At 41.3% G+C, this 72,089-nt stretch overlaps 1 protein-coding gene across 4 annotated transcripts; it reads left to right on the top strand.

Moving 5' to 3' along the window:
- The first annotated feature begins 487 nt into the window (after window positions 1-487).
- Window positions 488-33,925, top strand: MAPK6 (mitogen-activated protein kinase 6). 4 transcript variants are annotated; one of them, XM_040226531.1, is made up of 6 exons: window positions 488-674; window positions 19,559-20,747; window positions 22,141-22,285; window positions 25,566-25,730; window positions 30,356-30,557; window positions 31,564-33,925. In XM_040226531.1, exons 2-6 carry the CDS (start codon window positions 20,193-20,195, stop codon window positions 32,663-32,665), a joined length of 2,169 nt encoding a protein of 722 aa, XP_040082465.1. In that variant the 5' UTR covers window positions 488-674; window positions 19,559-20,192; the 3' UTR covers window positions 32,666-33,925. The 4 variants fall into 4 exon arrangements, with proteins under 4 accessions (XP_040082465.1, XP_040082468.1, XP_040082466.1 ...); XM_040226532.1 differs by lacking the exon at window positions 488-674 and adding an exon at window positions 1,248-1,341 and having other exon boundaries at window positions 31,564-33,811; XM_040226533.1 differs by lacking the exon at window positions 488-674 and adding an exon at window positions 12,392-18,461 and having other exon boundaries at window positions 31,564-33,811.
- The last annotated feature ends 38,164 nt before the right edge of the window (window positions 33,926-72,089 follow it).

The raw sequence follows: 72,089 nt of genomic DNA on the forward strand, positions 1-72,089 counted from the left end.
TCCTCTAGTTTCAAGGGCTCCTTCTCATTTAGCTGAAAGGTCAGCGGTGGCAAACCTCATTTAGAAGCCTGCCTTAGCACTTGACCTTTAACGCGTTTGCCTTCTTCCTTGGCTGTTGCTTTCTAGTCCATCCATCTTCGGGTCCAGCTTCCTAATTCCCAGGGGATGGGGAAGTCTTGTTCCTCTAGGCCGTCCAGTCCCGTGCACGTAGTAGGTGTGCAGCAAACGCTCACAAAGAGTTTGACCACCATGTGCTCTAACGCTGGGGCAAGTAGCAGAGCGAAGAGAGCCTGTCTGCTCACCTCCTGGCCAGCTCCCTAGCCCAGCCCAGCGCATCCAACCGGAGGCGGGGGACAAGCCCGCGTACTTCTCTTGCCGCCCCCGCGGCGCACCAAGCCCAGTCACGGGCGTTGGAAATTCCGGCGCGTGCCGGCGCGCTGGGCCGGGCGGGGGCGGGGGAACCCGTGGAGTGAGCCTGTGACGTACGGGGGCGTGGCTCCAGAGCCTCCGCCCCCTCTTCCTCGCCCTCTCTCGCGGGTCGGGGTTACATGGCGGCGACTGCGGCAAAGCGAGAGCCTCGGAGACGCCGCTGCCGCCAGCACAGCCGGAGACCTGAGCCGACACTGGGGGCTGTCCGTGGGCCCTGCACTCCCTCAATGAGTCGGAGAAGTCCGGTAGGTATATATGTGTGCGTGTGCGGGGCGCGCCGGCGGGGCGGCTCAGGAGGGCGCCGCGGCGGGCCCGGCGGCTGAGCCGGCTCTCGCCTCCATTGTGTGTGACCCTCCGGCGGCCGTCGCTCAACAAAGGCGCTTTTGTTCCGTCTCCCGCCCGCCCTCGGCCCGCCCGCCGGCTCGCTCTCTCGGGCCTGGCCGGCGCGTCCTCCCGCGGGCCGCCGGCGGCGGGCCGGGGTCCCCGCGTGGGGCCGGCGGAGCGGCCGGCGCGCCCCTCCCACCCGGCACGCCCCTCGCGGGTCGGGGTGCAGGGCCCGGCCGTGCGCGCCCGCCTCGGGCCCGGCTTGCCGGCTGCCTCCCGACCGCTTACGTCTGGCTCCGCAGGTTCGAAACCCGGCCCGGCCGGCGGCGGGCTGACGCGGGGCGGCGGCCGGGAGGGGCTACTCGCCCCAGCAGCGTGAGGTGGCGCGGAGTCTAGCTTTCCTGGCACGCCGCCTTTCGAAATGCTCCCGCGTCTCCTCCCCCATCCCACTCCGGTGACTCGGCCTCAGCTGACTCCGGCCGGGCAAAGTCTCCCAGTGCACAAGGCACATTGCGTAGCGCGCCGCTCACTCGACTCGGCGCGGAGCCCCGAAGTCCTCTGCCCGAGTTGAATCTGGCCGCTAAGGAGGTACAGAAAAACTCCTCCAAATCGGAATTCCTAATTTCTTCCCCCTCCCTCTACTACAGTCTTGTCTGAGCTGCGTTCGGGACGCGCAGCGGTGGTGGTCCGTGCAAGTCCGCAAATGAAAACTTGTTTTGTCGGTTCACTGAAAAAGGGCTTCCTCGCTTCTCGGTGCATTTTTCTCTGACTTGGCGAGGCTCGTTGATAAGTAAGGATTTTTTTTGGCCGCTTTTTGTTCCTTGATTGGTAAGACTGGTTCAGGTGTTAGGTGGGAGCGCTCCAAAGCAGGATCTTTCCGATTCCTTTCCTTTTTATTTCTGCCTTTGCTCGCTCATTGGGAAAGGTCCACTAACGTGAGGTATTGCATTTGCAGCACAATTCGTGTTCTTTTCCTTCATCGCTAAAAATGCCTTCCAAAGTCAGTCTATTTTTTTTTTTTTTTACAGATACAAGATGATTTATCAAGGGAAAGAAAAATTAACAGGGGACAGAATAGAGCGATAACAGCTTCAGAGTACTTTTCCGATTGAGTCGTCTAGCCTTGCTATTTTTTAAAGCTCTGATGGGACGCATCCTCTCTCTTGAACGTTGGGGAACTGAAATGGAAAGAGTAGTCTAATTAGAAGATTGAAGGGATCAAACAGGACTGGGCCCTGAAAGGAAATTGCCTCTAGAGTTTCTTCTTAGAATGTCAGATATTTATGTTTGAAATAGGCTTGCTAATCGGTGGCAGAGACTTTACATTTCTTGAATGGGTAGTTGTTCAGACATGTTTAGGAAGGGCTTGCTATGTGCCAAGGAGCAGAGAGTCCTTTCACATATATGTGCTACATCACTGAGTAAGAATTGCCTTGTGAAACTTGTAAAATTGCCTATTGGTGTCCTGAATTCAAGAATTGCAGTCGTCTAGGAAATATACCAGATTTGAGCAGGACGTGTTTTAATCACCTAAGAATTACTGTTAGAAAAAGAGCTCTGGGAAGTGGAGGATTATTTATAAAAACCTTTATCTATGGCCATATTTTGTAGTTATTTGCAAAAGAGGATTAAAAATGTTTGCTACTTTCTGTGATTAAGAAAGAATCCAGAGAAGATTGATTTGAAGATCAGTTAATTTTGCGATAGAAAAAGTACATGTTCTAATGACAAATGTTAGTACTAAAAGTGTTGCAGCATTTTGCATAAGTTCGTTTAAACATCGTGAGAATTCATAACTGAGAAAAGAGTAAGGTTTGCTGACTCAGGGTACATTGCTGAGGGGATGGGGTCGGGTAGGAGGAAGCTTCGAAGTGCTGCAAGTTTTGAGTTGGGTGATGACTCATCCTGCCCACGGACTGCTATGTGGCCCTTTTTTTTTTTATACACTGTATTTTTTTTTAAATGATAGGCTAAAATGCTCTTGTCTACATTATAATTCTCTCTCACACAGAGGAGCCACAGATTCTCTAAAAAAGTAATGGCTTCTAAAATTGCATTTTAAAGGGATATCATATATTCTGCAGGTGGAATTTGGTAACATTTGTTGAAAAGAAAGGTAAAATTAATTGCTAGTCAGTTGGGGCAATGAAATATTTGATCCTATGGGTTGGCCAAAAAGTACGTTTGGGTTTTCCTGTAAAATGTTAGGTGAAAACCGGAGGGAACTTTTTGGCCAATGCCACAGCAGTTCCTTGGCTGTTGATGAGAGAGATTTCTTATGGATGTTTTTACAGATAGTACTTTTACGGTATAGATAGAAATTAACCATTTTGTTTTCATTGGTAATGTAAAAGTTAACTTTGTACTATCTAGAAGTTAGTTTGAATTGTAAAAGTACAGCAGTGTTTAATCAGATACAGCTCTGAACGTGAGCATTTCACTTTGGTGGAATTATATATAGTGCTTTCTCCTTTTTTCTAATCTGTATTAATTTCATAGACTATAATATATAATAATTTAGTTTAAAAGTTAAAATAGGTGTTGTTATAGGCACTGTTTTTTCATCAGTCCTTTTCTTAGATAAGCTGATTGTACAGTTCCAAATTTAGGATTTACATTGAAATTTGGTAATAAAATATTTTGACTGATTGTAGAAAGCCATTGTTTAGCAGGTTGGCCTAAAATAAGATTGAGAAAAAAAGGGATTGAGAATAAGAATGTGTTTTAAAAATGAGAAGAAAAACTCGCCAGTCTCATTTTTCTTTGTATATACTATTTATCTTCTCAGTGATTTATTTGAATGGTTTTATGGGCAGTAAAGTGTATTAATGTGAATTAAATCTTTGAAGAGATTTTGGAAGAACATTGCATAATTTATAGAGGGGAACTTTAGTAAAGTTTAATTCAAACTTTAAAATATACTTCCTACTAAAGGAAATATAAAAATACAAGTATGAAAGTATTAAAGACTTTCAAAAGCCTTTTAGAGGTTGAACGTGTATTTCCAGTGTGTGTTTGTGTTTTAAGAATGTAGGTAATTACCTGTCATGCTTAATTCAGAATTTATAAACTGGTTGTGTTAGTCTGTCTTCCTTCTATGAGGTATTGACTTATGAAATGATGATGAGCCTCCCTGTTGCTATCCAGTTCTGTGTTTGCATTGCCCACTTGAATTCTATGTTACTTTAGGGCCCCTGTTAAAATAGAACATGCCTCAATAGTAAATTCTTTGTAGCATTGTTGGCTTCCCACTGTCAGCTCCTTCAGCCTGTTTTGTGGGCTGTTAACATTACCCTATAGCCTGCTAGAGATATGGAGATTTTGGTTGGTTTTATTGCTCAGTCCTGACTGAGACTTTACAAAAACAAAAATGTTATTGTAGTAACTGTTTTTTTTTTTCCCCTTGGGAGTTGCTTTTCATGTGGAACTGATGCCTTTAATAGTGGCATGGGCAGCGTCCACCAATGTTTTTTTCCTTCTGAACTGCATATTTGGAAAGTGTAGTGTATCCCTTTTGATATGTTTTAAAAGGTTTATCTTACATAACATGTCCACCTTTTAAATCCATTTCTGAAAAAGTATACAGAAATTGTAGCAAATGACATTTTCCCATTGATTTTCATTTAAATTTTATGTCTTTTTCATAGGGGAAAAAATTTTATTTCAGGAAAGAGACTGTCTCTTCAGAATGTGAGAAATCTATGTGCATTTAATTCTGTACAACCATAACAGTATAAAATGTTAGTTTTTACAGAGGGGTCATGGACATTTTATCTTCCTCCAGGTACATCATTTGACTGCTCAAGGAACTGAGGCCCAGAGTGATCTAAAATCTTGGTACAGGGTGATTTCTGGACCAGTAGTAGTAGCATCATTTGGGAATTAATGCAGCATCCTGACCCCATCTCAAGACTTATTTAGAACCTACAGTTTAACTAGATTCTCGAGTGATTCAAACACATGTTCATTTCTGGAAACACTGCTAAGTGATGCATACATAAGTTGCTCCGCTGGTTAGTGACTGACTTGGAAAACTCAGGTCTTCTGAGTGGCTCTTTCCATTGACTCTCCTGAAAAACATCAAAAGGAAGATTGAGAATCTAATCACTGTCCAGTAGAATTTTCTGTGATGATAGAAGTATTAGTATTTTACTCTGTGTTGTCCAGTGAGATAATCACTGGACACGTGACAGTTGAGCATTTGACAGGTGGCTAGTATACCCAAGGAACTGAATTTTTAATTATATGTATTTCTAATTAATTTATGCTTCGCTGCATGAAGTTAGTGGCTACTGTATTGGACAGCACATATTTAGATGATCTTTGCCCACATTAAGTTTAAAATTATTTAAGCTGTAATTTAATAACTGATTAGGCTTAATTTGGGATTCCCTAATGGCTCAGATGGTCAAGAGTCTGCCTGCAATGTGGGAGGGCTGGGTTCGATCCCTGGATTGGGAAGATCCCCTGGAGAAGGAAATGGCAACCCACTCCAGTATTCTTGCCTGGAAAATCCCATGGATGGAGGAGCCTTGTGGGCAACAGTCCATGAGGTCACAACAAAGTCAGACAGGATTAAGCAACTTCACTTCACTTAGACTTAATTTAATAATTTCCTCCTAATTTACAAATTGGAGTGATGGTAGGTTTCTAACTACCTACACCCGTAAAATGCCTAGGTATTAGTTTAGTAGTTATTATAAAGCAATGCCAATTTTCTGATATACACTGTGTTCAATAGTATAGATAATCTAAGCTGCAAGAATATCTATTTCCCCATTTGTCTCAATCACTTGGATTTAAAAATATTAAAAATAACCTGTTAGGGACTTCCCTGGTGGTCCAGTGGCTGAGACTCCACACTCCCAATGAAGGGGCCTGGGTTCAATCCCTAGTCAGGGAATGAGATCCCACATGCCCCAACTAGAGTGTGCATGCCACAACTGAAAATCCCAAAGGCTGTAACTAAGACCTGGTTTGGCCAAGTAAGTAAATATTTAAAATAAATAACCTGTTAAGTAAATGTTCCTTAATTATCTTATGGATAGCATTGAGGGGACAGTTTTTACCTCTGGCGTAATATCTCCAGGTTTTTTGGCAGCTGCCAGATTGATCTGCCTTTTGTTGTGTTATTTCCAGGTGTAGAAACATTGAGTGTTTCTTAACCTTCCACCTTATGCAGTGGGAAAATTCTAACCCTAGAGTAAGTCAGAGTGACCTGTGTCCAAATCTTGCATGATTTTGGTGAACTTGCTTTATCTTTTGGAGCAAAGTGTTCTTGTTTGTAAAATGAGACTTAAAAGGTAGTGGTTCTGAGTAACAAATAGTTTTTTACTTAGAAAATGTGTGTGTGTACTCAATCATGTCCGATTCTTTGTGAACCCATAGACTGGTAGCCCTCTATTCTCCTCTGTCCATGGAATTTTCTGGTCAAGATTACTGGAGTGAGTTGCCATTTCCTTCTCCAGGCCTGCTTCCAGACCCAGGGATCAAACCCACATCTCCCACTTCTCTTGCATTGTAGGTGATTCTTTACTGCTGAGCCACCAAGGAATCCCCACTTAGAAAATGCCTGGCACTTAATGGACACTCAGTAAATTTGAATTACCTTCCCTTTCTCTTGTTCTGAGCTTCGTGAAGCCTGTATTTAGTTTTATGTTTAAAATTCTGATTTTAAATCTTGTTGGTTCCCACCAATTACATGGCTTTTTGCCTTGCTTCATTCATGTGTATCCCTAGTACATTCCTCCACTTGTGCTCTGAATCCCTTCACTTGATTTTTTTTTTTTTTTAAGAATTTTTTGATGTGAACCATTTTTAAGGTCTTTATTAAACTTGTTACAATATTGCTTCTGTTTCACGTTTTGGTTTTCTGGCCAAGAGGTATGTGGGATCATAGCTCCCTGACCAGGGATCGAAGCATCACCCCCTGCATTAGAAAGTGAAATCTTAACCACTGGACCACCAGGGGAATCCCATTCTCTTAACTTCTTAAGGACTCCTCTCTTGCCTGCCTCATGAATTTTGCCCCTTCTATTGGACTGTCTTTGAAAAAGTGAAAAGTAAAAGTACCAATTCAACTCTTTGCAACCCCATGGGCTGTAGCTTTCCAGGCTCCTCTGTTCTTGGAATTATCTAGGCAAGAATACTGCAGTAGGTAGCCATTCCTTTTTCCCGGGGATCTTCTTGACCTAGGGATCGAACCGGTATCTTTATTGATATACAGATGTGCTTAGAGAGCTATACTAAACAGTAGCCACTAGCCACATTTGGCTATTTAAACAAAAATTATCAGTTCCTTAGTCATGCTAATTACATTTTACTTGCTTGGTATCCATGTGTAGCTATTGGCTTCTGTACTGGACAGTGTAGACACAGAGTAGAAATCTCTTACAAACCCTCTCCTGATTCCACATTTTTCTCTTCTAGCTATTGCCTCATTTCTCTAGCCCACTTTCAAGCATATTTTCAAGAACTGTCTTTGTGTTCTTGTTCTACTTTGCTTTGTTCTTCAACTCCAGACTTCTGTCACCATCTCACCACTGAAAGTACTCTAGTCAGAGTTACCAGCGATACCATTTACCAAATCCATCTTAAGGGATCTTATAGCAGCATTCAGTATTGTTAACAGTTTCCTGCCTATTCACCTGCTTCTCTTAGTTTATGGGACACATACTTTTTTTCCTCCTACTTCACACCTTGTCATACATTAACAGGTTTCTCTCTCCTCTCCTGCCTCTAAATATTGGCATATCCCAGAGGTTGGTCTGGGCTTTCCTGGTAGCTCAGCTGGTAAAGAATCCACCTGCAGTGTAGGAAACCTAGGTTCAGTTCCTGGGTTGGGAAGATCCCATGGAGGAGGGCATGGCAGACCACTCCAGTATTCTTGTCTGGAGAAACCCCATGGACAGAGGAGCCTGATGGGCTACAGTCTATGGGGTTGCAAAGAGTTGGACACGACTGAGCGACTAAGCACACAGAGGTTAGTCCTGGACTTTCTTCCCCTTCTCTTAGTTCTTTCCATAGATGATCTCACTCAATTTAGTTTTTAAAATACTATCTATATGTCAATAATTATCAAATATATGTTTCTGGTTTAAATATCTCACCTGAATAGACTTAATGTGTCCGGAATAGAAGAACTCCTTCTCTTATAGTGTTATCCCAGTCTCCCCCATCTCAGTAATTGGCACCTAGGAGTTATGCTTAAAACCTATGTTTTCCTGTATCATCCACCATAGGTTGTCCTCCTTTTCTTCCTCATTTCTACCAGCATGGTCTCAGTCTCCATTATCTCATGTGGCCTGCTGAAATAGCTTTTAACTGGTCTCTGCTGTCACTTGACCATCTTCAGTGCATTCTTCTCCCAGTAGCTAGAATTATCTTGGAAACATGGAAGTGCAACCCTGCCAGTTGTCTGCTTAAAATTCTTCCATAGCTTTCTTAGTTATAAAATTCAGAATCGCGCCTCTTGTTCGCATCAGTCCCTGCTCCCTTTACTAAGGACGCCGTCAGTACACTGGCTTCTTTTCTTTTCCTCCACAATTCCAAGTTACATCCTGATCTAGATTGTATTTGCTTTCCCCTCTGTTTGGGATCCTCTTTTTCCATCTCTTAGTAGTGCTGCTTCTGTCTTACTATTCAGGCTTCAGCATCTTAGATGGCCATTTCCGAGCCACTCCATCAGAGCACTTGGCCAAACCTGAAGCGATACTGCTTGTTAGTCTTTTCTCATTAGAGTGTAAACTGTGTGGAAGCAGAAGAACCTTAATTGTCTTATTTTCCACTGTGCCATAGAGCAGTGCTTGACACATGCCAAGTGCTCAGTAAATTTTTGTGCACCTATAGAATGTTTGGCTCCCTTAAATTTCTGAAGGGAAAAAGTATGTTAAAGATTGCATTGTAGTCATTGTAAGATGATTCTGAACTGAGTTTTTTAGCTCTCTGTACATTATTGGTACAGTTGCAAAAACTTAAATGAGACCTGAGTATTAGATGGTAATACTATGCCAGTGTCAGTTCTCTGATTTTGATTGTATTCTGGTTATGCGGAAGAATGTCTTGTCTATAAGAGACATACTAGGGTTGGGAAGGAAGGTGTAGTGTACTTGTCAATAAATTACATTACTATTAGAAAGAAGATCATGGGCTTTGGACTGAAACCTGAGGTTCAAATTCTGGCTCTCAGTGTGTGTGACTTTTAATGCATTATTTAAATTCTCTAAAAATCTCAGGACCCATTTTGCAGTGTTGTTAGGATTTAGTGCAAGGGTAATATGCTTCACACACAATACATTCTTATGCTTGCTGTTGTTCTATATTAAAAAAAAATCTATTCTCATGTTCGGTGCTGAGACTTCCTTTATAATCCAAATTTTTTTCATTAATTACTTTTATAAGAGCTGATAATGTAAGATAAATATATACCAGATGGTGTTATTTATATCCTCAAGTTAAAACTTTCTGAACTGTATTCCATAATGTAGTTTTAAAATTCTTAAAAACTGTGTACTTTTAAGTTAAAAAGTAGAGCCTCTCAAAATTATTTCAATTAAAATATGTGGGAAAAAATAATAAAATATGTGTCTTTGTCTTGAGTAACATGGTAAATTTTTATCTTCTTTGAAATTGTCAGTGCATCTGTGGTATTTAAATGCTAATATATTAGTTTGTATTATTATTGATGTAAAAATACACAAAAACTGCCTAGCAAAATGAATCATCACTTATAATTGGTGATTTATTTAGTTTTCTCTTTTTCTTTCCCTTCACTCCCCTTGATGGGATATTATTAAGTAAACATAGTGACCAAAAAGGAACTTGCCAGGTGGCTAAGTGGTAAAGAATACACCTGCCAAGGCAGGAAATGCACGAGATGTGGATTCGATCCCTGGGTCAGGAGGTCCCCTGCAGAAGGAAGTGGCAAACCAGTCCAGTATTCTTGCCTGTAAAATTCCATGGACAGAGAAGCCTGGCAGGCTACAGTCCATGGGGTCGCAAAGGAGTTGAACATGACTCTTGACTAAAACAACACATACAGCAACGACAAATGACCAGAAAGGGAGAAGGTGTTTAAGGATGACCGCGGAGCCTTTTTATTTTTTCAGTGTGTTATTTTCACAGTCTAACTAACACTGCAGACCTGAAGACCGCATGATTCAGGTTACCCTTGTAACCCACTGTGCTCTTAGGTTTCACTTCTACATATGCTGTGACCCCAGTACCTTACTGCTTTTGCTTTAAACAGTCAGTAGGCTCTTAAAGACATTTAAACATGTGGACTGTGTTTTTTGTTTTTTTTTTTTTAAGGCTTTTTGTTTTTTCCAATTATTTATGCTTTCTGTAGATCTTCCATATGGTTCATCTTCATGATAACAAACTTAAGATTTCTTGTAATGGGAATCTATTGGAGACAAATTCTTTTCACTTTTTTCTCTTTGAAAATGTTTTTGTTTTGTTCTTTTTGAAGTATATTTCCCTCAGTGTAGACTTCTGGGCTGGTCGTTTCTTTTGACACTTGAGAGATGATTTCTGTTGTCTTTAGCTTTTGTGTTTGTCAACCTTTGTTCCTATTGTTTTTCCCTAGTATATACTTTTTTCTCTTTCATAGTTGCTTTTAAGAGTTGCTCTTTACCAGGACTTCCCTGGTGGCTCAGACGGTAAAGTGTCTTGCTTACAATGTGGGAGACCTGGGTTCGATCCCTGGGTTGGGAAGATCCTCTGGAGAAGGAAATGGCAACCCACTCCAGTACTCTTGCCTGGAAAATCCCATGGACAGAGGAGCGTTGTGGCCTACAGTCCATGGGGTCGCAAAGAGTCAGACACTACTGAGCGACTTCACTTATTCCCACTCTCTAACTAGATATGAGTTTCTTTGTATTTATCCTGCTTGCAGTTCATTGACCTTCCAGGTCTGTGAGTTGATGTCTTTATCAGTTTAGGGAAGTTTTTGCCCATTGTCTCATCACATACTTCTGCCCTGTCAGCTTTATAAATCATGTCAACTTTCTGAACTACTTTTCAGCCTTTCTGCTGGCTCTTTGGATTGCTTGGACATTTTCTTTGATTTCCAGTAACACCTCAGGTTTTCTTTACATCAGGTTTTTGCCCATTTTCTTAGGAAGAATATTTGCCTTATACTCGAGTGCCTTTGAGGGATTTATCTCATACTTCCTGTCTTGACCTCCATCTTGAGAGGGCTATCTGTCTTGGACAAAATGGATGCCTATATGCTTCATGGGGTTTTCTCTCAGCTTTCCTGACTTGGCTTCAGACTTGCACTCTTAGTGAAGACCTATGGGGAAGGATTGGGAGCTAGGGCTTGTAACTGGGCTTCCTCTGAATTCTAATCTGTTACCTGAACCCGCATGCGGCAAATATCATTGTTTATAAATTTGACTGGTTTCTTCTTCGTCCTGTTGGTGGAAAATATCTTGTTCTCTTGCAACTTTATGAGAAATGAGAATAGCCATGGTCTCTTGTGTTAGGAAGGGCTTGACATTTTCTAGAGTTCTTTGCATCCTTAGCTTTCTGATGTATTTCTTAATTACAGTTCTGTAGCTTACTCAGTTTATCATGGTTTATCAGGAGAGAGTAATGGTGTCTTGCAACTTTCTGCATTTTAATCAGAAGTGGAAGTCCTGAGTCTTTCACTAAACTTAAAATATGTTGGAGCTAGAAGAGACTGTAGAAATCATGGAGTTTCGCTACATCATTTTCCTGATGAGGAACTGAGACATAGTAATATGAGAGGCTTTGATTACAAAGCTAGTTTAGCCACAGATCCTGGACTAAAGTTCAGATCACTTTAGTTCATGTTTGTTTGTTTTTAATATGAGGTTAGTGACATCAGATGAGAAGTTTTTAACAGTATCAGACTGTCATGTGACTCTGATAAGAGACTAACGCTATTTTTTTTTTTTTTTTTTAATTTGGCTGCATCAGGTCTTCGTAGCGGCTCACAGGCTCTAGAACTCAGGCTCAGTCGTTATGATGCCTGGGCTTTATTGCTCCATAGCATGTGGAATCTTCTGGGACCAGAGATTAAACCTGTGTCCCCTGCATTGGAAGGTAGATTCTTAACCACTCGACCAACAGGGAAGTCCCTACTTACACTATTTTCTGTCTTACAAGCTTTTTTGTTTAGGTTTGGAGAAAATGAGAAACAAAAGAGAAAAGATATTCCAGAAAAGCTATATGCCATTCTGAATAATTTTTTTTGAATTGGGCACACTCTTAAGTAAGCATGTGGTTGTCTCTATTTGGTGGGGATCCAGACATGTTTTATGTGGCCTTGCGCAATGGGACCTTCTTCAGACCCTCACCAGGGTTAGCTCAGAAGTGACAGCTGTTGTATTTGATGCCAGTCTGGAAAGCTGTGGTGGTTTTAGATTCTCCTAACATGGGATAAAGAACAGTACAATCGGAGAGTACAGGCATGATCTTCCATATCTTCACAATACCTACCTGCTAGGCTAGCAGGACTTTTTACAGAGTCCTGCTCATCTGGTTATATAGGGCACTGCTTAAGTGGTGCAGACCCTCTCCATTACCTCAGCAAAACAAACTAGGAGCTATAACAGAGCTAACGTTTTTCTGTTTCTTCAGTCCAACTGGGTTGCAATCAATTGCTTTCTTCATGTGTTGGCAGACCTATATGTTCACCATAGGGTGAGACTCCTGGGCTAATGGCTGGAAAGGAAAGCACCATATCTGGAGTCATCACTGATGTTCCCACATGGTAGGTCAGAATGTGATCAGATTCTGAAAAAAATGAGTGTAGAGCTTGCGTTCTCCAAAGCTTTCTCCTACCAAGTAGAATACGTTATTTACATTAATTCATTCAATAGTGTTTAAGGTGCCTACCATCAGGAGCTATTCTCAGAAAATGTCAGTAAAGGTACTTAGTCCCAAACCTTTAAAAATAGAACTGCAGCAAGGGGGAAGGGAGTGGTGCCCTAGAAAATGAAGATTCGAGGATTTGAAGATTAGAGGGTAGATTAAAAGAGACTGGGGATGGATGGCAAAAGACAAAGGAAGGAAAATGCTATAGAAAAGAGAATCTACTACAATGGAATCTATTGCAGTGGAATACAATGCTCTAGGAGTACGTGCTCCATGAGGCGCCTTTTTTTTTTTTAACTATTTTGATCCCTTCTATACCTTAATACCTAAGACAGTGCCTGGCATTTGATAAGCACTCAAGGTTTTGTTGAATAAAAATGTAGTGGATGGATGGAAGAATTGAAACAAACAGTGAAACCTCTTAAAAATTGCTTCTGGGCCATTTTGGGATTGCATTTCCTTACTGCATTGAAGTTGGTGCCACCATGTGACCTGCTTTGGTCAGTAAAATATGAGTAGAAGTGAAGTGTATGATTTGTTGGACGAAGGTTTATGAATCATTGGGGCTGTCCAGGTGGATTGGTGGTAAAGATCCTGCCTCCCAGTGCAGGAGATGTGGGTTCTATCCCTGGATCAGGAAGATCCCCTGGAGGACATGGCAACCTACTCCAGTATTCTTGCCAGGATAATCCTTAAGACAGAAGAGCCCAGCGGGCTACAGTCCATGGAGTTGTGAACAGCTGGACATGACTGAGCACGCACAACGTTACGTATCAGTGAGATACTCTCATTTCTTTCCCTCTGGCACATTGAGAGGCTGTGATAGAGGTGATATAGCTCCTTCAGGAGTTTGGATAACAGCTATGTTTCACTTGTTGCATGAGCCAGACTTAAAAAGTCTTTTTACTCACTGAGGTTTGGGGGTTATTTGTTACTGTAACACTGTATAACCTGTCTCTCGACTACTATAGAAATTTGTATTCCTTTTTGTTTGGTTGGAATCGTCAAAGATTTCCAAAGGTACTTGAAGAAGAAGGATGCTCAAGTGTCTTCTGCTTATGTATTTGCCCCAGTGTTTCCTTGCCATTGGTTAGGAGAAGAGTCTTAGAAATGACGGCTCTGGCAGGAGGAAGATAGGAAGGGGTTGAAGGGTTAATATAATTATTTTAAATTTTCCAGCCATAAATTTGTAGATGGGATTGTGTTTGTTTAATGTTAATTTTATAGCAATGTCAATCACAGTTCCACCATTCTGGGTGTCCTACTGTATTAAGTGGGAGCAAAAACTAGTCAGGTTAGAAAATTATACTGTGCTTTCATAGGTCATAGACTTTTAGAATTGGAAGGGTCTTTAGAGATCGTGTGACTAGTTTATCTGGTCTGTAAAGTTCTGATATTCCAATGTGAGTACCTAGAGTAAATAGCAACTAGATAAGAGCATCAAAATAAACATATGACGTTTATCTTATAATGGCCTTTTAAATGGTTGAAGTCCCTAATGTTAAAATGCATTTAGGCAAAGGTTCAGACAATTTAAGAACAGAAGTTAGGACTAGAAGAGAAGTTTTTAAAAAACTGGTTACTTTGTTGGAAGCTATGTAAGCATCCATCTTTGAAAATCTGTCTCTGTAGCTAATGGTAGTTACTGATAGTAGGCAAAAGCCTCTTCGGTTTTGATGCTTAAGTGTTAAGGTCCTCCCTCTCACACTGAGTTCCTGAGATAATTCACTGACACTGGTTTGCACTTCGGACCTCCTTGAGGCCCAGATCCTGAGAGGGGTCCCTGATAACTGAGGGCTACCCAGCATTAGGAGTAAGAGCTTTGTCAGGAATGCCTATGAGCAAGCAGTTAAGCTGTAGTCTTTGGCCTTCTCTGCCCTGGAAGCTTAGTAGCTTTGATGAGAGCTTGAGAACATGATCTTAGGGAAGGGTGAATTTGCTATAACAACACCTCTCTGTGCCAGGGTTAGGAAACAATCCTAGGTGAATGTAAGTAGAGCTCAACCTTTCCCTTCTCTCCAAAAGTAACTGAGCTTTGGCTGAGATGTGAGGCTGGCTGAATGCCGGTTAACTCGGGTTACTCAGTTGACCCTGGAGAAGAGCTAAATAGGCAAGAGCTGGTGAGGGGTGGGGGTGAGTGAGTGAGTGAATGTGATCAGGCCAGATGACCCAAGTCAGCATTTAACCTGAGAAGCAGCAGAATAGAAGATGGAAGAGAATATCAGGCAAATAACCTTTATATTTAAGGCCCTCACCTCAAACTTTGTACTTGCTGACACTGACCAAGTTACTGTTCCTGGATAAGAAAGGAAAGAAAATCGAATTTCTGTAGAACGTGGAAGTGAGGCTGCTGCTGCTGCTGCTGCTGCTAAGTCGCTTCAGTCGTGTCTGATTCCGTGCAACCCCATAGACGGCAGCCCACCAGGCTCCCCCGTCCCTGGGATTCTCCAGGCAGGAACACTGGAGTGGGTCGCCATTTCCTCCTCCAATGCATGAAAGCAGAGTGATGTTATTCTACTGTCTTTTTAATTTCTTTCTTTTGTGTTTTATGACTTCATACACTTAGGCCTGACTCAGTACCTGCATTTCTCTTGGTGATGGAGTGAGCTAAGTGACAGAAAGCAGGAGGCAATTTAGGGAAGAAAAAGCTCGAGGCAACATTTGTGGCTAATGTAGTTTCAGGGAACTATCTTGTAAGTGTTGGAAGCTGGTACTCAGCCTGGCTACACAGAGAGCTTTTACTTCCATGTTATGGTGAATCACTAAAAGAAGACCAAAGAGCCAACTTGTTATAAATCATTCTCTGCGCTTCATTTTTATTTACCAAATTGTTAAAAACAAAGCAACATCAACTTATCTAATTAAAACCAATGATCTCTCTCCAAGCAACACAGTATCAGCACTCAGATTAGTAGGAATGGGGAACATTGGGAGACACAGAAATTAAAAAGGTGGTGGGAAGGGTCGTTTTAAAGTTTCTGTCCTGTCTTGGTTTTCCCTTTCCTCCCTTGAAGTGTGCAGAAAGTGCAGAACTGCAGATCTTGAGTCTGAGCCTTGAACTTTGCTTTTATGAAGTTAAACATGATAGATGGTGGAGAAAATGGTATAAATGAGACATTTCTAGAGGTCGTTGAGGTGGATGGAGGATGCCCTGACCAGTAATCTGCTGATCCAGTTTACTTGCAGTTGCATGCCCAACGACTGCCTGGTGGTTGTGAAAGATGGAGGTGATTGGACAAGACCAGGATTTGAAATGTAACTGCTGTAAGGGTCATAGTGATAAGGAAGAAGCTGTTTTCATGGTCTCTAAGGAGGAGCATGGGAGGCCTTTGGCTTTTTATGGCTTCCAGAGGCACATATCCTGACTGCTTTAATTAGGTCAGATCACCCAGTGTCTAGGCTCTCCCAGCATCCTGTACTGCTTTTTCCCTTCTGCTTTCCCTTTTTTCCTATTGTTTTTATTGTTTGTTTCCAACTGTACTATAAACTTCATGAGGGCAGGAGTCAAGCCTATTTTTACTTAGCATTTTATCTGCAGTGCTTAGGATGCTGACAAGTACATAACACAATTAGCAAATACTTGCTGAATGGAGGGGACTGAATTGGAAGCATTTACTAGATCCACTTTATCATACAGAGGTATGGCATTACCTCCAACTTACTGATTAAGGTGGGCTCACTTTTCAAGCTCCTGGATGAAAAGGTGCTAAAAAGCTTTTGGTCTAACAGATACTGAAGGACTTTGAAGAACACTACTCACAGAGCAGTGAGGCAACTACACAGGCAAGCACTCCCCAACGCTTCCTCTGCCACTCCCCCATCCCAGTTTTTTTATTGGTACAGTCCTCGCTGTCTGGTGGAATTACAGTTTAGTTGATAAATATTACATTCTTTCTTTAGATTGTGGTCTCATATTTCTGTAAAGTTTGCTCAAGGCTTTCAGTATAGGCATCATCTGAGTCTGTAGTGAGAACTCTGCAGCTCTCAGCCTAGGCACAAGCTCTTACCTTCCCTGAAATGAATTTTTCCCATTCTTTAGCCCTGTAAATGATGACCAGTGTCTTTGAGATTTCCGAAAGGGCATTCTCATCCTTACATTTGTTTCTGGTCTGTAATGCTTCTTGATCTCACTGAGATTGAAAAGGGGCTGATATGGATGGAGGTCTTGAGTCTTCAATTCATCCTCTGAATGGAGTTTCTACTGTAGTACTTTTCTCGTGGATGAGAGTGGTGGTGTTTTAGCGAAGCGTTATTTCTGCTTGTCTCTGATTGCTGTGTTAGTGAACTAGAAGCTTATGAGAGTACTTAGAGGTTTTAGTATTCTTATGTCAAGTCTGTTAAACAGACATAAAAATGTACATTTATCAAAAACTTAAAACTTGACTGAGCTTTAAGGAATTGTCTACATCAGGGCAAGAGGGATCATTTATCTACTTAGTTTCTGAGTTATTCGTATTATCATTTTCTCTTTCACACAGTTATTTTTTGTATTTATGGATCTCAGAATTGGAGATTTGCTCAGATTGAAGCATATGCTGTTACCTTATTTTATTTTTCAGGATCATATATTTCTACATGTGAAGTATATAGAAATATGAATGAAGCAGACAGGGAAATAAGGTAGATTCCTCTTGTATAGAAGCTTCACCACTGTGAAATAGCGGATTTGTTTGGTCCTAGCAATTCTTAAGCCACACCTGAAGGTGATTGGAAGTTGTCGTGTATTCAGGTTCAGAATGGACAGCTTTATTTCATTCACTGATAAAGTCTCTTCTGCCTTTAGATAATTATAATTAGCTCTTTGAACCAAGGATTATTGCAGCTGTCCTGTTTCCAGCCCTTTCAGACTCATTATTGAGAAAATAGCATTGTATATGCAGCTATACTAGCTTTAAGGTCAAAAGTCAGCAGCAGGAAGCCTTTCCGTTTAAGGGTTTAGACTGTATTACATGCTTATAGGCGTGTGTTAATACGTTTAAGTGAGCTACTACATTGGTCTCCTAGTTGGTTCTGGAACATGAAACAAATGCTCATCTTAGTGTATTTATTTATGCCTAGTAGCTTTATGATGTTTTTACTTTTTTCCAGTATTTTATGATAAATTTATTTTATTTTGATTTTTTAAAACTTTTTATTTTATATTGGAGCCCCCTCTGTCTATAACAGTTACTTCCACATAACATCCTTAAGGCCCATCCACCTCCTTACTTCCTCCCTTAGAGCTTGGCTCCAGTAACACCTTATCAGAGAGGCATTTCCTCACTACCCTCTTTGTCTCTTTTCTCTATTTTATTTTTCCATACCACTTATTGCCATTTTTTGTCTGCCTGCGTTTCCCCCTATAATATGAACTCTTCATTTACATTCTACCTAACTCTATAACATTCTAATAATTTGTCATACTTCAGTTGTTTTTTAAAAAATAACACATTAAAGATTGGTTGAAGCATGCTGTGTAATCCCCCCGCCCCATTCTTGTTTCTTTCTTCATTCCTAAGGTGATTATTATCTTTCATTTGTTATTTATCAGTCTTATGTTTTTATACTTTTGCTACATCTGAATGTACCTTAAAATAGCTTTATTTTGCATGTTTATCCACCTGCTATAACTAGTTGCAGCATGTATATTTCTGTATGCAGTTTGCTTTTTAAATTTAGTGTATATTTGATGATTTCTGCCATATTCATTTTTACTGTTATATAGTAGTTCACTGTATGACTATAACTCATTTATTCTTATTGTTGAAAGTTTAGGCTATTTTTGTTATTTTGCTATTCCAAAAAAAAAAAAAAGAACATCTGTATATCCATTTGCAAGCACTTCTCTAGGGAATTTTCCTTGAAGAAAAGTTGCCAAGTCATAGGTATGATATTTATTTATTTACTTACATATTTACTTATGCCAGATTGTTTTTTGATGTTCTTACTCTTTCCCAATATTTTATGATAACTTTATTTTGTTTTAATTTTTTATTAACTTTTTATTTTAAATTGGAGTATAACTGATTAATAATGATGTGAGAGTTTCAGGTGGACAGCAAAGGGACTCAGCCATGCATGTACATGTATCCCTTCTCCCCTAAACTGTCCCCTCCCATCCTGGCTGCCGCGTAATGTTGAGCAGAGTTCTCTGTGCTCTGCAGTAGGTTCTTGTTGGTTATCCATTTTAATTATAACATTTTGTATACACGTCAGTCCCAAACTCCCTAACTGTCCCTTGTAAACTCTCACCATTTTTGTAGGAAAGTTCCTGTTTTTCCACATTCCTCTTCAGACTTGATATTTGCAGTTGAGACACTTCATTCAAACTATTTTTCCAATCTGAAATGTCTTCTTCATGAAGTAGTTTGATATTCTTGATCATCAGTGAAGTTAAACATTTCATAGGCTTTATTCATTGGTTTATTCACTGTTTAAGTTCACCTCTTTGTAAGTGAACTTACGAAGTTCACCTTGTAAGTTTAAGAGCATGTTTGGCAAATTTCTTATTTGTACTGCTACAGTTTTGTTCATTAGGTATTGTCAGGCATTAACTCTGTCAGGCAGAGTTAATAAATAAACATGCCCTTTAATGAACTAACACTTTAAGTTATTATATATGTATTTTTAGAAAAACGTTGCAAATGCTTTACTGAAAAATTCTAAAGAATTCTGTAAAAATATTATGAACTTTTCCTTTGCTCATTGGCATTTAAGAAATTATACAACCTAATGACCTAGATAATACAAAGAATCTAGTATGGTGAGGTCTGGAGCCTGAGTCAACACATGTGAATTGCTTACAACATAGGTAGCTATTTTTGATCGAGGGTAATCTTTCCATTTAGTGATGTATGTAAGTTTAATACCCCACCAGTGGTAGCTTGTAGCTAAATGCCCAGTTTGTGTCATTTTATAAAGTTGATTAAAAGAGCATTTCCTGCAGTGGTGACTCTTTTCCTTCTTTTTTCTCATCCTCCAGGTTGTATCAGAGTAAGATGGACGGTAGCTTTGATTGTGATTGTGGTGAGCTGGAGCCACCTGATCACTAACAAAAGACATCTTCTGTTAACCAACAGCCACCAGGGCTTCCTGTTGAAATATACAGCAACAGAGGAAGGAAAGAAGCAAAACGGAAATAGCGCTTACCAGCACCTTAGAATGATGCTGCTCAGGACCAGTCCAACACTGAATGTATCTGCACTGTGAGGAGAATGTTCATAGAAGCCTATTGTGTGCATATTTATTCACATTTTTGTTAAATGTTAAATCCTTCAGCACAGTAAATCTGAGTGCATAGTATGTCATTTCATTCCGTTTGAGTTTCTTGAGTGTTTTCTTTAAATGTCTGCAGAGTTGCTGTCCCTTTCTTGAACTATGAGTACTGCAATCTTTTTAATTCTCAGTATGAGTAGAGCTTTTTGAGCTTTAATTCTAAGGGGAACTCAACAGGCCTGGTTGGCATATGCAATGAGCATCAAGAAACCATCTTGCTGTGGACGCAGAATTATTTTTTTCTCCCTTTTTAAAAGATCTTTCCTTTTGATGCCAGTTTTCTTCCTTGTTCACACAAGTTCAACAATTTGAAAGGAAAAGCCAATAGTAAGGGTTTCAAAATGGCAGAGAAATTTGAAAGTCTCATGAACATTCATGGTTTTGATCTGGGCTCTAGGTATATGGACTTAAAACCATTGGGTTGTGGAGGCAATGGCTTGGTTTTTTCTGCTGTAGACAATGACTGTGACAAAAGAGTAGCCATCAAGAAAATTGTCCTTACTGATCCCCAGAGTGTCAAACATGCTCTACGTGAAATCAAAATTATTAGAAGACTTGACCACGATAACATTGTGAAGGTGTTTGAAATTCTTGGTCCTAGTGGAAGCCAGTTATCGGATGACGTGGGCTCTCTTACTGAACTGAGCAGCGTTTACATTGTTCAGGAGTACATGGAGACGGACTTGGCCAATGTGCTGGAGCAGGGCCCTTTACTGGAGGAGCACGCCAGGCTTTTCATGTATCAGCTGCTGCGTGGGCTCAAATACATTCACTCAGCAAACGTGCTGCACAGAGACCTCAAACCAGCGAATCTTTTCATTAATACTGAAGACTTGGTGCTGAAGATAGGTGACTTTGGTCTTGCACGGATCATGGATCCCCATTATTCCCATAAGGTATGTGGAAAGTCAGTTGAGACAGACCTCTAAATTGATACACATCATCAGAAACGGGTGCTTGTAATTTCCTTTGTGTGTGGTGGCAGAATTTGTAGTTAATTGTATTAAACTCTGTATACTACCTTTTTTCCATTCACAGTCTCCCTGTGTTTAAAGTGAAGGTGGAATGGGATCCTAGTTAAATACAAATTCTGGTTATTTGTAATAACTGAAATTCTCTCTTACTTAAAAGTAAGATATATCATGTGTTTAGGGCAGAAGGTTGCTGTTTCAACTTTTACTTTTTTTTTTTTGTTTGGATATACTCTTCTCTTATGCCTTGTTTAGCAAACTTAGTTTGAAATCTAAATGTGCACAAACATAAAGTAGGCAGTAAGAATAGGCAGAAGAATTCATAGTAACTTTGCCTTAAATAAAATTTGCTTTTGTACAGGAAATTAATGATATTTTTTGAGCTGAACTCTTTAGTTTTAGTTTTTTAGTTTTCAAATGAAATCATATATGGGACCTTGATGTTTAAAATGTAAAAATGGAGCTGTTTTGGTATAAACCATCCCTGGGAAGCCTGCTTGCTTGGCTTCCCATAGCACACATCTAAGACACATCTTGGTATTTGCATGTATCATCTTACATTGAGTATAGCTTAACTTTAAAAAAACTTCAGGATCGAAATTGAGTACCAAAATGAAATGGATGACCACATCTTTATGGATAACAGTGAAGTATTGTGGATAGAACACTGAACTAGGAGTTACACTATCTAAAATTGAGTTCCATTTCTACATCCAGCTAAACTATATGACCTGCAGACTCCTTAACCTGAGTGTTAATATCTACTTTCACATTTTCTCAGCATTATTTTTAGAATGAAACAAGGCAACCTATGTTTAACTGTTTTTGTCAAATACTTCATAAATATAAAGTAGTGAAATTGATTAAAAATGGCGTGTGCAGTATAGCCAGGTCCCCTGGTTTGTCAGTGAGGAGGCTGGCATTGCTTTATAAATAGCTCACCTTTGGTACTCTTTCCTGGCTTTCTCTCATTGATTTAAAGCATACCTGCCTCATTGTTGACTTGAAGTGATAAATAGCTTCTCTTCTCAAGCCTGTTGGGAATATGTGCCCTAGAGTTAATGCTAGATCCTTACAGTATTCTTTGGTCGGGATACTCCATGAGAATATCATGTTATAGATGATATGTTACGGGGGAGTTTAATCTCCATACAGTCTCAGCAGTGCAAGAGCCTTGAAGATAAGCATAGAAACCACCAGTGCTGTTTAAGGATTTTACAGTTACAGTTTGTTTTTAGATTAAGGGCTCTTTAATGAATCATGTTTTACGTACTGTTATTCAGCTAAAGTAAAAAGTATATTTTTGTTTGTTTTTCAGGGTCATCTTTCTGAAGGATTGGTTACTAAATGGTACAGATCTCCACGTCTTTTACTTTCTCCTAATAATTATACTAAAGCCATTGACATGTGGGCTGCAGGCTGCATCTTTGCTGAAATGCTGACTGGTAAAACCCTCTTTGCAGGTTAGAAATTTTAAAATAAATGGGAAAATTATCCCAAGGAGAAGTAATTTCATATATTTCTATGAATCAAGATTTATGTAAGATTTAAACCAATTTATTATAGTCTAAACTATTAATGTGAAGTATTGACTCATTGGAAAAGACTCTGATGCTAGGAGGGATTCGAGGCAGGAGGAGAAGGGGACGACAGAGGATGAGATGGCTGGATGGCATCACTGACTCAATGGACGTGAGTCTGAGTGAACTCCGGGAGTTGGTGATGGACAGGGAGGCCTGGCGTGCTGCGATTCATGGGGTCGCAAAGAGTCGGACACGACTGAGCAACTGAGTGACTGAACTGAACTGAACTGAACTGAAACTATTACAGTGAAAAGATAAAATGGTATTTTAAAGATTGAGAACATTTACATATTTACTGGATTGTTCAGTAAAGTTAGTCTGAATTCTAGTGTTTCTTTTGTATATATCTTTATTTCTTAAACATAATTTCCTATTTTATAGATCAGTATCTGTCAGTCAGTTTTGTTAAATGATACCTGTGTTAACTCTGTTGCTTGAACTGCCATATCTTGTTGGCCTGACTGATGTGATATTTCAGAAACAAGCAATTTTATAATGAATTGGGTGCTATGAGGGAATCTAAAAAAGTGCATGAGAAAGTTTTGAGTTAAGGTGGATTAAAACAATTTTTTATTTTAAATTAATAAAATATATTAAAACAATTTTTTTATTTTAAACCTTTGTACACTTTAAACATTTAATTAAACAGAAATGCTTATGAAATGAGCTCAGTTTTAGTTCCCTCCTAAAAACCTTTTCAGTAGGTTTGTGAACCATTCAGTAAAAGCAGCATGAGGGAAATCAATTGGTTAGGATGGGCCTCATATTAATAGCAATAAAAGGCAAGGCCTAAGCATTCACTAGAAATCTGTGTATTTTTAACCTATAGTAAGTGCCCTAGCCTTATTTTTTGGTCTTACTCAGTATCTCCACTTAGATGTTTAATGGCATCTCAAATTTAACTTATCCAAAACTGACCTCCTGATATCTCTCCCTCATACTTCTTCTGTTCTGCTGTCTTCCTCATCTTAGTAAACTAGTCCCACTTCTTAGTTGCTCAGGCCAAAATCTTGGCATCATCTTTCACTCTTCTCCTTAACAGGTCTTATGGGCTATTTCTTTAAAGTATATCTTGAATCGTACTGCTAGTATCTCTCTCACTACTCTCATCCTCCCAGTCCAGGAAGCCATTCTGCCTTTCCTGGTCTAACACATGATCTCTTAACTGGCTTTCCTGCTTTAACTCTTCTTGTCTGTGGTCTAGTTACCACATAGCCACATAGTAGTTTTCTGAAAACATAGCTCATGGCATTTCTCTGTTCAAAACTCTGTAATGGTTTCTTATCTAATTCAGAATGACCGTAAACTCTGTGTTATGGTACCACTGGGCTCATTTCCTGTCACTTTCCTGAGTCACTGTACTTCAGCTACACTTGCCTAATTGTTTCTTGGACACACCAAGCCCACTGTGTCCTCTAGGCCTTTGGGCCCTTTCTCATCTTCCTGGAACTGCCTTCTTCTTTATGAATGTATGGTATATTACCTAACTTCCTTGTCAGCTTCTCAGTGAGACCTTCCTTGGTCATAAGGATGATATGGTCATAACAGCCAAGGGGGGTTGTTAATATAAATTAACTGTACTCCTAACAGTGCTCTCTGTCCCCCTTCAGTTCAGTTTAGTTCAGTCGCTCAGTCATGTCCGACTCTTTGCACCCCCATGAATCGCAGCACGCCAGGCCTCCCTGTCCATCACCAATTCCCGGAGTTCACTCAGACTCATGTCCATCAAGTCGGTGATGCCATCCAGCCATCTTATCCTCTGTCGTCCCCTTCTCCTCCTGCCCCCAATCCCTCCCAGCATCAGAGTCTTTTCCAATGAGTCAGCTCTTCCCATGAGATGGCCAAAGTATTGGAGTTTCAGCTTTAGCTTCAGTCCTTCCAAAAAACACCCAGGACTGATCTCCTTTAGAATGGACTGGTTGGATCTCCTTGCAGTCCAAGGGATTCTCAAGAGTCTTCTCTAACACCACAGTTCAAAAGCATCAGTTCTTCGGCGCTCAGCTTTCTTCACAGTCCAACTCTCTCATTCATACATGACCACAGGAAAAACCATAGCCTTGACTAGACAGACCTTTGTTGGCAAAGTAATATCTCTGCTTTTTAATATGCTATCTAGGTTGGTCATAACTTTCTTTCCAAGGAGTAAGCATCTTTTAATTTCATGGCTGCAGTGACCATCTGCAGTGATTTTGGAGCCCCCAAAAATAAAGTCAGCCACTGTGTCGACTGTTTCCCCATGTTTGCCATGAAGTGATGGGACCAGATGCCATGTTGGTTTTCTCAGTGTTGAGCTTTAAGCCAACTTTTTCTCTCTCCTCTTTCACTTTCATCAAGAGGCTTTTTAGTTCCTCTTCACTTTCTGTCCCCCTTAGCTTACTCTAATTTTCTTCATTTGACACTGTTTGATGTAAATGTTTACAGAAGTTGTCTGTCTTCCTCCATTATACTGTGAGCTCTGCAAAGGCAGGAATCTGGTCAGTTTTGTTTCACAGGTGTATTCTAAAGTGCCTTGCTCATGGTAGGCACTCAAGAAAAATTTTTGATTGTTGAATGAGTTTCTAGACATAAGTGGAAAAACAAATGAATTTTTTTTTTTTTTTAATATTAGCTGCCCATTTAGCCTGAAGTTTCCCCTTTTATTTCTTTAATAGTAGTTCTGAAATGTTAACTGAGCCTAATCCATAACTATAAAACTTTCTGTTTCACAAATCTAGTCTAAGGCTTTATTTTATTGATAGTGAAATTAAGTCATCACCGTGTTAGGTATTCTCTGAGTTATAGTGAGTTAATTAATTAGTATATATGGTTGAGACCAGAATCTCATCTTTTAAAATCTCAGTTTATTGCTTTTTTCACTACTTTGTGATACCTTAATATGAGGCCAGACTTCAAGTCAATTTCTTACAGAAACAAAGCAGCTAAAACTGAACATATCAATGAGCAGAATTTGAAAAAGGTAATTTATTTTTGAGCAGATTGATGATGACGTTCAAAGCAGTGAAATCTGCTGATTAATGATGCAGTTAAAACCATTTTCCCCTTCGATGGTCATTACAGTTCTATTAGTTTCCTGTAGCTTTAGAATGTTTATTGCCAATAGGTTAAACATTGAGAAATGTGTTTATTAATGTTACATTTGGTATTTTTTAATCTCATCTAGGTGCACATGAACTTGAACAGATGCAGCTGATTTTAGAATCTATTCCTGTTGTCCATGAGGAAGATCGTCAGGAGCTTCTCAGCGTAATTCCAGTTTACATTAGAAATGACATGACTGAGCCACACAAACCTTTAACTCAGCTGCTTCCAGGAATTAGTCGAGAAGGTACTATAGCTGAAAAGTAACCATTATGTAATGGTGTGTTTATGTGTGAGCAGGATGTATGTAGGGAAGCTTTAGCTTTTTATTGTTGTAGATGTGGCATTCTCCCAAACAGTCTTTAGGGATTCAAAGTACACCTAAAACTTCAGCTCTCACTTTCCTTTTTATAGCCAGGCACTTAGGCTGGGAATCTTTTCTTTGCTCTGAATAATTTTCCAGATTCCAGTGTACCCCTCTTGCCTAGTTCTGACTCCGTGTGCTTTTACAACTTTTACTTCTGATCGTCTCTGCTAGGTGAACATGTTTAGACTGTCACTGAGCTGGAATGGGATTCTCTGAGGGTTATATGATAAGTAAGTAAGGGTTCAAATATGAGTGTGATTTAGATATGAAAGAGGGAATTGAGTTGAAGGAAAGCAAGGGTTTTAGAGCAAGGAAGAGATGGAGGAAAGATCAAAACTACTTATGAACAAACTTGTTACATAAAAGATTGCAGATTGGTGTCGGTAATACTGGGTGCTAAATGTGACAGTTTGTGCAGACTTGAAGTAATAGGAACATGGAGAGAATCAAAACTTCATTGATCACTAAAGCAGTTAATTTCATACATCAGAATGGAGAGATGTATCTTTCGGGTTTGTTGATACAAATAAGATACAAAAATCTAAATGTAATAGTTATCTGTAATAAGATAACATTTTTTAAAAGAAGAGCATTAGAAATGAAAAATATCTTCCTTAAAAGTTGACTGTATCATACCTTTAAGGATTATTATACTGTATTTAGCTGTATCCCTCCCAGAATTGTGATAGTTCTTTTCTGAGTCGTAAAGTTAGGGAGATACAGTTTCCTAAACATCTTAAACTTTCTCTTAATGATACATTTATTGTTCACATCACCCACTCTGATCATTATGTAGTTAAGTTAAGGTTAATGTGTATCAAAGTGCTTTAACTTAGCAAGTGTTTTGAGAAATAGGCAGTGGATGTCATCTTTTTTCCCCTCAGCTATGCTTGGAACTCATTAGTAAATGCCTGAATGAAAAGGAAGCAACTGTATTTCATTTCCACAGGTTCCATAAGCTTCCTTTTCAGGAATGCTGCATTTGTAACCCATCTTTTAGAGCATCTTAACAGTCGGTAATATATTGCTGAGTTTCTGGCTCCTGATCTTGTTGCCACTGTCATGGTAGCATCCTTGTTCATAACTGAACGGCAGTCACGTAGCACTTGACTGTGCCTCAGAGTTGTCTGGTGGAATTCTTTAAAAAGTGCAGAATGTTAAATCAGAATTCAGAGGTGGGGAGGCAAGCAGGACATGTGTCTGCTCTGCAGGTATGACCCTGCTCAGCCAAGTTGAGAGAGAGTGCTCAGGGATTGGCTTGGAGTCATTGTTGCCATTGCTGAGTCTTATCAAAAGAGGCAAGCTAGTAATACAGAATGTTGCTGTTGAAGCATTTGTAACCTAATTAAATTTGAATCTTCTTTTCCCTTGCGATCATTAGTCAGCTGTGAACTAACCTGAATGTGTAGTTGGTGCCTGGGATTTATTCATAATGTGTTGAACGAATGTCTTTGATAACAGATTCATTAAAGTAACCATTGGACAAGGATTCTTAATTTTCATAAGTGATAGAACTCTGTGTGTGTGTGGATGCACGCACGTACTCATTCATGTCCAACTCTTTGTGACCCCATGGACTGTAGCCCATCAGGCTTCTCTGTCTACAGGATTTTTCAGGCAAGAATACTGCAGTGGGTTGCCATTTTCTGCTCCAGGGGATCTTCCCGACCCAGGGATCAAACCTATGTCTCCTGCGTCTTACGCATTGACAGGCAGATTCTTTGACAGGCAGATTCTTTACCACTAGTGCCAGCTGCACTCGCTACAAATGCAGTACAGAGTGTTCACAGCTCCTGAAGCTAAGGACTCGTTACACAGATGTGCTCTGCAAGTTTCTTCTTCATTAACACTGGAATTTTGTTTGGTGGGGTGGGGTGGGGACCTTCTGAGCTTTGGGGAACTCTTAGAGTAGTATATGTTCCTTTCTCACATTCTATTCATGATCTTCAGAGAGAAAAAGCAAACAAGATTAAGTATACGTGAAGTGACACATTAAGACTACTGGAACCCTGTACTGGTTAATGTCTTTAAATGGATACCCAATCTTTTGAATTTTCCTTCATGGTTGCCTTTTATCCTCCCTTTCTCTATAATTTACCACTTATTTCTTTATCTTAGCATATCATTGTAGTAAATAGACTGATTTCCTCTAGAGCAGGGCTATCCAATAGAATTTTCACAATGATGGAAATGTTTTTTATTTGCATACATTTGGGAGTTCAGCCTGACTAGTTTGTTAGCCCTCCCTTTTCTCCCTGCTATCGGTTTTAGGGATTCTAGAGTATATTCCTCTCATGTTTTGCTCTGAGAATGGCAGTTATGCTGAGTCAACTATCTGTAACTATGCCTTAGATTATCTCTTGCCTTGAGACATATGGGCACTGACTTGCAGAAGAACCAAGAACAGCTTGATGTATCATGAAATCACTTCCTAGGTCCAGTTCAGTTCAGTCGCTCAGTCGTGTCCGACTCTTCGCGACCCCGTGAATCGCAGCATGCCAGGCCTCCCTGTCCATCACCAACTCCCAGAGTTCACTCAGACTCATGTCCATCAAGTCAGTGATGCCATCCAGCCATCTCATCCTCTGTCGTCCCCTTCTCCTTCTGCCCCCAATCCCTCCCAGCATCAGAGTCTTTTCCAATGAGTCAACTCTTCACATGAGGTGGCCAGAGTGTTGGAGTTTCAGCTTTAGCATCATTCCTTCCAAAGAAATCCCAGCGCTAATCTGCTTTAGAATGGACTGGTTGGATTTCCTTGCAGTCCAAGGGACTCTCAAGAGTCTTCTACAACACCACAGTTCAAAAGCATCAATTCTTTGGTGCTCAGCCTTCTTCACAGTCCAACTCTCACATCCATACATGACCACAGGAAAAACCATAGCCTTGACTAGACGGACCTTAGTCGGCAAAGTAATGTCTCTGCTCTTGAATATACTATCTAGGTTGGTCATAACTTTCCTTCCAAGGAGTAAGTCTTTTAATTTCATGGCTGCAGTCACCATCTGCAGTGATTTTGGAGCCCCCCAAAATAAAGTCTGACACTGTTTCCACTGTTTCCCCATCTATTTCCCATGAAGTGATGGGACCGGATGCCATGATGTTTGTTTTCTGAAAGTTGAGCTTTAAGCCAACTTTTTCACTCTCCTCTTTCACTTTCATCAAGAGGCTTTTTAGTTCCTCTTCACTTTCTGCCATAAGAGTGGTGTCATCTGCATATCTGTGGCGGGTGGGGAAAAGGTGGAGCATAGGCTGGAACCTCAGCCCTGGGCCACTGAAGGGTAGGAATAACAAGGAGCCTTACCTTTCTTCTCTTTAGTACTTCATTGGACTGATCTGAGGATTGAATGAGATGAGGTAGTAAAGCACTTTGTGGAATATAAATGACTGTGTAAGTGTCATCTACTTTTAATATTAATGAGAGATTGGGAGTTGAGAATAAGGTCCTCTCTAGAGTGTAGCTTAGTTTTACAGAAGTGCTGACCAGCTTTTCCGTTGAGATAGAAGGCCAGGATCAGCAGATGTGTGACAGACCAGAGTGAAGAAGTAGGGATTGAGATAAATGTGAAGAAGGTTTATCTGCTAAGAATAATGAGAAGATTGAGAGTGTAAAGAAATGGTGAGGAACATTGCTGAGGCATTTCAAAGGCCAGTTGAAATTCCACAGTATGTGTGAATCTGTAGAGAGCTTTTATACACACACACACACACACACACACACACACACACACACACGATTTTGCCTCCAGCTTTTATCAGTACTGTATAACTAGGAAACAGAAAAAGTGGAAGGTGGGAATGGTTCAGACTTTAAGATGGTGTAACTCATAAGGCATTCAAGTGTGTGGTGGTGGTGGAGGGCTGGTGGCAGAGTGATGCAGTCTGAGTTAGTGAAAAGAACTGGGTTTGTGTAGCTATGCTGTAGCCCTAAAGTGATCAAATGCATTATGTGATCTGCAGTAGTATGATTGGTGTGAAACAGAAGTCAACAAAATTAGTCCAGCAGCTGGTCAGTGAGGTAAGGGGGGCAAAGGGCTTTATACTGAGCACTAAACACTATGCATTTCATTCTTATACCTTATCCCTCCCTCTGTGTCCATTCTACACGTGAAGAAATGGAAGTTCAGCACGTTTAACCTCTCCGGTTCCACATGGCTAGTAATTCAGCTAACCTAGGGAGTTGCAGAGCTGAAATTAGGACCTATGCATCAGGTTATGCCATATGAAATTGCTGTTATTTGACTGTTTTTGACTGACAAAAATGAAAATTTCATATGGTTCAACTTCATATATTCCTTTTCCTTTACAATTGGCCATAATATGAGATTGGGATATATTTCAACACTTTGTTTCTTGGACACATGTCTTTTTAATCAGTGAATCAGGTACGTTGTTTTGTTTCTCTGACAGAACTTAAATTAACTTACCTTTTAATTGTGTAATCCCTTTTTTTCTTTATGGGTTGGTGGACCTCCAATACAGTTAAGGTTTTTTTCTTCCTCTTGTAGCACTGGATTTCCTGGAACAAATTTTGACATTCAGCCCCATGGATCGGTTGACAGCAGAAGAAGCGCTTTCCCATCCTTACATGAGCATTTATTCTTTTCCAATGGATGAGCCAATCTCAAGTCATCCTTTTCATATTGAAGATGAAGTTGATGATATTTTGCTTATGGATGAAACTCATAGTCACATTTATAACTGGGAAAGGTAAAACTGACCCTAAATTAGGAAAAGCTTTTGTTTTCAATAAAACATAATTCAGTGAGTTTTATTTTAAATTGTATATGATAAGACAATGTAAAAATCTTAAAAATTTAGAAATGGTCTTTTTGGATTTCTGCTAAACTTATTGCTGTCTTTGAATAGCCTTTATGTAATTTCAATATTTAATAGTTGCTGCTTAGTATATACATAATGGGAAAAGTTAAATGCTACTTTGGAGCAAGAAGTAGTTAACGTTGAAATTAGTTTGTTTACTTGCTGCATTTTTTAACTCCTAAAATGTTGAAGTGTTTATGATCAAACATATCTGCCAACCATCTACATGAACATTTCTACTATCTATATATAGTTGTTTTCTCACATACCCAGATGTCTTCCAATCTCGACATTTTCTACCATACTTATTAGTTAAGTCATCTAATTTCTTTTCTGTTCTCTTCTGTTCAACTGCCACTGTTTTCGCTTGTGTCTTAGTCTGCCTCTGCTTGGTTGTAGTGTGGCCACCTTGCTGTAATGTGTCAGTAAGAGGATACCACAATCAGTAACACATTTACATGGAGACTAGTTTTGTTCTGCTCATGGGGATGAGTTCCAGCAAGCCTTCTTCTAGTCTGCTTGATTACCAGAGAGTAAAAATCTGTATGGCACCTGATTGAAATTAGAAATCTACATTTTGTGGCCATAAAGGTTTTTTTTTTCCCCTGTGTGTGAAACTATGTTTGTAGAAATTTTGAAATTGAACTGTAGACCAGCCAGCCACTCAGATGTTTATGTGAAGTTTATATAATTATATGCTCCATTGCATCATATCGCTTTATATAGTAACAGGGCTTATCTATCCATTAAGATTATAAATTCTTATATGACTTAATACTCTTATTATTCCCCTCATAGACCTAGCAAGCATAGTGCTTTGACCCAAAAGGCATGCAGTAAATTTGAAAGTGAAATCATATACCTGGAGTAACACTAATGTATTAATTTTTTTCAGGTACCATGATTGTCAATTTTCAGAGCATGATTGGCCTATACATAACAACTTTGATATTGAGGAAGTTCAGCTAGACCCAAGAGCTCTGTCTGATGTCACTGATGAAGAAGAAGTACAAGTTGATCCTCGAAAATATTTGGATGGAGATCGTGAAAAGTATTTGGAGGATCCTGCTTTTGACACCAGTTACTCTACTGAGCCTTGTTGGCAGTACCCAGATCATCATGAAAACAAATACTGTGATCTGGAGTGTAGCCATACTTGTAACTACAAAACGAGGTCATCATCATATTTAGATAACTTAGTTTGGAGAGAGAGTGAAGTTAATCATTATTATGAGCCCAAGCTTATTATAGATCTTTCTAATTGGAAAGAACAAAGCAAAGAAAAATCTGATAAGAAGGGCAAGTCAAAATGTGAAAGGAATGGATTGGTTAAAGCCCAGATAGCTTTAGAGGAAGCATCACAGCAACTGGCTGAAAAAGAAAGGGAAAAGAATCAGGGATTTGACTTTGATTCCTTTATTGCAGGAACTATTCAACTTAGTTCACAACATGAGGCTACTGATGTTGTTGACAAATTAAATGACTTGAATAGCTCAGTGTCCCAACTAGAATTGAAAAGTTTGATATCAAAGTCAGTAAGCCAAGAAAAACAGGAAAAAGGAATGGCAAATTTGGCTCAATTAGAAGCGTTGTACCAGTCTTCTTGGGATAGCCAGTTTGTGGGTGGTGGGGAGGACTGTTTTCTCATAAATCAGTTTTGTTGTGAGGTAAGGAAGGATGAGCAAATTGAAAAGGAAAACACTTACACCAGTTACCTGGACAAGTTTTTTAGCAGAAAAGAAGATACTGAAATGCTAGAAACTGAGCCGATAGAGGATGGGAAGCTTGGGGAGAGAGGAAATGAGGAAGGATTTCTGAACAGCAGTGGGGAGTTCCTCTTCAACAAGCAGCTTGAATCCATAGGCATCCCGCAGTTCCACAGTCCAGTTGGGTCACCACTTAAGTCAATACAGGCCACATTAACACCTTCTGCTATGAAATCTTCCCCTCAGATTCCTCATAAGACATACAGCAGCATTCTGAAACATCTGAACTAAAACACTCAGCAGACATTTCTCTCTGTATTCTTCATGAAATGTGTTTTGTCTTTTTTTTATTACTAGTGTTTAAGTCTTTTTTTTTTTTTTACTTGAATCAGATGGTGTCATTTAGAAAGGATTTTTTTCTTGGCTTTTAAAATCCAGACTTTTTTTCTACATGTGAGATGGTTTTCATTTTAACTGGCATGTCGTTTGCACACAGAAATAAAGAATAGAGCAAAATAATGCAATGCAGGAGGAGACAAAAGAAATGCACTAAGACAAGTAAAAAACATTCTCTTATAGAACAATGATCTGTTTTACAGGAAACAAAAATCTTGCCTTGAAATTTACACAGTGAGACTGTACATAATTGCATGAAAATATCTATTTTTTTCCTAAAACATTTTTCATTCATGAGTATTTTCAAGTTTTTCATACTGTACACATTTCTTAAAAACACATGATACCAGCAGCAACTGAAAATGAATGCCGAATTTGGTACACATGTGTTATCTACCTCAAGGTAACAAGAGTATGTGGCAAAACATATACCACCCATAGTGCTTCACAATATGCACTTCTATTTAGCCAGCGTTTATTGTAGTAAACTCTTCTTAATGAGATTCACTCACTGTTTATAAATGTTCTGGTATGCATTCTTTATAGTGAAGTGTTACATCACATCTTATTTATTTTAGCAAATCAGTATATTTTCTGTATTTAATTATAAAAAGTTAGTTTTTGAAATTTATTTGCAAATACACTTTTTTCCATTTGGCACTATGGTTTGTTGCCTACTTGGCTGAATATATAATGTCAGCTTATCCTAAGGCTGTCCACGTACTGAATTTACTTAAGTATTCATTTTAAGTAAAGCGCTCACTGTGTATAGGAATTTGTATTTTGGAGGTGCTTGATCTATCTACAAAGAAAAATTAGGAATTACTTTATTATAAAATGCTCCTAGAAGTCTTAATTGTGTTTATTTTTTAAAAAACTGTAATGTTAGACTTGTGTGCATGGAAGTAATTAAGGTACATCATTATTGTAGTTTAAAAGTTGTACATGATAAGACATATTTTGTTTTTACTGTATGTTTTTACTGAATGATCTATTCCCCATCCCAAAGCAAGCATGAATAAAATTAGGTTAAATGTCGCATGTGGCATCGCAGTCTCTTAGAATTTGTCTCATCTATTTTACTTTATGGAATACTGTCTGTATCTTTGGATATCCTGTTTGAAGAAAAAGGACAAATAAAACATGGCCAGCAAATATGGTTCCTGTTTAACTCTTTGGCTTCCCTGGTACCTCAGCTACCAGTAAAGAATCCACCTGCAGTGCAGGAGACCCTGGTTCAATTCCTGGGTCGGGATGATCCGCTGGAGAAGGGAGAGGCTACCCACTCCAGTATTCTTGGGCTTCCCTGGCGGCTCAGCTGGTAAAGAGTTCACTTGCAATGTGGGAGACCTGGGTTCAATCCCTGGGTCGGAAAGATCACCTGGAGAAGGGAACAGCTACCCACTCCAGTATTCTGGCCTGGAAAATGCCATGAACTATATATATATATATATATAGTCCATGGGGTCGCAAAGAGTCAAACACGACTGAGTGACTTTCACTCTAGGTAATGAAAATGATTACCTAGCTAGAATGAAAATCACTAGCAGAATCTTCTCTAGTTCCACTTTTCAGCATCTTTGAATTGTGACTATAGTTTAAACTATGTTAGGCTAAAAAACTTAGAAGAAAAAGACTCTTTTTGTCTCCATACAGAAATCTCTTGTTGACTTAACCTCACATATTAAAATGGTAAGGCTTTATAGATTTCAAAGCTATTTTGTAAGATGTGTGTGGAAGCTTTGAACTGTGCAGTTGGAGGATGTATTTGTATTTTAATTGTATTAAATGTATTTGTTCTGCATCATCTTTCCTTTGCTCAAGAACATACCCATTTACCTATTCAAATATGACCATTCTTTCTTTAATGTCACTTTTCCTGTTTGTCTTCCGTTCTTGTTTTGTACATTCTCTTAATATCTGGACTTCTGCCTTCCCACTGACCTATTTATTGATTTCATGTGGATTCACAAAGGTTTTAAAGATACATATATTTATAATGAATTCAGTGATTTCAGTGAATATCACCGTTGTGAATTTATATACTCGTATTACCTTAAAAAGTTAAGGTCTTAGAGGAGAAGCTTTCAGTTTTTCACATTTGGATATGATGTTACTTGTGGGTTTTCATATGTAGCCTTTGCTATGTTTCCTTCTGTTCCTATTTTGTTGAGTTTTTTTTGTTTGTTTGTTTTTAATCATGAGAAGATGTTGAATTTTGTAAAATGCTTTTTCTCTTGAGAGTAATCATGTGGGTTTTGACATTTATCCTGATAATGTGCTATATTACATTGATTTTTTTCATATGTTGAACCAGTCGTATATTCCAGGAATTGCACCTGTCCATAGTATATAAGTCTTTTAAAATGCTACTGGATTTAGTTGGCTTGTTTTGGGGTTTTTTTTCTTTTTTTTGAGGATTTTTGTATCAGTATTTATCAGGCATATTGGTCTGTAGTTTTATTTTCTTATATCTTTGTCTGATTTTGCTATCAGGATAACGCTGGCCTCATAGAATGAGTTTGGAAGTATTCCCTCTTTAGTTTTTTGGAAGAGTTTCAAAAGGATTGGTATTAATTCTTCTTTAAATGTTAGGTAGACTTCTATTGAGTCTATCTGGTCCTGGGCTTTCTTTGTTGGGAGGCTTTTGATGATTTGATTTAATCTCCACAATTCACTCTTGTAGGTTGCATATTTATAGAATTGTATCCATTTCTTCTAGATTATCCAATTTGTTGGCATACAGTTGTTCATTATAGTCTCATGTGATCCCTTTTTAATTTCTCTTTCATTTCTGATTTATGTTGACTCTTATTCTGGCTAAGCATTTATTAAATTTGTTTATTTTTTCTCTATTTCCATTTATTTCTATTCCAGTTTTTATTTTCTTCCTTCTGATAACAGTTCAGTTCTTTTTTTGTTTTTTCCCTTGTTCCTTGACGTGTAAAGTTAGATTGTTGATTTGAAGCCTTTTTCTTTTTTTGTCTTTTTTTAATGGAATTTGTTTTTAGGAAAATTTCAGATTCTCAGCAAAAGTATGCGTAAGGTACAAAGATTTCTGATGTATCTACTTCTCCATATATGTATAATCTTCCCTATTATCACCATCCCCCAGCAGAGTGGTTCATTTGTTATAACTGAGAACATAGCACTGCCACATCAGAATCAGCCCAAGTCCCTAGTTTACCTTAATTAGGGTTAACTCTTGCTATTGTACGTGGTTTGGACAACTGTATAATGACATGTGTCCACCATTGTATCATAGAGTTTTTGTCAGGTGATGCATAGATCTCCATTTCTTTTTGGTCAGTTATGGATTCATTTTGTTTCTTTGGGCCTTGTTTCCATTTCTTGTTATTTTTTTGTTCTGATTTTTGCATTTGAAAAAACAGGTACCTTTGCCTGCTTTACAGACTGACTTGTACTGGGAAATATCTTCAGCAGTCTTGCCAGCTCCAATATTGGCCTCCTGATGAGAAGAGCTGACTCATTTGAAAAGACCCTGATGTTGGGAAAGATTGAAGGCAGGAGGAGAAGGGGACAACAGAGGATGAGATGGTTAGATGGCATCACTGACTCAATGGACATGAGTTTGGGTAAACTCCGGGAGTTGGTGATGGACAGGAAGGCCTGGCATGCTGCGGTTAATGAGGTCACAAAAGAGTCGGACGCGACTGAGCGACTGAACTGAACTTCCCAGCTAGAGAGTCTCAAACCTTTTATAGGATTGTGTAATCTCTGTACTTGTATGTGTAAACTCCTCCCCGCGCCCCCTCCAACTCTTCATCCCCCAACCAGGTTTCTTTTCCAAGGAGTTATAGTCTCTTGCTTTGTCTAGTGTCTGTCCGAGGTTGTCTGATACTGCAACAATTCCCTGAGCTCTCTTTTGTTCTCATTGGCCCCCAGGCATTGAAGAATGTTGCTTTGAGTCAGGCCAAACTGAAATCAAGTCTCTTGGGCAATCCCCCAAAACCTGAAACAGTGGGGGATTGTTCTAGTCTTCCATTTCCCTCCCAAAGAAGGAGCTACAGGGTGGGCTTTCCCTCCCAAGCAGGAGCTATATTGGCTTGAGGAGGGGGCTGACATGGTTGAAATAAAACTGCTTTTCAAATTATTCATTTCACTGTGTCTCTTCTTGGCTTTGAGATTGTCAACTGGTATCTGGAGTTCTCATGAAGGCTTTTTGGACCATATGTTAAGTCAGTTTTTCTCTGAGGTAGTGAGGTCTAGGGTTTCTATTCTGCCATCTTGTCTATGTCCAAAAATAATTTTTAAATGACTGGTTATGACTTAGAGGAATGTCCCAGCTGTGGTGCAGTTTTCAGACTTTTGGGATGATCTGTGTTATGAGATGAGTCACATCTCTGAACTAATGGCTTGGCATCATGATTTTTAGAGCTACTTCTGAATCTTAGATATTAGGTTTAATTTGGAAATAGCAACACCTTCCCTCCCACACTTCTTTGGTTGATCTTTAAATAAGATTTCAAGCATGTAGAAAAAGTGTAGAATTAAAAAAAAAAAAACCACTTGCTTTATTAGTTTTATCTAATGTCAGTTTGTGTCAGATAAACACCTACAGATAAAATTGAATCCCCCTCAGCCCTCCCACATCTCATTTCCCTGCCTCTGTTCTCAGAGGTAGACTCTTTGAATTTGGTTTATCATTCTCATACACAGTTTTATACTTTTACTAATTTTGTAAGTATGTAATGTTGCATATTAAAATCATGGCATATTTTTTCAACTCAGGTTTTTCATTCAACATGTCTGAAGTTTATGTTGATGTGTGTAGGCCTAATTCCATTTTAATTGCTGTTTTGCAGTGTATCCATTTTTGAAATGACACTTGTTTTTCAAATTTTGCTGCTAAAAACACATTTGCGGTGAGAATTCTTGTAAACACATATGAGAGTGTTTTTTGGGTAATATATAGTGTAACTGCTAGATCACAGAGAAAGCATATCTTCAAGTCTGTGAGATGCTACATGCTGTCCAGGTGTATGAAAGTTTCCGTTCTTCCACATCCTCCCAAAGAGAAACCAACTCTTCTACTCAGTTAACCCTGCCAGGCTCGGTGTGTTCACCTGAAGTTCAGTTCAGTTCAGTCGCTCAGTCGTGTCCGACTCTTTGCGACCCCATGAACCGCAGCACACCAGGCCTCCCTGCCCATCACCAACTCCCGGAGTCCACCCAAACCCATGTCCGTTGAGTCAGTGATGCCATCCAGCCATCTCATCCTCTGTCGTCCCCTTCTCCTCCTGCCCTCAGTCTTTCCCAGCATCAGGGTCTTTTCAAATGACTCCATTCTTAGCATCAGGTTGCCAAAGTATTGGAGTTGTAGAAATCGAAATTTCTAATTCCAAACAACTTCATGACAAAGTTAAGACTATGCCTTAGGGATTTTTGTGCAGTCGCTTCAGTGATGATGAGATAGTCTTGTTTCTTATTTCTCACTGCAGTTGCTGCAGCTTGGGAACAGGTGAGTCAATTTTATAAATTTATACTTGGGCCTACATCTAGGGAGTAAACCAAACTTATAAAATCCAATATGGTAGCACCTTTACTTCTAGGTTAAAATAATGTATTTTACTAGGTTCTGCATAGTATTATTCCTTTCAAAATTACTTAGAAGTACTGTTTTCTGTAGTACATTTAGTGGGCTGGTTTTGTTCTTTGAATTGCTTACCTCCTAATCCTGGCCTTTTCAGTTTCCGTTTACTGTTGAATTCAAAACAAGCCAAGACTTTACCCTAAATGGGTTTATCATGTATCTATTATTAATAAATATTAATCATTGTAGTTTGCCTCTTAATATTCGGGTTTCTTACTGTTTAATATGTTGAAATCTGGCTTGAGAGAAAAAAGGACAAATTGGGAGATCCAAGTTTTGGATCCACTTTCACCATTAACTCATCTTCTGATTGGTTGGCACTTATCTCTTTGGTCCTTGTTAATTTAGGTGATGCAGATTACCTGAGCCTAATAATATAGCCTACCTGGGACAACTCTGAATGGGACACCTTTTGAATTCTAACCCACTATAATAGCCATGATGTTTAACCTTTACCAGTATATATTCCTTCAGGTCTTATTTCTGTAATAGATGCACTGGACTGAGTGCATTAATATGCCTTTGAAGCAGAATAAGAATGAAACTTTAGGTTCAGTGCAACCTTGCCAGAAACAAAAGTATTCAAAGTCCAAAGTTGTTTACCTTTGAAAGAGCATTGTGAACTCACCAAGCTCTTTCTTCATAGTGCCTGGGGCATGCTCCTTAAATAAACCAGGTGAAGAGAAGGATCTTTACAAGCTCTTCCAAGGCTTAGTGTGTAATAAGTATCTTACAGAAAAGATGGATGTTTGATTAGCCATGTTGGAACATTATCTCAGTTCCAATGCAGAGATCTAACAAATTCCACTGGATTTGTATGCTAACCCTTGCTGTCTTGATATAGCACAGTGATAGTGTTACAAGTCTAGCTAAACAGGATACTTAACCTTGCGGTACAACCGTCTGCAAGTACAATGCCTTGCTTATAGCTTGGTGCTGCTGCAGTAGGATGACTGGTGCTTTCCCGGATCCTGGGCTTCTGATTTCAAACTCCAGCCCAAGCCTGTTTCTTCACGTCCAGCTTAAACCACAAATTTGGATCCAAATTTGTCTGTGGACTTGGACTCTGCTTCCACTTGAGCTCACCACTCCCACACCCACATAACTTGAGATGATTTCAGCTGCCTACTGAGACATTGAAACTTGCAGTGTTGCACAGTCTAAGCACACAAGCTTCAGAGTCAGATCCAAACCAAGCCTAGTACTGTGTTCTACGGCCTACCAGCCATGTGTGAGTTATTCCTCCTCTTGCTTTTCCTCATCCGTAAGATAAGTCTAACGACACCTAACTCATGGGGTTTTGTAAGGATTAAATGAAATATACTTAAAGCTTTTTAGCAGAATGTGTCATATAAACTATCCTTGCTCTTGTCCCGTTTCAGTTGTTGCCTTTCCCTCCCCAATTGGACTGAAGCTCTGAACTCTGACCTTGACTTTACTTTCAGTATCGCTTCCCCTTATCTAAGTATCGTAACTTCTGGCCTTGACATACAGGTGGCATACTGCTCATCAGCTCTGCCCAACACCTGCCTCCAGGTTTTGATCCTTCCTCAGCCCAAACCCTGGCCTGAACTACTTCAGCACAGGCAGCTCTCAGATCTATAAAGACTAAACAGTTCATGTCCACTTTCTGTGTTTGCTGTAAAGAGTCTGCGTTGCTTTTTGTCTCCCTGGAGAACAAGTGAAGCCTCAGAGTCATTCGGTGTTCCTTCCTCTGAAAACCCACAACCAATTCCTCTGAGTCTATGGCAATATCTGGAATCGGACCACTTCTCACCATCTCCATCACTGCTACGTGATCTAACCCACCATCTGTCTGCTGGACTATGGCCATAGTCTCTTTTCTGGTCTCCCTGGATCCCCTACAGTTTATTCTCTGTGCAGCAGCCCGAATGACCCTTTTAAATCATAAATCAGATCATGTCTCTCCTCTAATTACTCAAAATCTCCATGACTGCCCTCCTCAGAAGAAATGTGAAGGGTTTGACTGAGGCCTACAAGGCACCCATCCACGACTCCTTGCCAAGTTCATGAGACATTTTGACGTAGGAGAGGGAAAGAGAGGGATGGACAGCCACCTTGGCTCCCACCAGCTCCCACCGTAGGCTGGGTACTAGCTCTCCCTTGGCCTAGAAAGCTCGACCCAGAGTGCAGCATCCCTTCCTCCCTCCCTTCTTAGAAGTCTCTGTTCAAACATCAACTTATCACAGAGGCTGTCCCTGACCAGTGCATGTGAGGTAACACATCTATTACTCCTGTATGCCTGCGCTGGTTGATTTTCTTTCCAGCAAATACAAGAACACATTATATCCCCATTTTATATTGTCTGTCTCCCTCCACTTAGACCATAAGTTCCTTGAGACAAGGACCTCATCAGTTTTTTTCACAGTTGTATCCTCAACCCCTAATGCAGTACTTGGCACATAGTAGGCACTCAATATTTGTTGAATGAAGGCACGAAGGAAATGAATGATGACTGCTGTTTTCCAAATTTCCTTTTGAATTGACAGGGCTCAGGGCTAATGAGGCTCTATTGACTTTTCTATTTGCTAAATAGTTTTGAGGTTAAATTAGTGTTCATGGTTCTCCAGCCTTTCTATGATTTGCAGTGGGGAAGGAGTAACTTTGGGGTTCCTCAGGTGTGACTCTCCATAACTAAGAAGCTCTAAATTGCAGTCTCAAGAGCAGTTAGAAATTCTCAAAAAAATGTCATCTGGTCCAGCAGGTTCATTTTCCTGAATTGCATTTCCAAAAGTGGGTACAGTTTAGGTTAATGACAGTCTTTGCTCCTGACTCAGCTGCTTGCCTATTTTCCTGTTCTCTTTGTTGGAATGACTATACCTGTCAGGGTTGCACAATATGTTCATGACCCAGTTAAGCCAGAACAAGGTGGTTTATTTTTTAACTGCCACTGTGCTATTCCTGTTAATCGTAACCCTGCCAAATGAGCCAGGCCTAGACTGTATGTTTAGTTCAGGAACTTTGGCAACAGAAACCATGCTAACCTTTGAAAATTTATCGGGATTCAACATGGGACTCATGGAGCCCAAGAACTGGGCCTCAAGAAGAACCAGAACCAGGCTGGAGGACACCAGCAGCACAAGGAGGGCTGTTTCTCAACTCTGCCTCCTTCTTTCTAGACCAACCGGACTTCCTGGCCCAAAGATGGCTGCTCACAGCTCCCACTTCAAGTGTAACTTCCGGATGTACAGATTGCTTCTGTCTGGCTGTCCATCTCTGTTTCCCTCTAAGTCAAAGCTTCTCTGGAAGAAAATCATATTGGCCCACCAATAGTGTTTAACTATTACCAGTGGCTGGGTTGTGTTGAGGAAACACTGCTGCTGGAAGTCAGCCCTTTTAATGGAGAGTAGAAGGCAGGTAGAGGGGTTGTTTTTAGATGGCTGTCCCCAGTGTGCCTGTGACACATGGTGATAAACTCTCTTTCCTCGATCATTTTGAAGGACAATGCTTTTGCAACTGGACCCCACGGGGTCCTCCAGGCATTGATTCCACTGGCTTGTCTCTTGTTGGATTTATCAGAACAATCTATAGCTTCATCAATCACAATTCTTTGATTTGTATATAGTGTTTGAGGATTTTTTTTTTTCTTGGTCTGCACTGGATCTTTATTGTGGTAGCAGGCACTTTGGTGCTGTGAGCCAGCTTAGTTGTTCTGTGGAGTGTGGGATCTTACTTCTCCGACCAAGGATGGAACCCACATACCCCACATTGGAAGGCAGATTCTTAACCACTGGACCACCAGGGGAGTCCCTGTTTGATGATGTTTAGAGCATACTTACATACTTCATGTGAGTTTCACAATAACCCTATGAAGTCAAGTAGACCATATATTATTATCCCCAACTGCAAGTTTAAGGATACAGATAGAGAAATAAGTAACTACCCCAGCTTTGGGCAGTGGTGGAATCAGGACTAGAATTCAGGCCACCTAATTCTTAGGTGCTTTTTCAGGTTTTTTTAATCAGAATGAAAATTTCCTTTAATGTCTGCTAAGTGACTCATTTGAAAAGACTCTGATGCTAGGAAAGATTGAGGGCGGGAGGAGAAGGGGACAACAGAGGATGAGATGGTTGGATGGCATCACTGACTCAATGGACATAAGTTTGGGTAAACTCTGGGAGTTGGTGATGGACAGGGAGGCCTGGCATGCTGCAATTCATGGGGTCGCAAAGAGTCAGACATGACTGAGTGAGCTAAACTGAAAGTGTCACACCAGTATATTTCTCTGTTGGTGGTATTAAATAACCAATTACTGATAAAGCAATTATTTATTTTTAATTTAAAAATATGTGTATATATTCTTTTAATTTAATTTTTATGTATCTATCACTTAATTATCATTAATTGTAATTCTTAAAAATTATATTTATTCATTGTGAGATAGTAGAAATATATTGGTCCTTGCCCCTGGTTCCTGGCACAGAGTTTTTAAAATCCTTGTAATTTCTTAAGTGATAAGACCACTAGAAGCACGGAATTCCTAAATCCCTTGGAATTTCCCAGTGTTAGCAGCATCTTTTGTTCCAAAGAAGTGACCCCTGGTAGGCTCCTAGATGGGAACTGGTGACCAGAAAGACCAACTATGATTAGAAGCTTGATGTTTTCAGCCCCCTATCCATTCTCCAGAGATGGAAGAGGGCCTGGAAATGGAGTTTATGACCAATCCTATTAATGTGATGAAGCCTTCATAAAAATCCTACAAGGATGGAATTCAGAGTTTCCAGGTTGATGAAAACACGTGTATACTGGGAAGGTGATTCACGCAACTACATGGGGAAGAAACTCTTGTGCTCAGGATCCTCCCAGGTTTCACCTCCTGTATCTCTTCATTTGCCTATCTATCGGCATCCTTCATCACATGCTTTATTACACAGCAATAAACCTTTAAGCATAAGTAGATGTTTTCCTGAGTTCTATGAGCTGTTCTGGCAACTAATCAAATCCAAAGGGGAAGAGGCTGTGGGAACCCCAAATTTGTAGCCAAGGTAAAAGTTGCAGGTAACCTGGACTGACTGCATGTGGTTGGCATCTGAAGTGGGGGCAGCCTCAGATCCCCTTAACATGTGGGATCTGCAGCTATCTCCTGAGAGACAGTGTCAGAATTGAGTTAATCTGTGGGAGACCCAGCTGGTCTCCCAGTTGCAGACCCAACTGCAGAATTGGGAAACACCCCCAACACGTAGTGTCAGAAGGTTGTGAGTATGGTAGTAGTAGTAGGGCAAAGACACAGGAGAAGTGTAGGTTTTCTACTCATTCATTGAATATTTTGTCTTATTTCCTTACCTATCACCACGGTTATGTAGGTTATGATTTACTAACATGTTATGTCTAAAGTTTATTATCTTCTGGAATGTAAGCTTCTTGAGGATAGAGATCTTTGTCAGAGTTGTTCACTGATGTACCTACCTCAACACCTAGAAAAGGGCCTGCATATATCCTCAAATATTTGTTGAATCTATTTTTTATTTAACACAAATACATAAAGGTAATTTCGTACATTTTTAGTGCATTTTATTCTCTTTGCTTGTTTCTCCCCAGTTGTCTACTCCCTCTCAGAAATTCCCACCATACATGCCTGGTAATCATATGTATCCTAAGATAGCATACTTATAGTATATATAGACAGATAAACAGATATACATACCGTATTCACACATATGTAAATATACTTTTAAAGTTTAAAAAATGATTGGTTTTCAAAAATGTCATATTATTGGAATAAACTTCCTTGTCTATCTTGCTTTAAGATAGGGAACCTACCTGACTCGATTATTTACTTACCAATGGGAGAAAAGACAAAAGAAGTTCTAAGACTTCTAACAAATTAAAATGTTACCTTATTTACCATCTGGACTCACATATATCATTTGAGTACTGTAGTCCGTAGTGATCAATTAGCATAATAGAACTTTCAAGTTTCAAGTCCATGTTGCACCAAAAATACAATTTTGAAGTTCTGATGCCTCCAAGAAACATTTTCATGATTACTAAGTAGGTGACTTAGGATTTCGTTCTTTTTTTTTTTCTGTACTGTACCAGGTGGCATGTGGGATCTTAGTTTCCCCACCAGGGATCGAACCCATGCCCCTTGCATTGTGAGCATGGAATCTTAACTACTGGACCACCAGGAAAGCACCCGGATTTCATTTCTATATGTGTTTCCAGCACCATTTCTCCTAACATTCTCTTCTAAATGGCTTCATTGTTTGGAAACTATCTCCTTTTGTACCCATGTCACCAAGTCTTTCCTTATCTGTTTAACTGGTGAACAGAAAGGCATTAGGACGTTGTTTTATTTCTAACTATTTTTTCCAACAACTAATAAAAACTCATTGAAAAGTTAAGAAAATACAGATAGGCAAATGGGAAAAATTCTCCAAAACTCCATCATCTAGGTAAAAATCAATGTTAATTACCATTCCTATATTGTACCTTCCTTCTCACCTTCTCTGCTTCCTTTCTGGTTTTCTCCTAAGGTAATTGCTTTATTTTTCCATATTTATCAAAGTATAAAAATGATTCAAAGGTATACAAAAAAAATTTCCTCCCCCCACCCCCCATACTCTCTCTCTTCCAAATATCCAGTCCTCACAGGTAACTGCTGTTATAGTTCATTGTGTGAAATTAAGTGAAGTGAAGTCACTCAGTCGTGTCCGACTCTTTGTGACCCCATGGACTGTAGCATACCAGGCTCCTCCCTCCATGGGATTCTCCAGGCAAGAGTACTGGAGTGGGTTGCCATTTCCTTCTCCAGGGGATCTTCCCCACCCAGGGATCGAAGCCGGGTCCCCTGCATTCCAGGCAGATGCTTTAACCTCTGAGCCACCAGTTCATTGTGTACTTATCCAGAAATTTTTCTATGCATATGCAAACATCCATACCATTATTTTTTCAAAATTGACATTAGACATACTGTTCTGTAACTTATTTTTCTTCTCTAACAATCTATTTCAAGCATCTTTCTATGTCATCAGTAATTGAGTTTTTTTTTTTTTTAATGGCCATTTAGTGTCTAATGGTGAGGATTCATTATTTGTAGCTAGTTTCCTATGAATGGACATTAATTGTTTACTACTACTGTGAAGAAAGCTGAGCGCCAAAGAATTGATGCTTTTGAACTGTGGTGTTGGAGAAGACTCTTGAGAGTCCCTTGGACTGCAAGGAGATCCAACCAGTCCATTCTAAAGGAGATCAATCCTGGGTGTTCTTTGGAAGGAATGATGCTAAAGCTGAAACTCCAGTACTTTGGCCACCTCATGTGAAGAGTTGACTCATTGGAAAAGACTGTGATGCTGGGAGGGATTGGGGGCAGGAGGAGAAGGGGACAACAGAGGATGAGATGGCTGGATGGCATCACCGATTCGATGGACGTGAGTTTGAGTAAACTCCAGGAGTTGGTGATGGACAGGGAGGCCTGGTGTGCTGCAATTCATGGGGTCACAAAGAGTCAGACACGACTGAGTGACTGAACTGACTGACTGACTGACCAACATAACTATAGTAAGCATTCTTTGGGTGCCTTTGAAACATTTCTGAGGATACAATTCTAGAAGTAGAAATGCTGGGTCAAAATTCTCCTTACACTGAACATTTCAAAGATCCCCCAGGGCTTACTTTCAGCCTGCTGCCTCAGTGTGGAAGGCTTCAGCTTCTCACTCAGACATGAAAATGTATTGCAGGTCCCATATGGTGCATGGGAAAGAATCTGCCTATCAGTGCAGGAGACATGGGTTCAATCCAACTGGTGGCAACCCACTCCAGTATTCTTGCCTGGGAAATCCCATGGACAGAGGAGCCTGGTGGGCTTCAGTCCATGGGGTCTCAAAAGATTTGGACACAATTTAGCTACTAAACAACAACGAAGTGTGTATACATCAATTGTGACCTCCCAATCCAGCCCATTCCCTCTTCTCCCCTTGTAGCCATAAGTTTGTTCTCTATGTCTGTTCATTGTGATTTTGATTTCCATTCCCCTAATGACTAATGATGCTGAGATATTTTCATGTGTTTATTGGGTATTTGTATATCTTCATTGGAAAAATATCTACCTGGATCTTTGCCCATTTTTAAATTGGGTTGTCTTTTTATTACTGAGTTGTGAGAGTTCTTTATGTATTCTCTGTACAAATCCCTTATCAGATATATGATTTGCAAATATTTTCTCCCATTCAGGGGGTTGTCTTTTCTTTTTTTTTTTTGGGGGGGTTGTCTTTTCAAATAATGAATTAGAAAATATTCTTTCTTCTATTTTGGGGGGAGAGTTTGTGAAAGATTAGTATTAGTTCTCTTTGAATGTTTGATAGAATTCATCAATGAAGTCATTGGAACCTAGGCTTTTCTTTCTGGGAAGTTTTAAAATTAATTACTAATTATTAAATTTATTTTAGTTCTTGATTTTAAGGTAAGACTCTAACTTAATTTTTTCTAAATAGATAGTCAATTGTTCTAACATCATTTACTGAATAATCTGCCTTTTCCTGCTGATTGTAAATGCCACAAAAATTTCTTTAGACCATGTTTGGATCTTGTTTGTAGCCTTACTCCTAATGAAGCACAAAAGGAATTTGCTTTATCAGTGGCTAAATTCTTTGTCCTGGGGCATGTAAGGTTGGAAACCATAAGGGATCAGGAATGGCTCACGATTTCCCTGTCTCACCATGAATGTGTCAGTGTGGTCTGGACTGCACACAGAGTCCACCAACACCCCCAAGCCTTTGTCCTCATCTGGGAGCATATCCTTGGATGCCTGCCTGCCTGCCCACACCACAGCAGAAGTTCAAGCCAGGCCACGGCCACCAGTCTGCTGGCCTTGCTCTTGTGGTCTGGATCCCTGCCTTGGGTGATTTCCTGGACTTTGGAGTCAGATGGGCCTATGCGTCTTTCCTGAACCTCTCTGCAATCACATTTTTCTATGACCTTGGACTTGGTCTTTTAATGTGCATCAGCGTCCACCACTCCCTCCATGCTTGGGAACAGTGAGTTGTGTTCTCTGCTTTCTTTCTGATCCAGGAAACTAACTATACTAAACTGCAACTCTCCTCTTCCCCGCCCCCCACCTCATTACATGCCTCTACTAATCTCTGAACTACTCATTCTGACCCTCTCCACCCTGACTCATCCCACAATTGTTGATGGTTCAGCATGAACATGCAGACTCAGCCATGACACCCCTGAGACAGGACCCAATGCTTGATTTGACTTGATTCTGATTCCTCTCCTCTCCCTGATTCTGTTACGTATAATAGATGCATGTGAAGCCATGGGAATAAATGAAGTGGTTGAGAGCAAGAGTGAATGGCGAGAAGGCGCCAAGACACACCCTGTCAAATACCAACATTCAGAGCCCAGTGAGAGAAGTAGCAGCTGAGAAGAGTGACCAGGGAGGTGGACAGAATACCAGGAGAATGTGGTGACTGAAGTCAAGACATGAGAATGCTCCAGGATGGAGGGAGAGGGCAGTGGGACCAAACGCTACCATGAGAATTCACGTTAGACGCAGACTGAAAAGTACAAAATGGATTCGGCAACACAAGGGTCATTGGTGACTTTAGCAAACTTCCGTATCAATCATCAGCTAACTCCATTGTTTAAAACCCTCAAAGCTTCCCGTCGCCCTGCAGAGAAAGTGGCCTCCACTCCAGCATCGCCCCTTACCTTGTCCACGCACTCAATGTCAGAGTCCAGCTAGGCTGAGGTTACTGCATGAAGAGATGCCCCCTTCCCTCTCCTGTGCTGCTCCCTCTGCCTGGAACCCTCTCCTCCTCTCAGACTCCCACATGCTCTTCCCAACCAATTCAAGTACTGTCTTCTCCAGGAAGCCTTCCCTGACCCCCAGGTTGGGATAGCTGGTCTTCTTCTCTTTTCCCAGCACATCATGTATTGGGATGAGAAAGATACATTTTCCTCCAGGAGCATGCCTAGTCCCCCTTCATTCTCTCATCCTCTGGCCAGGACCTGCCCCACCATGTTTCTGAGCATGCAGGGAAGCAAGCCTCGATGATGAAAGTGGGATTGCACCCAGCTTCCCTCTGACCAAGTAAACACTTGCAAGTCAAGTTGGTTGGCAGCAATGGGATGGCTGCATCAGCATCACAAACCACAAGTGTCTCTTTGCTCTTTGGTTTCATGTGGGTCAAGTTTGCTAAGAGACCCATGGCCAGGAGTGCAATTCCTGGTGACCCCTTCCTCGGGGTCATTAGGTTGCAAAATCCCCAGTATCAGTTCAGGTCACAGGCTTTTCACAGCACTACCTTGTGCCTCCAGTATGGACTTGCTGGCCTCTGCCTCTTTCTGCTTCTCCACCTGCCCTCCTCCCCTGGAGCCCTTCCCTCCTCTATGTACCCATCTTTCAAGCATCTGATAACATCCTGCTGATTCACATTTGCTTCTGCATTGATGAATCTCTGCCAAATCTTCCCTTGCCTCACCGGTCTCTTCCTCTTTTCCCAGTGGAAGGCTAATCTCTGGTTGAATTGTTAACTCCCTAAGGTTGAGGAGCATGCTCTTCCTTCTTGTATTTGCTGAGTCCAAGCTTTGCTAAACTGTACTTGCTAACTGATTTCAAGGAAAATGGACTTAAAAAAAATTAGTTTATTTATTTTAATTGGAAGATAATTACTTTGTAATAGTGTGGTGGTTTTTGCCATACATCAACATGAATCAGCCACGGGTGCACATGTTTCCCCCCACCCTGCATCCACCTCCCTCCTCCCTTCTCACCCCATCCCTCTGGGTTGTGTCAGAGCACCAGCTTTGGGTGCCCTGCTTCATACATTGAACTTGCACTGGTCATCTGTTTTATGTATGGTAATACACATGTTTCAATACTATTCTCTCAAATTATCCCACCCTTGTCTTCTCCCACATAGTCCAAAAGTCTGTTCATTAGGTCTGTGTCTCTTTTGTTGTCTTGCATATATAGGGTTGTCATTACTGTCTTTCTAAATTCCATGTATATGTGTTAATACACTGTGTTGGTAGTTTGAGCATTCTTTGACATTGCCTTTCTTTGGGATTGGAATGAAAACTGATCTTTTCCAGTCCTACGGCCACTGCTGAGTTTTCCAAATTTGCTGGCATATTGAGTGCAGCACTTTCAGAGCATCATCTTTCAGGATTTGAAATAGCTCAACTGGAATTCCATCACCTCCACTAGCTGTGTTCGTAGTGATGCTTTCCAAGGCCCACTTGACTTCACATTCCAGGATGTCTGGCTCTAGGTGAGTGATCACACCATCGTGGTTATCTGGGTCATGAACCTCTTTTTTGTACAGTTCTTCTGTGTATTCTTGCCACCTCTTTCTAATATCTTCTGCTTCTGTTAGGTCCAGACCATTTCTGTCCTTTATTGAGCCCATCTTTGCATGAAATGTTCCCTTGGTATCTCTAATTTTCTTGAAGAGATCTCTAGTCTTTCCCATTCTGCTGTTTCCCTCTATTTTTTTGCATTGGTCGCTGAGGAAGGCTTTCTTATCTCTTCTTGCTATTCTTTGAAACTCTACGTTCAGATGCTTATAGCTTTCCTTTTCTCCTTTGCTTTTTGCTTCCCTTCTTTTCACAGTTATTTGTAAGGCCTCCCTAGACAGCCATTTTGCTTTTTTGCATTTCTTTTCCATGGGGATGGTCTTGATCCCTGTCTCCTGTACAACGTCACTAACCTCTGTCCATAGTTCTTCAGGCACTCTATCTATCAGATCTAGTCCCTTAAATATATTTCTCACTTCCACTGTATAGTCATAAGGGATTTGATTTAGGATTTGCACTCATCTCACACGCTGGTAAAGTAATGCTCAAAATTCTCCAAGCCAGGCTTCAGCAGTTCGTGAACCGTGAACTTCCAGATGTTCAAGCTGGTTTTAGAAAAGGCAGAGGAACAGAGATCAAATTGCCAACATCCGCTGGATCATGGAAAAAGCAAGAGAGTTCCAGAAAAACATCTATTTCTGCTTTATTGACTATACCAAAGCCTTTGACTGTATGGATCACAATAAACTGTGGAAAATTCTGAGAGAGATGGGAATATCAGACCACCTGACCTGCCTCTTGAGAAATCTGTATGCAGGTCAGGAAGCAACAGTTAGAACTGGACATGGAACAACAGACTGGTTCCAAATAGGAAAAGGAGTACGTCAAGGCTGTATATTGTCACCCCGCTTATTGAACTTCTATGCAGAGTATATCATGAGAAACGCTGGACTGGAAGAAGCACAAGCTGGAATCAGAATTGCCGGGAGAAATACCAATAACCTCAGATATGCAGATGACACCACCCTTATGGCAGAAAGTGAAGCGGAACTAAAAAGCCTCTTGATGAAAGTGAAAGAGGAGAGTAGAAAAGTTGGCTTAAAGCTCAACATTCAGAAAACAAAGATCATGGCATCTGGTCCTATCACTTCATGGGAAATAGATGGGGAAACAGTGGAAACAGTGTCAGACTTTATTTTTTTGGGCTCCAAAATCACTGCAGATGGTGACTGCAGCCATGAAATTAAAAGACAGTTACTCCTTGGAAGGAAAGTTATGACCAACCTAGATAGCGTATTGAAAAGCAGAGACATTACTTTGCCAACAAAGGTCGATCTAGTCAAGGCTATGGTTTTTCCAGTAGTCATATATGGATGTGAGAGTTGGACTGTGAAGAAGGCTGAGCGCCAAAGAATTGATGCTTTTGAACTGTGGTGTTGAAGAAGACTCTTGAGAGTCCCTTGGACTGCAAGGAGATCCAACCAGTCCATTCTGAAGATCAACCCTGGGATTTCTTTGGAAGGACTGATGCTAAAGCTGAAACTCCAGTACTTTAGCCACCTCATGCGAAGAGTTGACTCATTGGAAAAGACTGATGCTGAGAGGATTTGGGGGCAGGAGGAGAAGGGGATGACAGAGGATGAGATGGCTGGATGGCATCACCGACTCGATGGACGTGAGTCTGAGTGAACTCCGGGAGTTGGTGATGGACAGGGAGCCCTGGCGTGCTGCGATTCATGGGGTTGCAAAGAGTCGGACACGACTGAGCGACTGAACTGAACTGAACTGTGTTGGTGTTTCTCTTTCTGACTTACTTCACTCTCTATAATAGGCTCCAGTTTCATCTACCTCATTAGAACTGACTCAAATTTGTGTATATGACCACAACTTCCTTATCCATTCGTCTGCTGATGGACATCTAGGTTACTTCTATGTCCTAGTTATTGTAAACAGCGCTTCAGTGAACATTGGGGTACATGTGTCTCTTTTAATTCTGGATTCCTTGGTGTGTATGCCCAGCAGTGGCATTGCTGGGTCATATGGCAGTTCTATTTCTAGTGTTTTAAGGAACCTCCACACTGTTCTCCATAGTGGCTGTACTAGTTTGCATTCCCACCGATAATGTAAGAAGGTTCCCTTTTCTCCACATCCTTTCCAGCATTTATTGTTTGTAGTCTTTTTGATGGTGGCCATTCTGAGCGGCATCAAATGATGCTTCATTTGTGATTTTGATTTTCATTTCTCTAATAATAGTGATGTGGAGCATCTTTTCATTTGTTTATTAGCCATCTGTATGGCTTCTTTGGAGAAATGTCTGTTTAGCTCTTTGGCCCACTTTTTGATTGGTTTGTTCATTTTTCTGGTATTGAGCTGCGTGAGCTGCTTGTATATTTTGGAAGTTAATTCTTTGTCAGTTGTTTCATCTGCTATTATTTTCTCCCATTCTGAAGGCTGCCTTTTCACCTTGCTCATAGTTTCCCTCCTTGTGCAAAATCTTCTAAGTTTAATTAGGTCCCATTGGGCGTTAGAGTGTCAGAAGCATTCGAGCCACTCTGAACTTGGTTCTTTAGGTGTGGAGGTGGACTTTTGAAAAATTTACCCTTTACACATGGCTCCCTTGAAATCCACTCCTGACTCATGACTCAGCTGCCTCCTTATTTAAAGGTAAAGCTCCCCCTTGAGGAAGAATACAGTCTCCTCAGAAAGGTCAGACCCCTTACTGCTGTCAAACCACACCTCCTTGCCCCTTTAAGAACAACTTTCCTGGGGTTGAAAGGAAAAATAGCTCTGCTTTTTTAAACATGTAATGTTATATATTGTTTTACTTCTGATAATAAACTAGGTCTATCTGATGTTATAAAACATAGCAAATACAGTAAATTATAAAAAAAATTAAATAGAAAAATCACCACATTCTTCCACAGATATCAACTGTAAATATTTTGTAGTACTTTTTTTCTATGAAAATACAAGATATGTAAAGAAACCACATGGATATATACGTAGTATAGGTGTTAAAGTATAAATTTAACAGGTGAGGTTATAGATGTACTTTTGCATATCGGTGTACTTCTCTTGATAGTCTTGTGGACTAACCCCTTTGTCTTGGAGCCTTTGTGCCCCTGTTTAGCCCTGCAGCCAACCCTTGCCCCACCCCTCAGCATTCCAGTTCCCCATCCTACTCTACTTTAGTTTTCTTCAGTTCAGTTCAGTTCAGTCGCTCAGTCGTGTCCGACTCTTTGCGACCCCATGAATCGCAGCACGCCAGGCCTCCCTGTCCGTCACCAACTCCCGGAGTTCACCCAGATTCACGTCCATCGAGTCAGTGATGCCATCCAGCCATCTCATCCTCTGTCGTCCCCTTCTCCTCCTGCCCCCAATCCCTCCCAGCATCAGAGTCTTCTCCAATGAGTCAACTCTTCTCATGAGGTGGCCAAAGTACTGGAGTTTCAGCTTTAGCATCATTCCTTCCAAAGAAATCCCAGGGCTGATCTCCTTCAGAATGGACTGGTTGGATTTCCTTGCAGTCCAAGGAACTCTCAAGAGTCTTCTCCAACACCACAGTTCAAACGCATCAGTTCTTCAGCATTCAGCTTTCTTCACAATCCAACTCTCACATCCATACATGACCACTGGAAAAACCATAACCTTGACTAGACGGACCTTAGTCGGCAAAGTAATGTCTCTGCTTTTGAATATGCTATCTAGGTTGGTCATAACTTTTCTTCCAAGGAGTAAGTGTCTTTTAATTTCATGGCTGCAGTCACCATCTGCAGTGATTTTGGAGCCCAAAAAAATAAAGTCTGACACTGTTTCCACTGTTTCCCCATCTATTTCCCATGAAGTGATGGAACACTTATCATCTCTTACTTATTAAGCAATTTTCTTATTTCTTATGCTAATTGGTTGTTGTGTGTCTCCCTCATCCACTCAATGTAAGCTCCCAGAAGGCAGGACCTTGTCAGTTTTGTTCAATAATGTATCCCAAATGCCTAGAGCAGTGCCAACCATATAGTAGGTACTAAAATAACTCCTTGTGGACAGATGACTCAACACTATATATGTCTTCCATTTTTCATTACTAAAAGTTAGAAGAATATGTATTAATAGTAAAGAAAAAAAACTGTACTGTAACTAAACTCAGGTTCAGCGGTTTGCCACTCAAAAGCCAATACACAAGAGTGAGTGTTGATTAGAAAAGAAAAGTTGTTTTATTCAGGAGGTTGGCGAATTGGGGAGAAGGTGAACTCATGTCCAAAAACCAGCTCTGGATTCTGCTGGGGCCATGACAGTTTTTGAAGGGAGAAACACCTGGGGGGCGGGGGTCAGAGTCTTGGTAGTCTTCCACTGTCTGCAGACTTTCTCCTGATTGGTTGGTGGTGAGGTAACAGGGTGGTGTTCCAGGAGCCTCGAGCTCAGCCTGAAATTAACGTCCTCGGGCTGGGCGGAGCTTCAGGTCTCAGAAGAACTCAGCGGTGTTTTGTTAGGTATGTTCTCTGAGAGGGAAGCAGAAGCTTGCCCCACACTGCGCTGCTGTCTCTTGACTGCCTCTCCTTTGTTTCTGCTTGGTGTAGGGGAAAACCTCCAGACATTTGGGGATCAGGAGTGTCAGAAGTGAAGTGTTTTGTGTGAGTAGTAAAGAAGACACAGTCGGGAAACACTGGGGTTTTCCTGGCTCAGGTGGAAAATTGAGTTTTTCCTTTATCATCTATTTCTACTTTGAATTAGCTCTGACTGCTGAAAAGGCCTCTATTTGCATAGGGCTGGAAAAAAAATATCATTTCTCATTCTCTGTGAAGTTTACATTTTATAGTTCTCCTGAAAATCTGACGAAGGTAGAATGTCAGGTACGTTACTAGGCAACATTGTTTATGGTAAAAATGACCTACTGTATCTGGACAGTGAGGACAGTGAATGAATTAGAAAGACATGGTGGAAAGCTGTGGCTTTGAAGTTTCCTGAGACGTATGACTCGGAATTGGACATATCCCTTGAGGGAGCAGGGAAGCAAGCTAGTCCCATAAAAATATTGCTAATATTAGAATATTAGTTTCTAATTGGCATATGAGGATTATAGTCATTGTTTATCTGAAATTCAAGTGTAACTAAGCATCCTGTACTTTATCTGGTAATTTATGGGGGTAGGTGGTGTCAGTTTGCAAACTGGCTCCTGTACAGGGAGGACAAGGAGGAGAGCGTGAAGAAAGAGGGAGACCACTCAAGGTTGGTAGGTGGCAGGCTTTAACAGACAAAGCAACTTGCATACAAGGCTTGTCCTAGGATGCCGAAGATGAATGGATTTCTGGCACCCTCCAGCACCTGCCTGCTAGAAGCTTAATGAAAAGTTCAGTCATCTTCCCTTGGTATCCTCAGGGGATTGGTTTCAGGACCCCCATGGATACTAAAATCTGTGGATGCTCAAGCCCCCTACATAAAATGGCATAGTACTTGCGTATAATGTATATGAATATTTTCCCTATGCTTTAAATCATCTTTAGATTACACACAATGCCTAATACAATGTAAATGCTATGTAAGTAGTTGTAAATACAATGTAAATGCCATGTGGTTACTGGTCCACTGGTAAATTCAACTTTTGCTTTTCAGAAGCCGTTGGAATTTTTTTCTGACTCTTCCATCTGAGGTTGGTTGAATTCAAGGGTGTGGAACCTGTGGATACAGAGGGTTGGTTGCCTTAACTGGGTTCAGTCATGTATACTGTCCAGATGGTCTCAACAACTCCTTACTCAAGGCTGCATCCTTGGAACAGCTCCCACTGTGGGAACACAGGGCAGAACCTGCATTCCAAGGAGCGGGTAGTGGATGAGGAACCTCTGACTGCCTGCGTCCAGCTCATGGATCAACCGGCAGTCACGTCCTTTTGATGACCTCCTCCAAGGGGTAGGGAGTGGGGGTACCTAGACAAAGGCCTACCGCTCCCCTGTTGGTGGGCTGTTTCCTGTCCTGTATCCTTATTCTAAGTGGAGTTAATGCCAAGTGTGGCCTATTGTAGTGATTGAGTCCAAATGTTTACTAGAGCCTGAAAAGAATGCCCAAGTAGGCACTGTATCCTAGAAACGGTGATCAGCTGATGCAACAGCGCCCTGAGAACCCAGACTGCTTTCTCGAAATACTGTTTCTTATTTAAGTAAATGGCTAATTCCACTGGAACAGCAAAAGCACAGGAAGAACCTGGAACACCTTGTCATACCAGGAAGCAGGACCACTTGAGGATCACTGTGTACAGGTCAGAGAACTCGGAAGCTTGCCTGGAGTGGTTGGGATTTGCTTTCTGAAGTGATAGGTTGTAAGGAAGGGTATAAAAGATGAAAAAGGTTGGTTGTGAGTTGATAACAGTTTAAGCTGGATTTGTAGAATGTGAGGATTTACTATGTTGTTTCGTCTAAATTTGTATTTTTGAAATTGTCCACAATAGAAGTATAAAAATAATAAAAAAGGTGTCTGTGCCACATAAAAAGGATCAAGTTGTAAAAAAAATTGTAGAGATTTAATTGTTCCTAAAGTTGAATAAGGGCTTCCCAGGTAGCTCAGTGGTAAAGAATCCACCTGCCAGTGCAGGAGATTCAGGAGATACAGGTTGGATCCCTGGGCCGGGAAGATCCCCTCGAGGAGGAACTGGCAATCCACTCCAGCATTCTTGCCTGGGAAATTCCACAGACAGAGGAGCCTGGCAGGGCTGCAGTCCTGGGGTCACAAAGAGTCGGACATAACCGAACACACATGCACGCACACACACACATACAATTGAATAAATAATTTAAAAATCTAGATTCAGGGAATTCCCTGGTGGTGCAGTGGTTAAGACTCCCAGCTTTTGCTACTGAGGACTCAGGTTTGATCCCTGGTCAGGGAACTAGGATCCCACGAGCTCCATGGCACCGCCATAGAACAAACAAAAAACTAGCTTCAACAGGTAAAGAGCTAAGGTTGAGAGAGAATTGCAGTTCTCTTCAAAAGAAGCTGAACGAATCACACTGGCAGTTCTGGTATGCATGTACTTCTGTGCTCATTTATTCTCCCCTCTGGGAGCAGAAAAGAGGCAAACCAAGCTCCTTGGGACCCCAGAAGACCCAAGCCTTCCCCACGAGCCTAGAGGGGAGTGTGACCTTCCTCCTGCCTGGGCACAGCCGGGACCTGCATCCCTCCACCTCACCGGTGGCCAGGGGACCCTCTGAAACCTCCAATAAAGAGAAGAGCCGGGATTACTAAGGATTACTGTTCAAGAGCCTCTCCTCTTCTCTTCAGTGACCATGAAGATGGTCATGTTGGGAGACCAGCAGAGAGTAGAGCTGTATCCGAGTGCCCCCTCAGGCATCCTAGGTGCCGGCTCGCCCAGTGGCTCCGTCAGCATGGGGTCACCTGCTGCGCTTAGCCCACCAGGTGCCCTTCCCTCGCCTCACTGCAATGCCACTTGCTATTTCTGGGCCCCTTGTTTTATTCAGTCCTCACATCCCTTCCCCTTCTCCCCTCCCCCTACCTCCTCATGGGGCAAGCCCTGGTCACCACCCTCCTAGGACAGTTGCCAACTCGAGGGCTGCTCACAGTTACTGGAAAGCAGCTTTAAAAATATAAATAGCTGCAGTAAAGACTGGTCAGAGCTGTCAAACCACAGAAAACCCAACTTCTCTTTCCTGAAAACTGATTTCTGAGAAATAGGCTTCTCCCCTTGAATAGCTACCCTGGTCTCTAACTGTGGGGGCAACTCCTGTTTCCAAAGGTATACCAGATCCTGTGGTCAACCATGATGCTAAGTCCCCTTTATCTGACCTTGCCTGACTTTTTAGCAGGAAGTCAGTTTCATAGCCAAATTTAGCCTTTTCTGGATGTGCGATTGGTGCTTAATACATGTCTTTTAAACAAAATTTACTCTTGCTGTAGCTGCTTGATGTTTTTAGTGTGGTGGAAACATACAATTACAATCATGCTGAAATGCATTTGTTTCTAGAAAGTTTCAGTGTCTGGTTTTTAGGATGAAATGAGCTTTATTTCTTAAGCCATTCATTTGCTCCTTGTTAAAACTCTGATTCTGGAATGGTCTACCTTGTGAACACAGATTATGTGCTGTGCTGTCCCTTCAGTCACGTCCGACTCTTTGCGACCCTACAGACTGTAGCCTGCCAGGCTCTTCTGTCCATGGGATTCTCCAGGCAAGAATACTGGAGTGGGTTGTCATTTCCTTCTCCAGTGGATCTTCCAAACTCAGGGATCAAGACTGTGATTCTTATGTCTCCTGCATTGGCAGGTAAGTTCTGGGAAGACCAGGAACACAGATTACAGTGTAATTATTATTTGGGTTCAATATATATTATAGGTAAGATGCATCAATGGATATGCCAGTATTTTTGATAAAACCAAGCATTTCCCTGCCAGACCTTTTAGGTCTTTTCCCCTTCTTGCTAATTTAAGAAACACCACCCCTTACTCTCCAAATACTATAATTCTCTAAGCTTGTGAAGTATGTGCAGTGGGGTTTAAATGCTCTCTCATAGCCATGACACTGATCTCTTCTCACTTCCCCCAAACACCTTTGGTATCTTCGGGCACTTTGATCAAGTTCCTCTTTTATGCAGAGGTTTTTTGAAGACACCAAGAAAGACCTGGATACATTAAAAAAATTATTTATTTATGGCCATGCTAAACAGCATGTGGAATCTTAGTTCCCCAATCAGGGATCGAGCCTGTGCCCCCTGCATTAGAAGTGCAGAGTCTGGATTGCCGGGGACATCCCAACCTGGGCACTTTTCTTTCTCAGTTTTCTCCCTTAGAGAAGACACAATTTCATGTAAGACATCTGTGAGCTCAAATCTTTCATCCTCTCTATAGCATTCAGCCAAATAAATGTTTATCAAGCATTTACAGTCAGCAGGAATCTATCAGGAATAATTGGCTGCAAGTAACAGAAAAACCAACCTACAGAGTTTTTTTTTTTTTAAAAAAACAGAGATTCATTTTTCTCATGTGAAAAATTCAGGAGACAGTTTCTGATACTGGATCAGTGGTAAAAATTATCGGGGATAACATCTATGATTATTTTGCCTGTCTCTCATGGGTTCAAGATAACTCTTACAGCTTGATTTTTATCCATATGAATCCATATTCAAGGGAAGGAGAAAGAAGAAGAGGCCATACTAGCACTTTTCTGTGTCTCAATATTAGGGAAGCAAAAGATTTCCCAGAACCTCCTGACAGACTTTTGCTAACACCTCATTGGCCAGACCATGTCACATGGACACTTCTAGCTGCAAAGGCAGCTGGGAAACAACTTCCACAACTGAAGGACACAAGTTTTCAGGTTGAAAGGGCTCACCTAAGTGCCCAGAACAATGGATGAAAACATACCCATATATCATTGTGAAATTTCAGAACTCTAGGGTCATAGAGAAGATCCTAAAGGCTTCTGGAGAGAAAAAAATGAGCCACCAAAAAAGGATCAGGAATCAACACTGCAAGCTAAAAAAACATGGAAGATTGCCTTTAACACTGAGCTAGAAGAAAATGAAGAAATGGATCTAAAGTTCTGAAGGAAAATGATTTACAATCTAGAATTTGATACTCAAAGTATTAATCAACTGTGAAGGTGGAACTAAGACATTTTCCGACATGCAAGGGCTTCAGTTTTTTTACCTCCCACATACTCTTTTTCAAGAAGTTAGTGAGGATATATTTCAGCAAAACAATGGGGTCAACCAAGAAAGAGAAAAGACTGGGGTACTGAAACAGGAGATCTGGGACTGCCTTTGTGGTTCAGTGGTTAAGAATCTGCCTTCCGATCCAGGGGAGGTGGTTTCAATCCCTGGTAGGGGAACTAAAATCCCTCATGCCAGGGGGCAACTAAGCCCAGCATGTTTGAACTACTGAGTCCTCAAACTCTGGACCCTGCGTGGCACAACTAGAGAGAAGCCCACGTGCTGCACAAAGATCTGACACAGCCAAAAATAAAAATAAATATGTAAAGTTTTAGAAAAAAGGAACAGGAGATCTTACAGGCAGTAAAAGCTAAGGCAATCCCAGGATGAGGATACTGAATGGATGTTGCAGGATAATAATTATGTACCAGGTACAGGTGGCAACCAGCACAGATTTGAGCAGGTCAGAAAGCTCTGAGAGACAGTTCTTCAGGAAGATGAGATTTATGAAATACCTGATATTAACTAACTTCCTTGAGTTAATACCTGCCTTAATTTTCACTTGATTAGGTTTTTAAGTGAATATTTTTATTTTTAATTATTTATTTTTTGCTGTACCTGAAGGCTTGTGCCTGCCTCTTGAGAAATCTGTATGCAGGTCAGGAAGCAACAGTTAGAACTGGACATGGAACAACAGACTGGTTCCAAATAGGAAAAGGAGTACGTCAAGGCTGTATATTGTCACCCTGCTTATTGAACTTATATGCAGAGTACATCATGAGAAACGCTGGGCTGGAAGAAACACAAGCTGGAATCAAGATTGCCGGGAGAAATATCAATAACCTCAGATATGCAGATGACACCACCGTTATGGCAGAAAGTGAAGCGGAACTAAAAAGCCTCTTGATGAAAGTGAAAGAGGAGAGTGAAAAAGTTGGCTTAAAGCTCAACATTCAGAAAACGAAGATCATGGCATCTGGTCACGTCACATCATGGGAAATAGATGGGGAAACAGTGGAAACAGTGTCAGACTTTATTTTTTGGGGCTCCAAAATCACTGCAGATGGTGACTGCAGCCATGAAATTAAAAGACACTTACTCCTTGGAAGAAAAGTTATGACCAACCTAGATAGCATATTCAAAAGCAGAGACATTATTTTGCTGACTAAGGTCCGTCTAGTCAAGGTTATGGTTTTTCCAGTGGTCATGTATGGATGTGAGAGTTGGACTGTGAAGAAGGCTGAGCGCTGAAGAATTGATGCTTTTGAACTGTGGTGTTGGAGAAGACTCTTGAGAGTCCCTTGGACTGCAAGGAGATCCAACCAGTCCATTCTGAAGGAGATCAGCCCTGGGATTTCTTTGGAAGGAATGATGCTAAAGCTGAAGCTCCAGTACTTTGGCCACCTCATGCGAAGAGTTGACTCATTGGAAAAGACTCTGATGCTGGGAGGGATTGGGGGCAGGAGGAGAAGGGGACGACAGAGGATGAGATGGCTGGATGGCATCACGGACTCGATGGACATGAGTCTGAGTGAACTCCAGGAGATGGTGATAGACAGGGAGGCCTGGCGTGCTGCGATTCATGGGGTCGCAAAGAGTCGGACACAACTGAGCGACTGAACTGAACTGAACTGAACTGAAGGCTTGTGGGATCTTAGAATTTCAAAAATATCTTGAGAAGAGATTTAAACAACTGTTGGAGAATTTAAGGGTGGATTACTGAAAAGTTCATAGAAAACTAATAAAAAAACTAATCAGGTGGGGAATTCTCCTCAGGTCCTGTGGTTAGGACTCCGAGCTCTCACTGCCAAGGGCTCAGGTGCATCCCTGGTTGGAGTTTTAAGATCCCACAAGCCTCCAGGTGCAGCAAAAAAATAAATTAAGTAAAAATAAAAATATTCACTTAAAAAAACCTAATCAAGTGAAAATTAAGGCAGATATTAACTCAAGGAAATAAGAGAAATGTACATGAAAGGAGAAATAATCATAGTTTGTTACATGGCTCAGCTCTGAATGGTGTACAAAATCATAATAATGTAAAAAATTAATATGTATTTAAACAAAATCATGATATAAATATATTGGGTGGGAGTAGAGGGACAGAAATCTGTGTGGCAGGAGTTGAGGGGATAAAAAAGGTAAATCTTCACTATCATGGTATGAAGACAATAGATAACATGCCACACTGAAAATCAAAGAATAATAATCCAAGAATTCTGTTTAAAGATGTAGAGGCAAATACCAAAAGAATCAGTTAAAAGAGTTAAAAAGAGTTGTCTCTAGGGCTGGGAAATGGCAGGAGGGGGTCTTAAGAACTGTTTTTCCAGCAGATCTTACTGAACTATTAGACTCTTTAATTTATGACTACATATTACTTCAAAAAAAGTAAAAAAAAAGAAAACAAGAAATTTGACACTGATTTAAGTGGAAATCTTTAAGTATCTTGAGATTTAACTGAAATCTTTACTGGATCAATTAGCTTGTTTGGGCTCAAGAGGAATTGTACTATCATGAAAGGTTAACTATCAGGTAATCATTTAATGAGGTGGTTCTCAACTCTGGCTGTGCAGCTCTGTTTGCATGGTAGACTCATCTGGGGAATCTTCTAGAACCTGTTCAAGCTGTGCCCCACACAACTCAATCAAATTGAGATTCCAGAGCTGACAAAGGCATCCATAGTTTTAAAAGTACTTGAGGTGATTCTGATGTATATCAAGACTGAGACCTACAGATCTAACAACAAACTGAGGAACACATTTTAAAATTTACCTGCTTCCCTTTATTTTATTTTTTAAAAACAATTTATTCATTTATTTTATTTTTGTCTGCACTGGGTCTCTGTTTCTGTGCAAGGGCTTTCTCTAGTAGCGACGTGGCAGGGCTACTCTTCGTTGTGGTCTGCTGGCTTCTCACTGCGGTGGCTTCTCTTGTTGTGGAGCACAGGCTTTAGGGTACATGGGCTTTCATAGTTGCATTCATGGGCTCACTAGTTTTAGCTCCTGGGTTCAGTTACTCCACAGCGTGTGGAATCTTCTGGATCAGGGATTGAATCCATGTCCGCTGCATTGGCAGGCAGATTCTTATCCACTGCACTACCATGGAAGTCCTACCCTAATTCCTTTAAATAAAGCTCATAGGATACTTAAATAGTAACACAGAAAATAATGAAGAGTTTGACCCTGTTCCCAGAAGAATAGGTGATATGAAGATATAAGTTAAGGCTGACATGCCAGCCCAGCATGGAGGCAGCTTTGGACCAGGATATCTAGGCTGTATGGAGAAGTCAAGGTCAGTGCCACTACAATCCTAACATCAGGAGAGCAGTGGCCTCCATGGTTTCAACACAGGAAAAGTGTGCAGGGTTCAGATCGCAGATTTTTTTTATCCTTTCTTTTTGCATTTTCAGCTCCTGAAAGCCAGATACGCAGAGGTTTCCTCTTCATCAGGTGATTAGAGCACAAGGTAGCCAGTGACCTCTGAAAACAGAAACACATAAAATCAAGCTCTAAAAATGCTTACATTTTGCAAACCGGTAAGTGCAAACCGATGATCGCTTTATGATCCTGTTCCTCCCTTTGGGCTACCAGACTGTCTTTTATTAGTCTTGAGGCAAGATGACTTCATGATTCATCAGGTCTGAATCTTATTTTTTAAAATATGTTTTGTGGATAAGCATTAGATGAGCAGAAATGTCTTCCCCACTTGGCATTCTTCATAAATTGAATGCAGAAAACACTTGGAGGCAAGACTGTGCCAGGAGATCCAGGACTCTATCAGGAAATCAAAAGTCACTATCATTATAATCCAAGTCAAGAGCAATGGGCTCATTGTGTCTTACCTCTTAGGATATAATTTCGGCAGTTATGGGGTCTCTTTACCTGAGGCCTAAGGTGGAAACTGGCTTGTAAGCAAAATGGGGAGTCCCACTCCCTGAAACATGACCTATCCCCCATTTCTGCCCTTGTCTCTAGGCTTTGTTAGATCTCTCTGAGACTGGCTCTGGGATCAGGAATGCAGTTATAATAGCAATGGGGTTTTTTTGTTTTTGTTTTTTTGGCTTTGCCCCTTGGCATGTGGGATCTTAGGTCCCTGACTAGGGATGGAACCTGCACCCCCTGCAGTGGAAGCCCGGAGTCTTAACCATTGGACTGCCAGGGAGGTCCTATAATAGAAATGTTCTAAGTGCTTTGTGCATATAATCATCACTGAAGTGTTTAAGAGTTTTGTTGTTGTTTAGCCGCTAAGTTATGTCTGACTCTTTTGTGACCTCATAGGCTAGCCCACCAGGCTCCTCTGTCCACGGGATTTCCTAGGCAAGAATACTGGAATGGGTTGCCATTTCCTCCTACAGGGGATCTTCCCGACCCAGGGATTGAACCCACATCTCCTGCATTGCAGGTGGGTTCTTCACCACTGAGCCACCAGGGAAGGATTTAAGGCAATTACAAAAAGAGTCGAAATTCAAAGTGGAAGGCTCAAGTTTGGGACAGGGCTAGGTTAAATATCAGGGCAAAAGGGACTCCAGAGAAGAAGCCAGGAGGGCTGCTGCGAGGCGGCAGAAGGTGGAAGTGATGCTGGTACCAAGTGACACCCCTGTTAATGGCTTCTCTTTCCACTTTTATTCAAACTTCCCATCCCAGCTCATCTCTGCTGCTTGGCCCATCATCCTCTTCCTGGGAAAAACACAGGGGCTAGGGAGGGCCTGCAGTGCTTCAGCGTTAGCACACACCTCTGGCCTGACGTTTATGGCTGTCTCGGGGTAGTGGGAAGCACCAGGCGTTGCTCCAGTGCTGAGGTCCACAGGCAGCCAACTAGGAAGAGCAGCGCACCTGGGTCATGGGCAAAGCACTGTGTGAAGAGGTGCGCTCTCAGCTGCGGCTTTGCAGAGCCTCGGGTCTCTGTTCAGTTCAGTCGCTTAGTCATGTCTGACTTTTTGTGACCCCATGGACTGCAGCACACCAGGCCTCCCTGTCCATCACCAGCTCCTGGAGTTTACTCAAACTCATGTCCATTGAGTCGGTGATACCATCCAACCATCTCATCCTCTGTCATCCCCTTTTCCTCCTGCCTTCAGTGTTTCCCAGCATCAGGGTCTTTTCAAATGAGTCAGCTCTTTGCATCAGGTGGCCAAAGTATTGGCGTTTCAGCTTCAGCATCAGACCTTCCAATGAATATTCAGGACTGATTTCCTTTAGGATGGACTGATTGGATCTCCTTGCAGTCCAAGGGACTCTCAAGAGCCTTCTCCAACACCACAGTTCAAAAGCATCAGTTCTTCAGTGCTCAGCTTTCTTTGTAGTCCAACTCTCACATCCACACATGACTACTGGAGAAACCATAGCTTTGACTATGTTAGGTAGTTAGAATAGGAAACAGGAGACCAGAATGGCAGTGGCTAAAAGATAAGGAAGGGAAAAGCCTTCGAAAATAGAACAAAGGAAGGTCCGAGGACCAGAGTGAGGACCTCAGGTAGAACAAACAGCACTCCTGGCTAGCCCAGTTTACATAGGGCAAGCCCAGGGGGGAGGAAAAAAAAAAAAAACCATATAAAAAGAGGAGCCAAAGGGAAGGGGTTCCTCTCTTCTCTTCGTGTCTTAGGGTTGACATGCCCTCACGCCTCAAGGATGTATTTTCCTGCTGTTTTCTAAATAAAATTGAGCTGTAACATGGAGCTGTAACACTGATAGTCTTATAGTGACTATAAGACTATAACACTCTTATAGTCTAAGAGCTATAACACAGTCTGTCTGAGAGCTGAGATGCTGAGGGCTCTAATGTCCCTCGCTTCAAATTTTTGTTGAGACAAGACAGCCCTGAGGAGAATACACTTGCCTGACAACTAGACGTACCTTTGTTGACAACGTTATGTCTCTGCATTTTAATATGCTGTCTAGGTTGGTCATAGCTTTTCTTCCAAGGAACAAATGTCTTTTAATTTCATGGCTGCAGTCACCATCTGTAGTGATTTTGGAGCCCCCCAAAATAAAGTCAGCCACTGTTTCCATTGTTTCCCTATCTATTTGCCATGAAGTGATAGGATCGGATGCCATGATCTTAGTTTTCTGAATGTTGAGTTTTAAGCCAACTTTTTCACTCTCATCAATAGGCTCTTTAGTTCTTCACTTTCTGCCATAAGGGTGGTGTCATCTGCATATCTGAAGGTGTCATCTGCATGTTTGAGTTTAAGGCAAAATTGTTGTGGAAGGAAGCCTTGCAAATAGCTAAGAAGAGAAGTGAAAGGCAAAGGAGAAAAGGAAAGATATACCCATTCGAATGCAGAGTTTCAAAGAATAGCAAGGAGAGATAAGAAAGACTTCCTAAGTGATCAAAGCAAAGAAATAGAGGAAAACAATAGAATGGGAAAGACTAGAGATTTCTTCAAGAAAATTAGAGATACCAAGGGAACATTTCATGCAAAGATGGGCACAATAAAGGACAGAAATGGTATGGACCTAACAGAAGCAGAAGATATTAAGAAGAAGTGGCAAGAATACACAGAAGAACTGTACAAAAAAAATCTTCATGACCCAGATAACCACTATGGTATGATCACTCACCTAGAGCCAGACATCCTGGAATGTGAAGTCAAGTGGGCCTTAGGAAGCATCACAATGAACAAAGCTAGTGGAGGTGATGGAATTCCAGTTGAGCTATTTCAAATCCTGAAAGATGATGGGAATACCAGATCACCTGACCTGCCTCTTGAGAAATCAGGTCAGGAAACAACAGTTAGAACTGGACATGGAACAACAGACTGGTGCCAAATAGGGAAAGGAGTACATCAAGGCTGTATGTTGTCACCCTGCTTATGCAGAGTACATCATGAGAAACGCTGGGCTGGATGAAGCACAAACTGGAAGCAAGATTGCCAGGAGAAATATCAATAACCTCAGATATGCAGATGATACCACCCTTATGGCAGAAAGTGAAGAAGAACTAAAGAGCCTCTTGATGAAAGTGAAAGAGGAGAGTGAAAATTTTGGCTTAAAGCTCAATATTTAGAAAACTAAAATCACGGCATCTGGTCCCATTCAGTTCAGTTCAGTTTAGTCGCTCAGTTGTGTCCGACTCTTTGCGACCCCATGAATCGCAGCACACCAGGCCTCCCTGTCCATCACCATCTCCCGGAGTTCACTCAAGCTCACGTCCATCGAGTCGGTGATGCCATCCAACCATCTCATTCTCTGTCGTACCTTTCTCCTCCTGCCCCCAATCCCTCCCAGCATCAGAGTCTTTTCCAATGAGTCAACTCTTCTCATGAGGTGGCCAAAGTACTTGTCCCATTACTTCATGGCAAATAGATGGGGAAACAATGGAAACAGTGGCTGACTTTATTTTTGGGGGCTCCAAAATCACTACAGATGGTGACTGCAGCCATGAAATTAAAAGACGTTTGCTCCTTGGAAAAAATCTATGACCAACCTAGACAGAATATTAAAAAGCAGAGACATTACTTTGCTAACAAAACTCCATCTAGTCAAGGCTATGGTTTTTCCAGTAGTCATGTATGGATGTGAGAGTTGGACTACAAAGAAAGCTGAACACTGAAGAATTGATGCTTTTGAACTGTGGTGTTGGAGAAGGCTCTTGAGAGTCCCTTGGACTGCAAGGAGATACAACCAGTCCATCCTAAAGGAAATCGGTCCTGAATATTCATTGGAAGGTCTGATGCTGAAGCTGAAACGCCAATACTTTGGCCACCTGATGCAAAGAACTGACTCATTTGAAAAGACCCTGAGCTGGGAATGATTGAAGGCAGGAGGAGAAGGGGACCACAGAGGATGAGATGGTTGAAGGGCATCACTGACTCAATGGACATGAGTCGGAGTAAACTCTGGGAGCTGGTGATGGACAGGGAGGCCTGGCGTGCTGCAGTCCATGGGATCGCAAAGAGTTGGACTTGACTGAATGACTGAACTGAACTGAAAAGATGATGCTGTGAAAGTGTTGCACTCAATATGTCAGCAAATTTGGAAAACTCAGCAGTGGCCATAGGACTGGAAAAGGTGAGTTTTCATTCCAATCCCAAAGAAAGGCAATGCCAAAGAATGCTCAAACTACCACACAATTGCACTCATCTCACAGGCTAGCAAAGTAATGCTCAAAATTCTCCAAGCCAGGCGTCAGCAGTATGTGAACTGGGTCTCTGTAGGAGCTCAGAAAATGCTCGAGCCTTGCCGAGGTAGATGCTGTCTGGATCCCTGTGTTCAAATTCAGGGTCCCTCATTAAACTGGTGACCAGAATTGCAGAGCTGTAGCAGTAAGTCATCGGAGAAGGCAATGGCACCCCACTCCAGTACTCTTGCCTGGAAAATCCCATGGATGGAGAAGCCTGGTAGGCTGCAGCCCATGGGGTCGCTAAGAGTCGGACACGACTGAGCGACTTCACTTTCACTTTTCACCTTCATGCATTGGAGAAGGAAATGGCAACCCACTCCAGTGTTCTTGTCTGGAGAATCCCAGGGACGGAGGAGCCTAATGGGCTGCCGTCTATGGGGTCACACAGAGTCAGACATGACTGAAGCGACTTAGCAGCAGCAGCACAAGTCATAAACCTATCCCCAAGAGTGTGCCTAACGAAGGGGCACAGCAGTGTCTTGTTTCAGGGTTTTTATTGTGTTCACTTGCGTTTTCAATTCCTATGAATTTTAAACAATATTAGAAGAGGTTTGGCTGAGAAATGTAAAATGACACACTTCATTATCTTCTTGAGCAGAATGTGTAAAGACAGCTGAGTGGCAGACAAAACAGGATGGAGGCCACGGGGCAAAAGTGGCCAAGTGTTGTGGGGGAAGCACCTTTGACTTTGTGTGGGGCGGAGAGAAGAGTCAGTGGCTGATCTCCTGCCTTGTCTAGGAGAGGTGCCCTGTCCGTTGGTCAGTTTTGGGGCTGGTACGTCAGGATGGGTGGCCATGTGGCACTGGAAATGTGAAGGGGTAGGGGGCAGAAGTCATGAGTCCTCTCTGCATTTTAAAGGCACAAGATTTATTTTCCTCAGGTTCTGCCCAGGCAACTCTTTCCTTTCCCCTTTTGAAACCCTGAGGTTGGAAAGTTGAAGAAGCTGAAACTCTCCTGTGCTGCTGATGGGAATGTTAAATAGAACAATTGCTCTGGGAAACAGTTTGGCATTTCCCCAGGATGTTAAACATAAAACTACCTTATGACCCAGTGATTGGACGCCAAGGAATATACCTTGAAAGTATATGTCCACACAAACACCTTAGAAAATAGCAGCATTATTCATGATATCCAAGAACAGCAAACAACCCAGATGTCCATCAACAGATGAATGGATAAACAAAGTGGATACAGCCATACAATGAAGTATTACTCAGCCATAAATAGGAATGAAATACTGACATATGCTAGCACATGGATAAACCTTGAAAATATAATTCTGAATGCAAGAAGTCAGACTCTAAAGACCACTTGTTGTATAATTGCATTTATATGAAATGACCAGCCAAAATAGGCAAAGCCAGAGATGGAAAGTACATTACTGGTGGTGAGGGGTTGGGGGAGGGAGAATTGGGAGTGACTGACTAATGGATGTGGGGTTTCCTTTATAGGAGCTGGAAATGTCTGGAATTAGATAATGACAATGGTTGCATAACATTGTAAATACACTGAGTTGTACAATTTACAATGGTTAAAATGGTGAGTTTTATGTAAAAATTGCAAAAATTAGTGGAAGGCCCAGCAAATTTATCTCAGTAATGTTTCTCATTTCCAAGAACTTTATCCCAGGAAGATTGTTAAAAGGCTTCCAAATCTGAGGCACTGATGTTGTATTCTAGTTTCTTCTTTGCTTCCACCATGTTATTGCTTCTGCTGTGCAGTTGGAGTGCTCTTTTGTGAACCTTGGGGGTTAATAGGTACCAATGAGGGTCTAAATCTCATCTAATTCTTCCTCCCGATTAGGATCACTTGGGAACGCTGCAGTTGGTGTGCAGACCAACTATATCAGAATTTTCGGGGGTGGTAGGAGGGTCCCTGGGCATTGGTGTCAAGATCCTCCTGGTGATTCTCTATACACTTCGAGTTGAGAGTTTCTAATCTAGATTAACTGATGTCCTGGTTCTGTCCAATTCTGAGCCCTGTTCCCTGGTAGAAACTTACTTTAGGCGATAGTGATAGTGTGGGCCCAAGAAACACTACCTTAGGTGGTCGTGGGGGCATGACAACTCTCAGCATAGGTTATGTGGGCCCAGGAATCCCTCATTTAGGTAATTGTAGGGGGCTGGTAATCTCAGGTAACTCTAGATAGGTGCTGTGAGGGCCCAGGAAACTCTGTTTTAGGTGATTATGGTCCCAGAAAGCTCTGCCTTAGCTACTTGTGCTTTAGGTGATTGTGGGTGCCTGGAGAAATCAGCCATAAGTGATTCTCGGGGCCCAGGAATCTCAACCGTAGGTGATTGTGGGGCTCTAGGGCAGGGGTCCCCAATTTGGCACCAGGGACCGATTTCATTGAATATAATTTTTCTGTGGACTAGGGCTCAGGGGATAGTTTGGGGATGATTCAAATGCGTTACATTTATTGTCCAGTTTCTTTTTCATTAAATTGATTTTTTTTTAAAATTTTTATTTATTTTTGGGTGTGCTGGGTCTTTGTTGCTGCATGGGTTTTTCTCTAGTTGCAGTGTGTGGCATTCTCATTGCAGTGGCTTCTCTTGTTGTGGAGCAAGGACTCTAGAGCACGTGGGCTCAGTAGCTTCGGCTCCTGGGCACTAGAGCACAGGCTCAATAGTTGTGGTGCGTGGGCTTAACTGGCTCCATGGCATGTGGGATCTTCCCGGACCACGGAGAAAACCTGTGTCTTCTGATTGGCAGGCAGTTTCTTTTAGCCCTGAGCCATCAGGGAAGCCCAGTGCACTTTATTTCTGATCTAATGCTGCCGCTGATCTGACAGGAGGTACCAGTCCATGGCCCGGAGTTTGGGGAGCTCTGCTCTAGGGGACTGTACCTTAAATGACTGTGGGTGCCTAGGAAAATCTACTTACTACTTTGTGGGGGTCAATCATTCTATTTTACTGATTGTAGGGGTCCAGGAAAATTCTGCCTTAGGTTATTGCAGGGGCCCAGGTAACCCTAAAGTAGGTGATTGTGGCCCACACTTTACCTAGATGAATGTGGTGGGCTATGGCCTCTACTCTAGGTGATTGTTGAGGCCCAGGAAGTTGTGGAGAGAGGGTGATTGTGGGGGTTCATGAAACTCAGCCTTAAGTGACTTTAGGCCTTGGGTGATCTGGGGTCTGTGATCTCCACCTTGGGGCTTCCCAGGTGGTGCAGTGCTAAAGAAACCACCTGCCATTGCAGGAGACACAAGAGATGAGGGTTGGATCCCTGGATCATGAAGATCCCTGGAGGAGGAAATGGCAACCTTCTCCAGTATCCTTGCCTGGAGAATTCCATGGTCAGAGGAAGCTGGCAGGCTATCGTGCATAGGGTCACAAAGAGCTGGACACAACTGAGCACACCTGACCGCTACCTTAGGTGATTTTCATACTCAGGACACCTTCCTTAGAGTATTTTGGGAGACCAGGAAAGTCTATTGAAGGGGATTGTGGGAGGCCTGGAATCTCTAGCTCAGGTGATATCTGGGGCCCAGGAAATTGTACCTTCGGCAATTGTAGGGGAACAGGAAACTGCAGCTGTAATTATGTTATTATGGAGGCCAGGAAAATCTTAGGTCATTTAATTCTAGGAAACTCTATCTTGGGTGATTGTATAACCAGAAAACAGGAGATTGTGGGTATGCAGGAATCAACCTTAGTTCCCCGTTGGGGAGAAGGTACTACTAGCACCTGGGGGCCCTGGAAATTCTACCTTAGGTGAAATTGATGACCCTGGTAACATTACATTAGATGATTTTGGACTCAAGAATCTTAGGTAATTTATGGAACCCAGGAAACTCAGGAAATTTGAGGGTTCAGGAAACTATAGCTTAGTTCATTATAGGGGCCAGAAAATAATATGTTAGTGATTTTGGGGACAAAGGCAACTGTCTTACAAGATTTTGGAGGCAAAGGAACTCTAAACTTTGATTGATTTGGGTTGGGGTACAAGAAATTCTACCCAGGAAACCCTATAGGAGATGACCTCAGCCCCAAATTCCATACTATGTGATTGTGATGGGCCATAGATCTCTACCTTACGTGATTTTATGTCTAGAAAACCCTGCCTTAGGTGATGTGCAGTCTTAAAAACTCAGCCTTAGGAGACTGGAGACACCCCGTAAACTATCTTTGGTTATTGTGGGTCCAGAATGCTCGAGCTCAGGTGATTATAGAAACAGGACATCCTACCTTCATTCACTGTGCGGCTGCCGCTGCTAAGTCGCTTCATTCGTGTCCGACTCTGTGGGACCCCATAGACGGCAGCCCATCAGGCTCCCCCATTCTCCAGGCAAGAATACTGGAGTGGGTTGCCATTTCCTTCTCCAAGGCATGAAAGTGAAAAGTGAAAGTGAAGTCGCTCAGTTGTGTCCGACTCTTAGCGACTCCATGGGCTGCAGCCTACCAGGCTCCTCTATCCATGGGATTTTCCAGGCAAGAGTACTGGAGTGGGGTCATTCACTGTAGGGGCCATGAAAATATAGCAGTGACTTTGGTGCCCCAGGAAACCTTATGTTAGGTGATTTAGGAGGCCCAAAACTCTAGCTTATGTAATTCTTGCAGGCTCGTGATACCCTATGTTAGGTGATTATAGGGAGCCAGCAATTCTACCTCATGTGATTGTGGGGGTTTGGGAAACCCTAGCTTAGGTGATTGTGGGACCCTAGAAATTCTAGCTT

Source organism: Oryx dammah, unplaced genomic scaffold (assembly GCF_014754425.2).
Source record: "Oryx dammah isolate SB20612 unplaced genomic scaffold, SCBI_Odam_1.1 HiC_scaffold_26, whole genome shotgun sequence".
Lineage (NCBI taxonomy): Eukaryota > Metazoa > Chordata > Mammalia > Artiodactyla > Bovidae > Oryx > Oryx dammah.

Excerpts from the sequence above, each read along its gene's own strand:
- MAPK6 (XM_040226531.1), top strand. The coding sequence starts at position 20,193 with ATGGCAGAGAAATTTGAAAGTCTCATGAACATTCATGGTTTTGATCTG. Across the intron at positions 20,748-22,140 it reads ATCCCCATTATTCCCATAAG|GGTCATCTTTCTGAAGGATT; the intron begins GTATGTGGAAAG and ends TTTGTTTTTCAG. Across the intron at positions 22,286-25,565 it reads TGGTAAAACCCTCTTTGCAG|GTGCACATGAACTTGAACAG; the intron begins GTTAGAAATTTT and ends AATCTCATCTAG.